Source organism: Dermacentor silvarum, chromosome 4, assembly GCF_013339745.2.
Source record: "Dermacentor silvarum isolate Dsil-2018 chromosome 4, BIME_Dsil_1.4, whole genome shotgun sequence".
NCBI lineage: Eukaryota > Metazoa > Arthropoda > Arachnida > Ixodida > Ixodidae > Dermacentor > Dermacentor silvarum.
Genome location: NC_051157.2, coordinates 204,480,637 through 204,552,725, shown reverse-complemented (window position 1 = coordinate 204,552,725; position 72,089 = coordinate 204,480,637). Strand labels below are relative to the sequence as shown.

Genomic DNA, 72,089 nt, shown 5'->3' with positions numbered 1-72,089 from the left:
CCTGCCTGCCTGCCTGCCTGCCTGCCTGCCTGCCTGCCTGCCTGCCTGCCTGCCTGCCTGCCTGCCTGCCTGCCTGCCTGCCTGCCTGCCTGTTCCAGATAACATAATTCTAGTACTTGAGCCAAGTCCAGCAATCTGGGACATCGACTACTGCGGCGAAGCCGACCCTGGGGCGATGCGGTTGGCGTAACTCTATGGGAAGCATTTTTAAAAAATCGATTACTGAGCAATGGCTCATTTTTCGCGATTTGCACTTTAGGCACTAAATCCCGACAACGTTCTCACGGTATATGTCGAGTGTAGTCTAATTCCACTGGCTGGATTTTTTTCCTGGGGCACTTTTGTAGACCCATTGAAAATGCATGGGGTGATTTTTAAAATGTAGTTTGCAGCACAGTAAAAACTCATCCGCTAATTGCACTCTAGTGGCACATACTTTAGGTCTCTCTATATATGTAGGTCCAGTTTGGTTTTAATCCGCTGGCTGAATTTTTTTCCTGGGGCGCTTTTGTTTGGCTACTATGCGGCAAAGCATCTCTACAGGGGCAAAATATTCGTTTGCCGTGGAATTGATGGGAAAGAGCTTGCGGACCATGTCAAAAATGGACACGAATGTGCAGCTGTGATGCATATTTGCGCCATGACGTATAAAGAAAGATGATGGTATTAGATTCTGCAAGAAGGAGCGGGCCAAATGGCTTTATGGAGTGCCATCGAAGCGCGAAGCCTGGTTGCGCGCCCCCCTTTTTCTCAAGTTTCGGTGCATGGTAAAGTGTTTCATTTGGTATTTAGAAAGATAAGGTGCTTAGACAGATTTAGTATTAGGCAAATTTTTGACACAAAAGGACATCGCCAAATAGAGCACTTGTTACGTGTGTTTACGTGTTACTTGTTAGGTGTTTACTTAATTTGTTACGTGTGTTACGTGTGTTTAGTGCAATGTGCCGACAATGCGAAGGTTTGAATATTATCAGTGTAAAAACAAATTGAAAGGAAAAACTCATGATCTATAGTGCGCGTGACGGAACGAAATAAAGAGGAAAAGATAGTCCCCGTGTTACAGCGAAAATCAGCAGCTTCGTCTCGTTTAATAAACCATCCCGTTTTAGTTTTAAATGCATAAGCATTTCTATGCCTACCAAATGAGAAATTTCTCCGTCCGTCATAACTCGTAACTCTGCCTTACGTGGCTCATAACCACGTAAGGCAGAGGCTACAAGCGCTCAGCGAAGTGAAGCGAACAGCGCATACATTCATTCAGATCACCCATACAATACACAGAACAGCACACGTTTCAACAAAGAACAAGTGCAAAACAAGCATCCGAACCATGAATAAACATTGCATGCTCCCTCAGCAATTGTAGTGGTGGTTTTGTAACAGCTTAGCTGGACATCCAGGTTGATAAGGACCGATAATAGTTCGTAAGGGTCGGATCGTGTTCGATAAGGTTGATAACGACCGATGAGGGTTTATAAGGGTTTATGCTGGTCGAATCAAGTTTCATAACATTGATGATGACACCGGGCAGCGTGGGGATTAGCAAGCGGCACAATGCTTGTGCATACTTAGGCAACTCCCAGAGGAGGTTCTGCGCGATTTCGTTTTTCAGTTCGGAAGTATAACTAAAATCATGCGTGCCTGTTAAGTGTACGCAAATCTCGCACGTTATACGCGAAGGTAAGGTTGTGAAGGTTTGAGAAAGTGGAGCCGCAACCGCTGAACTACACCGGGTCAATTGTTGTAGGGCCTGCTGTGAGCCACACGATTGCTTAGCTGAGCAAATTGGTAATCTCTTGAGAATACTTCTCGGAGCCCCGCTTTGTCGGGAATATTTCCTCTCGTAAGGTGACTCTTACAATGTCCTCGTAGCGCAACAAAACACTGGTCTGACGATCGTTCGGACATGACTAACCTGATTCCGGGCTTTTAAATGCAGTCGCACCAAATCGCTTGGAAATACGAAGGAAACATACAATGCGTTTGTTTCTCCACAAACTCAGTCGTACTGTGGGGAAACAAGCTTCTAGTTTATGGCAGCGGTATTTCCCGTACACAACTTTATTTTTTTTTATTACACTCCAGGCGCATTTACGCCGACGTCATCCGCGTCGCCTTCGCTGTCGCCGCGATGTTCCGTGTGAAGTCCGACTGCGATAACATCGCGGCCGGATGCCGTATGTTGCCGGTGCGAGTGGAAGCGTGCCAGATTCATCTTAGAAGCCTGGTGGCTCAATCTCGAAGGTTATGAAAAACGGCGCACAACAATGCCTCAAGCAAGCACGTCTCGCTGGGTATTGTGTGTATTACACGGACAAACAGGTGCACGCAGAACATCAACTCACCACTCTCGGGTTGCACTAAATGCTGAAGAAATTAAACATTCACTGTTAAGATCACCGCGTACTATCGTCAGTCAAAGCAAACAGCAGAGAAAGCTTCGCTTACTCTGCTTACCACACTGAGTCGGATCCACATAATTTTATTGCGATTGCAAATATATGGACACTCCAGGCACATTTCCGCCGTCGTCGTCGACGTGATGTTTCGTATAATGTCCAAGTGCGATAACATCGTGGCTGCGCGCCGTATGGTATGGGTAAAGTGAAAGCATGAGAGGGTGAGCAAAGAATGGTTGCTCAGTCTCGCGTGCGCAAGGGAGGAAGGCGGGGAAAAAGCGCTCCGTCTTCCATCGCGCACAAGGCCGCAGGGAAAGTGGGGGACGTTTTACTCCCGTGGCGGCTACGTATGGCGCGGCTGAGCGCGGCCGCGCGGCCCCGATCTAGAAAGCGATCTGCGCTGGGTACAAAGTCTAGGCGGGCCGATGGCTGGGACCCTATAACGTAAAACTATTCCAATCTGTTTTCCTTCTAATCACCTGATGTCCAATTTACGTAACCGCCAACGCAAGCATCGGGCGGTGACTCGCAGCATTGTTTGAGAAGGCTATTGAAACGCTCTCCTATTTTGTAGGAGGTCACATGTTGTTTGCTTTCAAAAGGAATAGCATTGCCTAACTTAACATATATTTCTTACCTGATTGGCTGACCAAGGGCGATGAGCACGCAGAAGTCGAGGGGGTAACGTGGGGCCGGGCTAGCGCAGTGAAAGTAGATAACCTGATGAGCAGGGTGTTGCCGGCGTCTGCGTTTGCCCTGCTTCTTCTTACTTAGCTTTCGGTGTCTGCTATAAAATTACGTCGGCGTGCAACGGAAACGTAACAATGCAGCTAAAACGAATCTTCAGTGAAGAAAATTTGACATAGCGATGTCGTTTTCGTGCTGAAAGGACTCGACAACCATATAATGTCACGCAAAATTTTAATATAGGCAAATAAATCCATTCTCCACGGCAGCTCCGACTAGCCAGTGCCAGAGCGATCGGCGGGTACCCACCTTCTATTGATGTCGGAACGGGGCAGTGTCCGGCTATTAAAAAGAAAATTAAGTTTTGATCGGCGTAATAATGCATCTTTAATGCGTACAAGCCACCTTAACGCAGTGATTTTTCACGGTTTTTGGACGTCAGGTGACAGACAGGCGAAGTGGACGCAGCCCGAAAACTTTTGACCAATTGCGGATGGCTGATGGTAAAAAGGCATAGAATCGAAAATAATATTTTTCTGTTGTTCGGTCTCACATGCATAATTAGTGTGCACACGTCATATAAGAGTGAGTAGCTCTCGCGGTTTTTTAACAGCGGAGCTGTTTAAACCGAGCGTTAGTCCGTAACCTGCGGACAGAAATTGTAGGCCGATCCTGGCGGTAGTGCAGAAAGGGTCCAAGCGCAATGACACATACCTCTGTGAACTGGCGAAGCTGAGCCTGGTTAAGTCTAGCTAAGCATGGTTGGGACTACTTAAGCTTAGTCTCTCATCGATAGACAATCGATAGTCAACCAGCAGCTAATCGATAATCGATAAATGATCAATAAATTCCGGAAAATGCTGGGAATGACTTGGTAGTGCTTAGCCTTACTTGGTTAATTTAGTTAGTAAGCGAATGTTTACAGCCGTTTATGCAGCTGATAAAACGACTAACCTTAGTTTGCACAGCTGTCTAATAAATTTCTGTCGCAATCAGTGATTCGCCTGTCGGGCGAAATTGACCTTATTGTTAATATTATTGTAGTTAATATTATTATTACTTATTACGCTCAAGCCAGGCGCAATACACATACAAGTTTCGAATACAGGCGCAGTTCTGTCTTCTTGCGACTGAGTGCCGATAATTTTTTTCGAGCAAATGGGGCTCAGCGTGTCGTTTACAAAAAGCAGCTTGGTGTCTGCCACTGCGGATACGATGGCATAGACATGTTGTAAATCCGGTTTTCTATTGGATGGCGCATATCAGCACGCAGAAAGAGAATTTCGGGTGGTGGGTCGATTCCTTGTTGGAAAAATGGATATATTCTCTCGCGCAAGCCGTTGCTTTAAAAGTGAATCCAAAGTACAAGTGCCCAAAAATGGTGGTATTAGGTAGTGTGCGCTCTTTCCCGTCTCTTGTTGTTTTCTTCCTGTTTGTTTTGGGCAGCGTCTCAATACATTAACATAAGGTCACTGTCTCGTTCGACGGAAACACCTAAACATTTTTGCAGTAGGTAGAGTCATCTGCGTTCGGCGTTCTTGGAAGTAGTCCCCTTCCGAGGTGATCAAAAAGCACAGTGCTACTTCATCTTTCTTTTCCTTTTATTAAACGTGCGACATTTAACGGTAGTGCGCGAAGGCGAGTATTACAAGCTTTTGAGCTGTAGTCGTTTTTTATTGAAAGTTGCACACGTGGCTCCACTCTCGTGCGGCCGAGACGTGGACTGTCAGAGTATGGTCATTTATCGGACAATGCCAGGGCTACTACTTTTGTTTTCTCGCCAAAAAAAAAACGTCCCAACCCCCTAGTCGGTCAAATAACAGTAATAACCTTACCACAAACAAGACAAATTGGCTTTTTGCTTTTGAAAGTGTATAGTGACAGTCTATCAACTCTTTGTCTTTGGATCTTAGCACTTGTTTTCTTTCAAGCCCATACTGCCCTAGAAAAAAGTCGGCAGAATTTTTTTTTCTGGTTACAATAAGCATTCTCAATAGGAAGTTAACATTTTCGACAGTATTCGTCTTCTACCGCAGTGCGACGTGTGTGGCGGCGTTGTGTAGAGATTCGGAGAAAAAAACGGTCAAATACGATATTGAGCAGCTGATTGCTGCACTCTCGTTAAATGCTAAACGCTTTTTGGGTGGCATGACACCATTTACACACCCTTACGTTGTCATTTTCTTGGCACATGAAAAATTTGTGCTCTTCAAATGAATGTTCTATGGTGTAAGTGCTGCATTGTTTTGCTTCTTTTATTTAATGTACTAAGCTTGAAAATGCCGCTAGTCAGACATAATAGAGCACAGAGAAGAGGCCCAACTGCACGCGGCATGGTCTTATCCTTACAATAAATTCGCTAACGAGACAGATCATGAATCCAACTACAAAATGATATCTCGCACCAAAGGAATGTGGGAAAAACCACTAGGACACACTAAGTTCGACAATCTTATTGTTAACAGGTGATTCAAGGGTGACGCAAGGCGACAACTGTTGCATATGACGGCGTGCATACGACTAGACCATCAATAGAACAACATGACTTTAGTGAACCAAGAACCAATATGCAGGCCATGCGGTAAAACGTTATTATAAAAACACATTTTCAGCATTGTTCGTACAACTCAACGCTTGAAGCCTGTGTATATTTGCGGCGGTACGTATATGTTTTATTGCTGCATGGCCCAATTTCGTTATTAGCCTGCGTAACACCGTGACTAAATTTCGCCTCATCGCACGCACATTTAAGCCTTCTTGAAAACAGAACCAGGACGATTCAGTCACTGGAACAGCCTTTCATTTATTTATCACACAGTCCCATATTCGCTCGAGGAGGATTATAGCGGGTAGCATGTATACACGCATTAAAACTTTTTTCAAGGTAACATTATAAGAAGTGATACCCAAACCAAACAAGATCTAAAACAGAGTAACAAAGCACCAGGGGCCGAATTCACAAAGCTTTTCGATCGTAAGTGCTGCACCACGATTGGCTGACACCTGCTTCTGCGAACAGTTTTAGCGTGAGAACGTTTTTGTGAATCCGGCCCCAGTATGTAGCATACAGTAGTTACCATGAGCCTAAAAGAAAAAGATTTTGAAATTAAAGGCGTGTAAAATTGTTATACATTACCAGGAATTTCGGACATCGCCGAACAGCGCCTCTACCGGCCGCCTCTGAAAACATACGCGTTTTCTACGGAAGAGCGTCGTTTTTTTCCAAATAACTAATCACAGAAGCCATGTTTTAAAATATTCCCGTGGAAATAGGCTCTTGGCGCTTAGCCCGAAATAACATGCAAAGTGGTACCATTACTTACGGCAGAAAACTCGTTCCAAATTGGGGGCGAACTTTCAATTATGGGAGTCTATTGAAAAACCAAAATTTTGGAGGCTTTTTTGGCCAGTAAAAAGCAATTTGCGATTAACCTATTGCATTGACTGACGTATTCCTAGGGATTTATCAACTTCAATGATTTATCAACTTCAATGAATCAGCTTTCAGCTAGTTGCAGCAGCAGCTCTTGAAATGGCAAAGAAGTCGTTCCAAAATCGCAGTTTTCATAACAAGGTCGCGGAATTTATTGTGGTACATATATAAACCTAGTTTTCGCCAACAGCAGCGCTTCGAAGCGGTAGCCGAGCGTGTTGAGCGACCACAGATCAAGATCACTGATAACCACGATCGTGAGCTTCGCAGGTTCGAAGCCAGCTGTGCCGCGCTTCTTCTTATCACTTTGTCGCTGCTTAGTTTGGCAGTTTTCCACCCGATGGCATATTCCGAAATGCAGGACATTTGGTTACGGTTCTCGTTTAGTTTCTTTCTACTGTACCAACGTCTTCCTAAAAAAATAGCTGGCTGGTTTCGAGAACATGCGAACGTGTTTCCAATCATCTTTTGCACTTTAGGTATATTGTATTTTGGAAAATAAACCCAGGTAACGTGTTTTGAAAGTACATTTCTTTCTTAAGGTGGATATTTATGAAGACATTACTAAGAAATATTTTGCCTTTTCAGCTATCGTCTTGGGAAAGGCGTGTTTTGTGCAACTCTTGTGCGGCTTGAAACGTGCCACAAAAATAAATAGCGCCCAGTGTGTGCAATTAAAAGACACAGAAGTAGAAAAGTTGGCTGCAGCCCCAGACGTAGTATTTTTACAAAGGAATACAGTTGAAGCTATTTGACTGAGTGTATTTGCATTATATCAAAGCAGAATTTTTGCGTATACCTGACCTTCAGTGCAAATGAAGGATATCCGAATTATTGCACAAGCGTGTTTGCTTAGTACAAACCAGTACCTCGAAACATAAACATTCTACCCTCAATATGCAGCGCACGTGTCCTATCATTTGAACCATTCCCATATACCTTCACAAAATTCCAGAAATACTAAAAGTCTTCATATCCTTTTACCCTTTTACCACAACTTACGCAGAGGAGTATTGGAAATTATGCGAAAAGACTCTGCGACGTGTTTATGTAGCCTGTCGTGTAAAAATAGAGAACGACTCCAATCACAGACCACACCTTTTTTGAATTATGCCCACAAAGTTGTGCACTGTTTTCGGCTACAATTACCGAAGTTGCCATATAGCATTCTGCTGTTCTGTTCTTGACTAACTCTAATGCTGAATCAGGTCACAGCACCATGATATGATTACTGGTGCAATTCTTTAGTAATTATGTGCGAATATTCTCCTACCCTAAATTTAACATGTTTGAATAATTGAAGAAACATGAGAAAGGACCGTGACGGTTTGCAGAAATGTTCCTTTATTATAATCGTTTATGACCATATCGGTACGGTCGTTTTGTCATGATCACGCCAGCGTGCACTGAGCATCATTTATCATTTTGTCTACTGCCTATAAATAAAATGCCAAACTTCCCTTTTCTGCCATGGTGCCACAGGACATGTCAATTTCACACTTGATTTTCGCCCTTTCAGTTTGCTAGAAAGCATAGGGAGGTACACAAGACGAACAGGCGAAATTTTGAAGTAGTCCTGAGATTTTAGTAAAATTTCATAGGCAATCTTATTATCCTTTATTTGTTTATAAATTTATTACACCTCATTGGTGATAATAATGACACTACATAGTAGTTCAGTTCTTATACTTAATACATCATGTCTGAGATGGCTGTCCTGAAAATTAACCGGGTGTAAGCATTGCATGACGTTGCTTGGAAGGCCATTCATTAAAAAATATATGCAGAATAAAGAAAATACAGGTGTTCAATGGCACAGTCACCGTCAAAAGTTTACGCGGCCGAAGATTCTGCGAATAAGTTCATTTTCAACGCAGCTACGACCACAGCCAGTAAAAGTATGCAAAACTTTTGTTTACTCTAGACTAGTATACGCTGTAAATCCGAATGCCACGATGCGTGCCTCAGGCGTAGAAATATAATATTTTTTCAGCTTGAGGCGTGCGAAAGCTTTGGACACTGACTATACGTTCTGAAGGCCAGGCTGCTTTTTAGCTTATACGTGATGACAAGCGCCGAGCTCTTGATGATGGAATATTAGAGCGTAGAATTGTAGAACTTGTGCAAGGTCAGGTGACTTCACGACGCAAACCTAGCGATAGAAGCTCAGCATGATTTTTGTTTATTAACACTGATGATAAATGAATAGTCAGAGTAAATTAACTGTTACTGCCCGTTTCTGGACAGACTCGAGTGTAATGCATACGTTCTATATCACTGAAGGTTCCATGCTAATTCCATACAGGGCATTCATATTCTAATTTTGGCCTGTCTTACGCCTACCGAATCTTTAGCAATGAGAAGAGGTAGGCAATTGCTTCTTGGGATGTAGCCGAGGCCATGGTAGATGGGATTAGTAATGCGGTATATGTGAGTAGGCTGACGGATTACATGAAGTACGCCAACGTACCTAGGTTAAGTCACGGTGGAAATTACAGAGCCCTTTATTTTATATATGTTGAAGTCATGTGAGAGTGTCTCTGCTAAAAAGTATAAGTTTAATATCACGACTGAATAGCCTTCTGTTAAGCTGTTGGTAAAAATACTCTGTACGAAGTTCAATTGTGGTTTAAACTGCAACGTTATCAGCGTTTCCAAAAGAAAGCGACAACAAGTCCATCTTTCTCGGGCGTTCATTTCACCTAGGGTACCACTGCCTGACTCGTGACCTTTATATTTTTAAATCTACCCCGATGACGTTAGTTACGTTGCGGAAAAAATAAATACCCTTTCTAAAGAATGAACCATCACAGCTTCCCGACAAAACACGGTACGTTGGCGCAAGTTGTCATGTGTGATCACGATAAGAACGACCACCCGTCGTTAAAAATGACTTGTCACTCCCCGGTTTTTCTTTTTTTTTGTCAAGGACGCGACTAACCCGTAGAAGGGTAATCCCGACTTTGGCATGATGCTTGTGACTTTTCTGGTTCCGGACGAGCGCGTTCTTTGTGTATAATTCAGGCGCCTGGCATCGAAAGGCTTACACCTTTAAACAGCGAAAGGCTTTCACAGTCACTTCGGTAGCTCCACGAAAAACGCGGAAAATCAGTCCACTTTCAGCATAAGCGCTCTGACCCAAGACACATATTTGCGAGAAAGGAGCTCCTATATTACCCATAGCGAGAAATGTATCCACAAATTACACCTCATTATACCGATGTGTTTATGAGCCGCACTCTGGTGCCTGTATTCTGTATTATGACAAAAATATAGTTTGTGCAGTGTCAGTAGCCTAAACGTAAAACAGGAAATTGAAGTCATCACAAAGACTGTCATATATCATAAATTGCAAGAAAAAAACTAAAACTGTACTTCATAATACTCGCAATGCAAACTTTGATGCATGTGATTCATTTCAATTTCCTATCTGTTCCGACCCGCCGTGGTTTCTGAGTGGCTATGGTGTTGGGTTGCTGAGCACGAGGTCGCGGGATCGAATCCCGGCCACGGCGGCCGCATTTCGATGGGGGCGAAATGTGAAAACACCCGTGTACTTAGATTTAGGTGCACGGTAAAGAACCCCAGGTGGTCCAAATTATTCCGGAGTCCCTAACTACTGCGTGCCTTATAATCAGATCGTGGTTTTGGCACGTAAAATCCGATAATTTAATTAAAATTTTAAAACCTTGCTATTGACTGGTTGCTTTGACTGGTTTGCTATTGACTGGTTGTATTGAGTTGGTTGCTAATCGTAGTGTTTAAGGGGAAATAAACATGCACTCTTAGCGCCCGCAGAAACTTCACCGGTTTCGTCACGGCGGGGAGCTTCCCGCCGTGACGCAGCAGACCCCTTCAAGCATTGACAGTGCAGCATGCTGCTGGCCGAAATATACGGGCGGTGGGGTGAAACTCGGATGTGGCAGGGGCTGCCGTTGCAACGCGAGGATAATTGGATGTGACGAACGTTCGCGCCGAAGATTAAAAAGATTGTTGATATTAAAGCGACAGGTGTGCACTATGACGTAGCCAAACACGGCGGGTTTTATTGGTGGATCATGAACGCTATCACAGAGAAGGTTTTTTTTTATTTCGAAAGCTTGCCCTTAGGCATAATACAAAGCATATCAAAAATACACGAACCAGATTTGATTCATGTAAAAAATCCAGAAGTGAACGATGATACGGTCCATGAATCCAACGTTCAAGGTCGGGTGGGCGGCCAGGCCGAAGGCCTGTTGCCCGTAGGTGGCGGAGACGGCTTAGGTGAAGTCCTGAGCACGTCCATAATAGGTGTGTCACTGTCACATTTTGAATCGTAGTGTCACAAAATGGGCACGATGTATCATAGGGACCGTGGTACTGTTGTGCCCAGAGAGCGGTCACAGACGGGGTGAGTGCGACCCCGACACGCAGCCTCCGTAACGTAACCTCCTCTCGGCGGGTTAACCCACCAGGGAGGTCTGACCCACACGGAGGTATAAGAGCTCGTGTGGTACGTCGGAGGTTTTCTTTTTCTCGGAGCAGTTGTCCGCAAGCGTCTTCAGGAAAATGCGGAAGTGGGTACGTTATGTTCTCAGGGTGGGTTGCCAAATCTGCTTCAAGTAGACCCGGCAGGGCTGCTCGAGGCACCCACTGAACGCGTATCACTAAATTCGTAGTGGCAGCAATACGGTGAATGCTATCCGAGAGAAGAGAGGACCGAGATACCCTGCGTATGTCGTGGATGGCTTGAGTCGAGTCCGTGCGAATGATGAGCTGAGAATATCGAGCAGCTTGAACAAAGGGGAGCAACGCGGCCAAGGCATCCCGTATGGCGGCAAGCTCGGCAAGATAAGCCGGCGGTGCAGGATCGGCAACATACGAGCACGTCTTGCCTGCCTCTGGTATCAATGGGCACACGAGAGCTGTGTGAATCGTGGTGCCATTAACACTGGCGTCAGTGTATGCTACGAGAGCCGAATCGTCTTGATTATCATCGGTGCGACGAAGTCGGGAAACTTGAGCGTTCGCCTGGCGAGGAACCGGGCTATGCAGACGACCAAGAGGCTTATTGTCACTTAATTGTACCCTGTTCCAAGGAGCTACATCGGGTGTCGTAGAAGCTGGGTTGTCTATTTCATGTCCCATGTACCGGGCAAGTGCAGCAGCCGAGCATAGCTTCGATGGCTTAAGGGCACGCGCACATCGACGCTGGTGCACCAGTTCGTCAAGAGTGTTGAGTTGGGACTCGGCCTGTAAGGTTGGCAGCGGAGTTAGACGTGGCAGTCCCGTTATGGCACGCATTGCTTCATGATTAACGGCCTCAAGGCGAGCCCATTCTGTTTTCGTGAAGTGTTGAAACTGGGCTCCGTAGACGAGTCGTGGTTGCAGTACGGAACGGACAAGAAGGCGGGCCATGTCAGTGCGCGCTCCGCCAGATTTCTTCGCAATCCGACGTATCCACTGTATCGTTTCTGCGGTTTGTTGCTTTGCCTTCTTGACCCATGGTCCCGCAGATCCGGAGGCATCCATTTCAAGGCCGAGTACACGGAGAGTTGAAGCCTCGTGTAGCGGCTGCTGATCCAGATTTAACAGAAGAGGCCGGAGTGCCAGTAGACGGCGCCCATACTTGTTCGCTACTGACATGTACGTTGTCTTGTCCTTGGAAATTTCAAGCCCTATCTGAGCACACCAGTTGTGTGTTACGTTCAGGGCCTCTTGAAGCGCTTGTTCTTGGCGGCAGATTTCAGGATGAACTGACCAAACGGTGATGTCATCTGCATACATTACGTATTGTGCGTTACGTATCGTCGCTAGCTTCCAAGCTAGAGGAAGGAGGGAGATGTTGAAAAGGACTGGTGCGAGCACAGATCCCTGTGGGACACCCCGATGTGCGACAAAATGACCTGCTGCGTGGCCAGCCAGGCGAATGGAGAAAGTGCGAGCATGCAGGAAGGCTTGGACGAATGAGCAGACACGGCTGGGGAAATGAAGCCAATGGAGAATTCGAACAATTGCTTCGTGACTCGCATGGTCATACGCTTTGCGGATGTCCATTGCCAAAATAGTGCGAATTCTTCGGGAGCGACCTCCGATGAGAACCATAGAATAAAGGTACTCAATGCCATCCTCGGTGCCCAGATGAGGACGGAACCCAATTTGGCCAGGATGGTACCAAGAGTATCGCTCGAGCCACCATGTAATACGTGTCGCAAGCATACGCTCCATCAGCTTGCCTAACGTTGAGGTTAGCGCTATTGGGCGCATATACGCGATATTGTCCGGGGGCTTTCCGGGTTTGGGAATAGGGACCATTTCTGCATGACGCCAAGAATCAGGAATGGCTCCTGTAGCCCAAGCTTCGTTTATGGCACCCAACAGCACATCGAGAACCTTGCCTTCCGTGGTTTTATACAGTTCATATGGTATGCCATCCGGCCCTGGTGCCTTGCCTGGCTTCGAAAGGTCTATTGCCGCTAAAAATTCCGCCATAGTGAAGTCAGCTTGTATACCCTCGATGTCGGCGAGCGTAGGGGGCGTGCCTGCGTCCGTGGGAAGGCTGTTTTGAACAACGAAAGGAGGCGGTGCTGTGTCCAAAGCAGGAAAAAAGGTGTGGGCGACCGTTTCGGCGAATACTGCTGGTGTCTGGCCAGATGCTAACAGCGCGCAGCCTGCAGGTTCTGGAGGCCGCCGGCCGCGTTCCATTACACGGAAGGTGCGCCAAATAGAGGCATTGGACGACGAAGGGCCGAGGGAAGAGCACCAGTCTATCCAGCGGCCACGTTCTAAGCGGTGTTCATGGCGCCGAGCTACTGCAGTAAGACGTTGGGCCTCCAACCGGAGGGAATTTAATGAAGGGTCACGTTCTGATGCAAGTTCTGCTTGGCGGCGCGACGCCCAGAGACGCAGAAGTTGCAAATCTGGAGTGGTTCGCGATTCATCCACCCACGAAGTACGGGTTGCTTGAACTAGTGCCGCACTAAGACAATGGGACGGGTCCTGCATGAAGCTGGATACAGTGCTTTCCGATACCGCCCTATATCTATCTCAGTCCACCACGCGGCACAGCCGGCGAAGGCGGCCTGTTCCGCCCGAAGGTAAACCAAGGTGAATCGGATGATGGTCACTTCCCCAGCAGTCGGGTTCACATGAACACGAGACGGTCGTCCTTCCTAGCCACCAAGACAGGTCCGGTGAGTGTGGCGGCGCGCGAGGGTGGTCCCGCCGACGAGTAGGCACTGACACATTGTTAAGCAGCGTGAATTGGGCGTCCTCAAATGTGTCCAGCACACACGTACCACACGCACTGGAAATGGCGTAACCCCATGTGGGTATGCGGCGCGTTAAAATTCCCTGCTACCATAATGGGGCAACCAGGATGTTTCTGTCGTAGGTGCGCCAACCAGCCGAGGCACAACCGAGTCGCACGACCACTGTAGGGGCGTGCATAGTATGAAACGATGATAACGTCTGTGCGTTGGAGACGAACCAATACGGCCACGACTTCTTGCCATAAAGTGCACCACCGTGAAAGATCAACACGGGTCTGATAAAGGGTGGATCGTACATAAACGGCAGCCTTTCCTGGAGGGACATCAGGCGTAGCACTCCTACGGTCCAGCATTGAAGGCGATGAGTATGCCACATATCCTGAAATGGGTGGCAGGGCGTTAGTTTCCTGAAGCAGTAGAGCCCAAACACGCAGTTTCCCATATCTGAGACGCTGGCGCAGCTCTCCGACCTTCCCGGCGATGCCGCGGCAGTTCCACTGTAAAATGCCTTCTGGCGCACTTGAAGACGTAGCAGCCATCACAGGTTGAGGTTCGCCACTAGAACCGAGGTGAGATGCTGGAGCTGCTGCGCAACGAAGCGCAAGAGTTCTTGGGGTGAAAGAGACTGTGACATAGATGCTGGGTTAACCACGTTAGCAGGAATGGGCATCGACGTCGATTGTGATGCCCGCGCTCCATCATGACGAAGCTGGAGCAGTGTACGGCGTTCCTTGAGACGTTGGATTTCCATTTCGAGAGTGGCGAGGCGAGCGTCGATCTGGAATTCTTCATTCTCCAAGGGAGGCGGCGTCTCTTCTATCGATTGTGACGCCCGTTCCCGTTGTGGTCGCGAAATGGACGCCCTAACGGCTGCGCTATATGTAGGTTTGGCCGCATCACTTGTCGCTGTACTTGCTGTTGTCACCTGGCTAGCGTCTTCTTCCAGCGATGCTAGAACGGCGTAACGGTTGTACACAGGGACTTGTTTCATCGATGGACCTTGAGAGGTGCTTGGTTGCTGCCGAGAGCGGCGTTGTCGAGCTTTCTTAGTAGCTTTCAACTTCGTAGGGCATGTCGGGAAGTGATGTCATGATCATTTGTTTGGCATAGACCGCAACGAAAGGATGCTGATGGGTCAGGCTCCATGTTGTCGTCCTTAGGTGGAAAGGGGCACGATTACTTCATGTGTCCCTGTTTAAAGCAGGAGTAGCAGTACACAACGGAGGGTTTGAATGGGCGCGGGCGCAATACGCAGCCGTAGTACAGGATACGTTCAGGTGGGGAATTAGGACCCTGAAGCGTGATTAGGCACGTACGACCGCTACCTAGGTAGCGAGCAGCGACGACCCTGTGCGTAGGACATGATAGTTCCTGCAGGAGCTTTTCAGGTGCTTCGTCATGGTCAACACCATTAACCACATAGCACCTTAAATCAGTACCACTGGCGAGGTACGCCTGGACTGGAAGGACACATTCTTCTGAGACTTGGATCTGTTGCAGTTCTTGAAGCTTATAAACTAGTGCCATAGCAGGCACCCATACTGAGACGGTATTGGTAGGTTTGTGTAGGGCGAAACCTTGAAATCTGGGCTTCTCGAGGCATGCATCCAGAGCCGCTCGAATGGTACGGTTGGGCAGAGTGGACATGTCGTATCTCGCACGAGGCTTGATAACCACTTTGTACCACGAGGTCGTTGCAATAGATTTTTACCAGACAGATTTGCCATGGTTAGGCAGGCAAAGTAAAATAAGAGAAAACAGAAGAAAGTTAACGGCCTATTTTTGAGGTGGTTCTTTTTTGCGGACGACAAGGTCTGGCTCGACAAGGATGCCGACGTCCACAGAGACGTCGGCATCAACGTGTCCGAAGTCACTGACCGCTTCAGTAAACTTCCCCGCCGAGTGAAGTTTGTCCTTTAGCTGGGAAGCGGCAAAAATCAATGCAAGTAAAGGTTCTGTTCCTTCAGGTCCATAAACGCGTAATTATGAAAACGTATGACTGTTCATTAGTTTGTAAAACCGCAGAAATTATCGCCGTTTATTCAAACAGGTAGCACCATGATCAAAGCTATCGTGTGAAAACGAAAATTACGAGGACATCAATAACCAATTTTTACCGACCTTTTTATTGTAAGCCGGCCCTCGCGGCGCTTCTCAACAAACACACTCGGATATTGGGTAGTTTAACTTGCCGCATCATCTGTGGCTTTCGTTTGGTCTTTTCTTTCCTTTTTAGCTACCCGCTTTTACTTCTGTTTTTAGCCGAAGCAATACCCTTCCTTAATTTTGGGTGCAGAAAATTTGTCGCCGCTCTGCAGGCAGTTAAATAACACACTTTCGTACTGATTTTTGCATTATTCCTCATTATCTACCCATATGGTGCTGTCGCGACCGCCGCATGGCCCAAGTATATATCACGAGTTACTTTCAGACATAGCGCAAAAAAGTACGCACAACACACACGAAGACACGACAGACGCGGACGAGCGCTACTACCCACCGTTTATTTCCGTCAACAAACCCTCCGATTTATGAGGTGAACCACGTACACCAGTGTCACGCCCCTTTCCCATGCGAGGTGACAAAAAGAAATCTAAAAAAGTTAACAGTACTATGTCCCTCAGGTAACAGAGTTCAAATAGTTCAGTTCGGCACTGTGCAAAAGAATTGACGCCTCGCTTATACAAATATCTGAGTTCTTTTGGATGTAGAATGCTTCTAGAGCCACTCGAGCCGTGTAGTTTGTTGATTTGCCTAAGATAGTGGTCTCATCAAATCGTGCCTCGCAACCACACGTAATGATGTGGGCAACCATATGTGCATACTTGTCCTCTTTTTCCTTAAATTTTAGCGCATGCTCCCTGAGCCGGTCGTTTATGCACCGTTCGGTTTGGCCGATGTACACCTTCCCGCACAACAAGGGGACGGAGTATACCACTCCTGTCGCACACACCACGAAGCGGCTATCGTGGCTGGTTTGGCAACCTCCTTTCCTATCACCGCAAATTCGAGGGCAGAGCCTGGATAGCTTATTAGGAGCCGTGAAGACCACAGGAATACGATGCCTGTTCGCGACCTTCTTCATGTTGTGCGAGACCTGATGCATATAAGGCATGGCTACGGGTGTAGCCATCCATCGCTGGGTCGGAGCCCTTTCCGCTCCAGGTCTCTTCTTTACCCTCTGCAGGATAGACTCGGCCACCGGAACAACAAGCAACTCAGGGAATCCCGCTGCTAAAAGGCGACCAATCTGATTGGGAAAGCTATGCTGCATTGAATGCGGGCATGACTTACGGAGCGCAGCATCCAGACATTGTAATGCGATGCCCCTTTTTACTATTTTAGCGTGGGCAGAGTCAAAAGGCAGGAGACACTTCTTAACCCGTGGGAGGTACTCTCAGCAAACATGGCCTACTCTAAATTTTAGCCTGAGATCCAGGAATTGTAAGCCCTCAGTTCCAAGCAATTCATGAGTGAAACTCAAGCCCTGCCCAGCATGAATAAAAAGCATCTAAAATACTCCCAAGGGCAGTGAAATCGTTCTCTTTCTTTAAAAGAATTAAAAAGTCATCGACGTACCGAAGCACTTTGAATACCTTCCCCCCATTAAAAGCCAAATCAAGCGCACTGTCAATATCAGCTAAAATATGTCGCATAGAATCGGAGCCACGCAAGAGCTAATACACAATCCTCTACGTTGCAGAAAAGGCTGCTCGTTAAAAACAGTAAATGTTACACTAAGATAAAATTCTAAAAGCGTTAAATTATGAACCGACAAGCAAGCGGAGTTTTGGAAATCGCATTCGCCACTCTGTTCAATGCACTTCCTAACATCAACTAAAAGCTCATCTTGAGGTACTGAAGAAAACAAGTCCTCAACGTCCACTGACAAGCCATAATCTATACTCTCGTTGTGTTTCACATATTCAGCGACTTCTTCAGATTTCCTCACGCGGAAAGGATCAACAACCGTGAGTTACATAAGGCTCTTCAGTAAAAACTGACTAACCTTCTTTTGCCAAGCCCCCCCTTCGCTCACAATGGTTCTCAAAGGGACATCTGCCTTATGTGTATTTGCAGAAAAGAAAACCTTCAGACTGTTCCCCTTACTATTTCTAATAGCACTAGCAAGATCATTCAATTCCAAGTCCTTACAAAATTTGATAAACTTAGTCTTAACCCTCACTGCACTTTTTTTAAACAGCCACAAAGTTCTTGTCCACTGCCGCTTGGGCTTTTTCATTGAACATGCCTTTCGGCATCACAACAAATCCACCTTCCTTGTCAGCTTCTAGGAGAACCAAACTGTTCTGCCAAACTGAAAGTAACTATGTTAGACCAACTAGCCCAACAGGCGGTCCTTCTGGAACATATCACGACTTCTGCGATCGTAGTTTTGTTCTTGCCGGGATCGTCTGTCTTTCTATGCGTAAAGCTACTACTATGTGTGACTCCGCAACATGTCTATTTGTCTTGTTTGACGCATTACATACAGTGACGTTTGCTTAAATACTTGAATTTATTGGATACTTATACATATATTTAAACATCTTGTTGCGAGGCTTTGTGTATACAAAAAGTGCATTTTGTTACCAGTGACACTTTTGTGCCCTTTATCAACTTGTATCTTCGCACTTGTATATTCCATTCTATTTTCGCATTTCTAATCTACATCTTGCAGAACTCCTGCTTCTTATATGTACTCACTGCTGCGACTATATTATCGGTGTAATTACAATACACGACCCGTAACAACTGCTCATGCGCAATCTATTGCAACGAAGGACAGCGCCATTGAGGTTTTTCCCTGGCCGTTGCATATGTACAGTCACGAGCAAAAGTTTGTGGACCAAAGGTATGGTATGATGGTATGATAAAGCTTTATTACGGTCCCTCGGAACGCGCGTCAGCACGTAGCGGGCCGCTCCCACGTCGGAACAGGAAGGCCGAGTCTCTCTGCTGCCACGATTTTATTTTTTTTTCCTTCGCAGCCTGGGCATTCCGGCTGAAATCAAGAGCGCAAGCCTACGTGCGCGTGATGGACCAATACAACGTATTAAGCCAATTCGGGGCCGTGGAGCTCCGCTTGAATATATTAAATTTTTTTGCTGATGCCATGGTCTCCAAACTTCTGCTCGCGACTGTACAAAAAAGTAAACAAGGTTCTTTAATGACAAAGATTTATCAAAATATTTGTGCCCAACTTGTTCTTTTCATGTCCTTTACGTTTTTCGCACCAGCTGTATGCACTGCTTTGCTGGTTTGAAATTCTATGATATTCTGATGTTCTAAAGTTTGTGTGATATTTTCTTTACTGATTAAATAGACAAAAAAGGCGGAAGCTTTGATATCAGTTATTTCTGCCACAATTTTTGGGACATACAAATATATTCTTTTATAAAAAAATACATAATTTTACTTGACAGTGGGTAGCCCTCAGTAGTTCATTTGCAGCCTCTAATATACAATGACATTGGCAATGGCAATGCAGTTATTATTGATATATTTGATCCCTCGACCAATTCTATAAGGAGGAGGCCGCGCTGCAACGTGAGCCCCCCCTCTCCGAACAAAATTTCTGGCTATGCCACTGTGCAGGGAAGCAGGTCTTCGAACACTGACCAGTTACAGATGATTTTCTGCATTAACACCCGTCGCTTACCAAGAACTTAGAAAAGGTGTTCGGCTGAAATGTACCAAATTTTCTTTACAAAGCCACCAATTTACTTTGTTCACAGGAACCTCCCTGAGAAAACTTACGTCAATCCGAGCTTTTGTTGACGTGATTTGCGGTGTCGGCCATTTTCGTTATGGCGCAGTTTCGCCAAGGTGACTGCCAATGGCACCGAAAATATAGCCATGCACCTAAGGCTTTCGCCTTCGAAAAACAGAAATTCCGCGGCAGTGAACATAACTCGACCAGGCACCTGCACGCAAATGCGCAAATGGATTCGTAAACTGAGGCCAACCGAGATTAAGGGTGTCAATCATGCTAATGCATATCCTGAAACATGCGCCCATCGCGACCATTTAGCAAGCTTACATTATTATTTTAGCATCAGCTTTCGAGAAATGAAGCGACAAAAGGGCATTTTTGCTTTTTTGATTCGATCGGACAAAAAGTTGGACGAGGAAAAGATGGACGGAAGGGGGGGCGGGGGGCGGAGGCCGCTTTTTCAAGATTCTGCACCCGCTTTCTTGAAGCGGGGCTGAGCCTCTAAACGACTATCAATAGCCGCAAAACTGCTGATTCACAGTAGACTAGCTGGCCGCTCGTCTTATACGCGCGGCGGTTATCAGATCAGTTGTTCCTGATTCGCGCTCGTCCATGCTCGACGGTGAAAGCTGTTGGCGTGGTCCTTTTTTATTTTTATTGTATTGTTAAAACGTGTATTCTGTTATCGTACAGTACACTTCGTGCGTGATCGCGCGAATTTCGAATCTTAAAGGTCCGTACGCCACGTGGTGTAAAAGCTGGGAACTAAAGGTGATGTCCGGAATTGCTGGGGTTGGGTACTGTAAGTCACGACTGTTGTCCAACGTGCAAGCCAATGCTACTTTTCATTTTCTATTGTAAGCGAAGCTTGTATACGCTGGCCTGCGTCGGCGATGTACCGCTAAAAAAACAGCTGCTCTCAGAGCCACACAAGTGGTCGGCACGCGCTCGTGCTCGGCACACACTTGTGCCACTGCTCCCGCGTTCGTCGTCGTCGTCTGCTTCCACAGCTGGCTGCGTTGCCGCTAATCATTCCAGCGTAGACTTTCACTTCTCTTCTGTCGTCGTAATGGGGAGACTGCGTTTACGCGGATCTGAGCCATTGCTTAAGGGATTATGAGCCATTCATTGTCTTACCGTAACGGACAAACTTAATTTTGAAGCAATTTAACGGAAATCCAACCGGAAAGAACGCGCTCGGGAAGGGGCTCGTCGTCACCGTGCCGTATCTAGCGTGAGAGCTTCCGAAGCCCAAGCCAAACGTCAGCGAAGAGCCGCGGACCACTAGTTGAAGGCACGCGATGTTGAGACCGAACTTCAGCGTCGTTTTGCCCTCCAGTAACCCGACAACGGTGGTGCACGCCTCGGCAACACTATCGCCAACATCCCCGGTGCGACGGCCAGGTTTCAACACAAGTTTCTCAACCGGAACTTCCGAGACAGCTTAAGTGCGTGTGACCGGCTGTGGTTTGAGCACAACGTGGTACTCGTCAGTGCAATTCATTCGGAGGAACACCGAAGATACACACGACAAGCTTCGCTTAACCCCATTTCCTCGACAGGGTTGGGGCTACTAACTTTATAATCTGAATTGCTGCATACAGGTTCTCTTTATACCCATGTTAACGGCCGCCTAAGGTGTCTCGTCATGTCTGTCATTTCACAGTCATGTCGAAGGAACGTTCTTGGAGTAGTTCCTATGGGCAACGTGTGAACCATACTATGCCAAGAGGCACACTTAGATTCACGGATTACCCGCCGGGGTGGCTCAGTCAGCTAAGGCGTTGCGCTGCTGAGCACGAGGTCGCGGGATCGAATCCCGGCCGCGGCGGCCGCATTTCGATGGAGGCGGAATGCAAAAACGCCCGTGTGCTTGCGTTGTAGTGCACGTTAAAGAACCCCAGGTGGTCAAAATTAACCCGGAGCCCTCCACTACGGCGTGCCTCATAATCAGAACTGGTTTTGGCACGTAAAACCCCAGAAAGAAGAAGAAGAAGTAGATTCACGGAGTGCAATATAACGAATTTTGGCAAACACTGCCCAATGTTATGCACAGCTCGCCGTGTTTGCAACTCGGAGCGTATTTATTTCCGTGAACATCCCTTGCTTGCACTGTTCAGCCTGGCAGGGAACAGCTGCGTGGGTGGAGGAGAAACAGAGCACATCGTCATGGCTGCCATTTGAATAATCCACTTGGCTGAGTACTTTCATTGCACGGCGTGGACCTTTTAATAGGGCTGTGAAACAACCCTCGGTCTTGGTGCCAAGATATTCCGCGGATAGAATACAGTGCTCTGAACACCTCAGCCAAATTTTGCACTCGTGTGCGGCGCGTGGGGCTAACAAGTAGAGCGCGAAGCTTCCTTTTTCTCAACTCTCTTTCTTGCAGAGGCCTTACCTTCACCCTTTTAGAGGCTGCCATGGCGGCTGCCCCTTGAAGTCAGTGGGCAGATTACCATAGAGCGCTGCTATTGGCTGTTAGCTGACATAAATCAACAAGCTTGTTTGGATCAGTGCGCTTCTTCCTACTGTTACTGCGTATATTTATTGATGCTGTGTACTTAAAAGGCTGAAGTGAGCGAAAAACGAATTTCTGTAATAATCATGTACTTCCGGATGATGCCGACTATCGTCTGCTCACGCTCGGCCACGCCCGCCCAAGTAGGAATTAAAATTTAGCCACCCTACTTATCCGTGTCGTAGACGTCGGATCTCGCCAATTTTGATTAGTTCTGAATACTCAACTAGCCTCGAACCATACGAAACTTATGGTCAGACCACACGTAGGTTTACCAGTGCGCGTTCCGTCCTGGCAGCTCATGGCGAGACGCCTACTGGCAGACATCTCTTCGTAGTGAGCTAGTGATAGCGCTTCAAAATACACAATTTGGATATGGCTACTATCCGTCGGTCAAGCTGCTGCAGGACAAGGCCCGTCCGCACACCTTTGCACGGCCAGTGTTGAGAAAATGAGCGCGAGCCCGCAGTCCAACCCTATCGCTCGCATGGCAAACGTTGCGCCATAATGGCTATACGCCCTACAGTTAGGCCACTACAGTTGCATGCATGTAGATACCGCGGCCGCCGCGGGGTGTCGCTACGAACCTGCTCGCTGTATCTCGCTGAGCTTGCTGTGGCTCACTGAGGACAACCACGTGCTCTGAGTGCTCTCTGTGGCTGACGTGGCTCGAGGCGCGTTGCGAGCCTGTCCAAGCGCCAGCATCCGACTGGAACAGGTCGTCTGCTTCCCGAGTCCCCCACCCTCGAGGTGTATCACCAATGTGGTCGAAGCTCGCTACGCTAAGAATCCTTTCGACGCGAGTCCGCAATGCTGCATCCATCGCTTACCCGATGTGTGCGCTGTCTTCGTACTCGCACGAGCGAACATAAACACAATTTCGACTCTCCGAAATTGTGTGATTGCCATAGAGATTCGTGCGAATGAAAATGTGCTACTCATGCCACTAAGTGCACAATAATTTACCGTCTGTATCTGTAGCCAATGCACCTAAGGCCTTATATTTATTGTAGTAATTATTTTACAATGGATGCACTAATACTATAGATCGATCTTATTCGTAGGCCTCTATAAGGCTATTTTAAATCAGTTTTAACTCATAATTTTGCTAAATTAAGGCACATGTCCTGGCGCTCTTTGGCCTTAGAGGCCCTTGCGCCAATAAACTGCAATCATAATCATCATCAAGTGCGAAAAAACACAGCCGCGCGTAGCCATCTAGTTTACTGTAGCACAGCAAAGTGATGAGACACGGTGAACTCAACCCTAAGTGGAGTTTGGCGCAACGTAAGCGCTAAAATCGGATGTAGTGGCACCTACGTGAACATCCAAAATCAAGTTTGAACTGCACCCTACGGTGACGTTCTGTAAGCGGAGGGTTGTGGCCACGCCCCGCTCCGCCGTAGCCTTCGCGGTGTGATGCAATGAAGGAGGAGCGAGAGCACCAGAAGGGTATAAAAGGCGATATTTAATCCCCAGTAATTCCGCTTTTGCTGAACGCATTGAAGTACGTTTGGCTGCAAAACGGAGATAGGCAAATGTGCGATAAATTCCAGGTCATCGTAGGGATACATACGCCTTATAATTCAAAAGCCTTGGTCGAAAACTCTTTGTAATGACACGCAGGTAAAGGTACTTCTCTATATTGGCGAGAGCTTGGGCTGCGCTACATTTTCAAAATTACGTGATGGAAGCGCTAGCTACATAAGAGGGTGCTCGGGCTGCCAGCATTCAGTGACAGTCATGAATTGCGTCTAGTCTTTACGCGTCACGATCCCACGCAAAGAAGTTGAGTGCAGTGCCCTTCGCATAAGCCGGTGGGTCCCATAACTATTTCAACACACGCTCCCCCTCATGATTCCCGCGCCCACATAAATGCAAGCCTTAATTGCAAAGGGGTACTTGATGCTACGGACCTTTGCGTGCAGTACGCTGTGGCGGGTAACTAGGACAAATGACGCGTCCATGCTCGGCTGCAACGCTAATGCTCCGAGGCAGCGACTCTCTCCTCATTCTTAGACTACGCGTCAGCGTGAATGTACGTAAAATGCGACGCTCAGCGGCAACCTTAATAGCTGCGCATCCAGCCTTCCCAAAGACGCAGTTTTAAACGGGAGCTGGACGGGACGCCTCCTACGGGGAGGCAAGGGCGAGCGCTGGGACCTCGAGCGACGTGTCTTGAAATATACGCGCGCAGGGTCCGTATGACGCAATACAAATAACATAGCGCAGTTAGGACGAGAGACAAGTCGAGACAGGACAAACTTCCCTTTGCCTTACCAGGGAAATCGTAGAAGCTACCGAGATGGTACGGGCAGGAGATGATTGCGCCAGTTGACCGTCAGTAGCTTTACCAAAAAAAAAAAAAAACTTGAATTCTTGACATAGACGGCACGTGACAGTTTACCTTGTTCCTCTCTGCAGATTCATTATGGGTGTATATATATGCTCAGGATCCGCAATAAAACCTTAGTTGAAAGTTAGCGCTTGTGCTGTCTCAACTTTCCCTTCGTCTTTACTGCGCGATGTTATTTGTATTACGATGAATAGCCAACGTGTCCAAACATATTTCTTTCCGTATGACTTAAAACTATTCCAATCAGTTTTTATTCCAAACTCGTGACGTCAGATTCACGTAACCGCCGACGCAAGCGTCGGGAGGTGGCCCGGATTGTTGCTTGAAGAGCCCAATGAAACGCCCCCCTCGTTTACATGAAGTCAGCTTCACTTGCTTTCGTAGCAAATAGCATTTCCTACCTTGACAGCTTGTCGTTATCTAATTGACTGACAATTGGTGAGGAACACGCAGAAGTCGAGAAGGTTTCGGTGGGGCCGAGCTAGAGCAGTGAAAGTAGATAACCGAATGAGAAGGGTGGTGCGTGCGTCTGCGATGGGCCCGCTTCCCTTGGCGAGCGGTGGCTGGTCGAAAATCGCAGCGGCGTGCAACTCACGGATAAAAATGCCGCTACAACGGATCCTCAGAGATGAAGTGTTGGAAGAGCGATGTCGTATACGTGCCGAAAGGGCTCGACAACATTATACAGCCACGTAGAAATATTGATTATGCGCAAATTATTCCACTCTCCCCGGCAGCTGAGAGTAGCCGATGCCCAGAGTGATCGGCGGGCAGCGATCTTCAATTCCTTTCAGAATGGGGCAGTCTTCGCCTGTTAAGAAAAAAAAATCAGAGAAAAAAATTATATCTTCGCCTACGCAGGGGTGAAGCCGGCAGGCAGCACACGGTGCTAAGTGCAACACATGTTTATTTGGTCACACAACTAACGATCTAACAACCCCCGGAAGAAACAAGGCGGTTGCTTATATACATGCTCGAGCCACTATCACACCAAGCATTGACGTCACAAAGCCCATCAGTCCGAGTCCGGGTCACCGCGGATAGCGAAGTGCGTCTGCGTCAGCACCACGATGCACAAACACGATAACACAACACTCCTCTCCCCTCACGAGGTTTCCGTCTCACGGCACGTACCGGTCTGGCGGTCGCCTCAACCGGGTAGAACGTCGAAGCTGCGGTGTTGATTGTCCCGAGGGGTCGCCGTTATGGGGACCACTGTCGAGCGTCGGACCGCTGTCGTGTAGAAGGCCCGGAGAAGGCTCGGTAGAAGGCCCTGCCGATTCAACTGCTGGTGACGTCAAGTTCGATGCTGGTGGGTCCTGGTCGTTGAGCCGAGTAGGCGTGCTGGTCGAGGTGGGCTCTCTAGTGTCCCTAGAGAGCGGACCCTTGTTTTCCACTCTCGGCCCGTCCAGTACTGTTCCCGCCGCCTTAAGCCAGCTCCGGTTCTCCTGAAATGTACGCAGTCGCAGGTTATCAGCGTGAACGTATCGGTCCTCGTCTCCGACGCGAACAATGTACGTGCATGCGCTGCACCGCTGAGCAATTGTACCCAACAGCCATTTGTCGTCGTCCGGGCGGAGTCCTTTTACCAAAACCTGATCGCCTTCCCTAAAGTCTCTCCATGGCCCTCGTTTCTGGTCTGCGTGGAGCTTCGCCTGCTCTCCCCTTTCGCGCATGCGTTGTTCCATTTCAGGGTGCAGCAGACTCAGCCTGGTTCTTGGCTGCCACGACAAGAAGATCTGGGCCGGGGTCTCACCAGTGGTGCTGGACGGGGTGTTGCGATAACTGAAGAGAAATTGGTCTATGCGATGTTGTATGGACTTCTTGTCTCCTTTTCTTTCTTCGTCTGGTATCTGTTTAAACAAGTCCTTCTTGACGGTCTGAACGCACCGTTCGGCGCTACCATTCGAAGCTGGGTGATAGGGAGGAGATTTGGAATGACGAATTCCATTCCTGCTCAGGAATGTTCCGAAGTGCTGCGATGTGAATTGGGGCCCGTTGTCGGTCACGATCTCCTCGGGTAGTCCGTAGGCCGCAAAAACACCTCGCAATTTCTCTACCGTCTTTTCGCTTGTTGTTGCTGTCATGACAAACACCTCAACCCACTTCGAATGAGCTTCCATTAAGACCAAAAAGAAATGCTGGTCCCTTTGCGCAAAATCTAGATGAACTCGCTGTCATCTACGCGTTGGCCAGCCCCATGACATGAGTGGTACTCTAGCTGCCGCATTCTGTGACAACTGACAAGTGATGCACTCTTTCACCGCTTGCTCTATGTCTAGCGTTAAGCGAGGCCACCAGACATGACTCCTTGACAGCATTTTCATTCGAGTCATCCCTGGATGACCTTCGTGCAGCATTTATAGAACCTTGTGTCGCAACGAAGTGGGTATAACCACGCGATTGCCCCATGTTACGCACTCTTGGTCTACCGACAGTTCGTTACGGCGAACGAAGTATGGTGAAAGATGGTCGTCCGACACATGCGCAGGCCACCCGTTCTGCGTAAAAAACAACACTTTGGACAGCAATAGATCTTTACGCGTTTCCGATCTGATTTCCCTTGCAGACAATGGAGCCTCGTCTAGCACCGAAAAGAAATAAACACCCTCTGACTCCTCTGCTTTGTCTCGGAGCGGTAGCCGTGAAAGGGCATCGGCATTTTGGATTTCGCTTGCCTTTCGGTAGACCCATCGGTAGTCATACGCTGCAAGGATTAAGGCCCACCGCTGTATCCGTGCTGCTGCCATTGTAGGGATTGGCTTGCCATGCCCGAAAATTCCAACCAGGGGTTGGTGATCTGAATAAACGGAAAATTTTCGACCAAACAAAAATTTGTGGAACTTCTTTAGACCGAAAATCACTGCAAGAGCCTCTTTCTCCAGGTGGGCGTAGCCCTGCTCTGCCTGACTTAGTGTCCTCGATGCGAACGCTATCGGTCTTTCGACCCCCGCGATTTTATGGAATAAGATCGCCCCTAGTCCATATGCCGAGGCGTCGCATACCATACCCAGTTCCTGATCCGGATTGTAGTATGTTAGTACTCTGGGATGCATAAGCCAATCCTTAGATCTCTTAAAGGTATCCGCCACCCTGTCCGTCCATTTCCACATAACATTTTCGCCCAACAACTCGTACAATGGTTTCAGCTCTGCTGACATGTTCGGAATGAATTTGGCATAAAAATTGAGCATGCCCAAATATGCTCGAAGCTCCTGTTTGTTCTTGGGTGTCAGCGCGTCTTTGATAGCGCGCACCTTATCATCGGATGGCCGAATGCCATTTGCGTCCAGCACGTGACCCAGATACGCCACCGATGTTTGGAAAAACTTGCACTTTTCTTTGCGCAGTTTAATGCCTCGTTCCTTGAACCTTGTCAGCACGCTTTCCACCTTTTTCCAACTCTCCTCAAAACTTTCCCCGGCAATCAACACATCATCCAGGTAGCAGGCGACTCTATCTAGGCCTCCTAGAACACCGTCCATGACTGCCTGAAATATCGAGGGTGCACTGGTTATCCCATACGGTAGGCGCGTAAACTTAAACAGCCCCATGTGCGTATTTATCGTGAGCAAAGACTGCGAGTCAGGGTGCAACTGCAGCTGCTGATATGCGGTTGAAAGGTCCAGCACAGTGAAATATTTGCACCCATGCAAGGCTACAAACAAATCTTCCATGACTGGCAGCGGATAATGATCGGTGCGCAAGCAGGGATTCACCGTCATTCTGTAGTCTCCGCAAATCCTGACCGTTTTGTCTCCTTTTGGAACCACCACCAGCGGCGTGGCCCAGTCGCTTTTTAGGACGGGAACAATCACCCCTGCGTTCTGCCAGGCCCTCAATTGTTGGGAAACGGGATCTCGGAGTGCGAAGGGCACCGGTCGAGGTTTACAAAAGACCGGTGTTGTGCCATCCTTCAGCAACAAGCTTACTTGACAATCCGTTATCTGTCCGAGCTCTGGTTCAAACACTTCCGAGAACCTTTCAAGCAAGCTAGCTACTCGATCGATCGCCACCCTACCCACACTCAACCAATCCAATTTAAGAGATTCCAACCAGTCTCGCCCTAGCAACGCAGTCTCACTCTTTTGCAACGTACGGACAACGATCAGAGGCAGTGTCGCTGTCTGGTTGTTGTGCTCTACCGGCATCATCAGCTTGCCCAGAACCGCTAACGGCGTTCCCCCATAGGCTTTTAGCTTTATGCTACACGGCAACAACGGTCGCCCGGCCCAGTGTCGCTGATAGAGAGTCTCGGGGATGATAGAAACAGACGCGCCCGTATCTATCTGCATCGGCACATTACGACCCCCGACCCGTAGGTTTACAGTATAGTTTCGGACACTCTCGTTACACGAAAATACATTCTGCAGCAAAAGATTGTCCTCACCACTACTGTCCTCCGCATAGTGCGCTGTGCTGCCGGACGACCGGCACACTCTTGCCAAGTGGCCCACTCGTTTGCAGGCGCGGCAGCGGTATTTCCTGAACGGGCACCTTTCGTCGGTGTGGGAGGTGGCTCCGCAGCGGTAACAAGCCCAACCGGTTGTTTATTTCGCTGCTCTGGTTTCCATGTAGTCTCCCCGCGGCTGTCCCGACCTTGAACTCAGAGTTTGTCGTTGTACGGCGTGGACACCCAGTTCTTGCCCCTCCGGCTGGAATTTCTTCGTCTCGGAACGGGCTAGTTCAATACTTCGAGCTAGTTCGCACGCCTCTGCAAACGTCAGTGTGGCCCTCTTCAGAAGCTCTGCTTGCGTTATCTCGTCTTTCAGCCCGGCCACGAAACGGTCCCGCAAAGCTTCATCCACAAATACCCCGAAATTGCAGGAGGCAGCCATACTCTTCAATTCCAACGCAAAGCCCGCCACCGGTTCTGTGTCCTGCTGAATCCGGCGGTTGAATCGGAAACGTTCCGCTATGACCATGGGTTCCGGAGCATAATGCTTCTTGAGGGCTTGAATTAGTTGCGCATATTCTTTCTCCTCGGGCTTCGTGGGAGCTAGTAGATTTTTAAGCGTGCGATAGGTTTTCTTCCCAATAGCGGTAATCAACACCGAAACTTTGAGGTTGTCGCTCACCTGGGTCGCCCGAAGGAAGTGCTCGAACCGCTCGATGTACGATTCGAAATCCTCGTCTCCGTCCTCGAGGAAGGGTTCGAACTTGCCAGCCGCTGCCATGTTGAAGTCTTCCGCTCCCAAAAGTGCCTGGCGTCGGTCGGCCGTGCGGATTCACACGGATCCCATCCTCGTCGCCACTATTATATCTTCGCCTACGCAGGGGTGAAGCCGGCAGGCATCACACGGTGCTAAGTGCAACACATGTTTATTTGGTCACACAACTAACGATCTAACAACCGCCGGAAGAAACAAGGCGGTTGCTTATATACATGCTCGAGCCACTATCACACCAAGCATTGACGTCACAAAGCCCAACAGTCCGAGTCCGGGTCACCGCGGATAGCGAAGTGCGTCTGCGTCAGCACCACGATGCACAAACACGATAACACAACACTTTCATTATGTGAAGATCGAAGACCAGCAAAGCTGTACTTGTTGATAACTATCATCATCAGCCTATATTCATGTACACTGCAAGACGAAGGGATCTCCCATCGATCTCCAATTTCCCCTGTCTTGCGCGAGCTGATTCCGACTTGCGCCTGCAATTTTCCTAACTTGATCACCCCACCTAGTTTTCTGCTGACCTCTACATTATTTCCCTTCTCTTGGTATCCGTTCTGTAACTCTAATGGTCAACCGGTTATCCATCCTACGCATTACATGGCCTGCGCAGCTCCATTTTTTCCGCTTTTAATGTCAACTAGAATATCGGCTATCCCCGTTTGTTCTCTGATCCACACCTCTCTCTTCCTGTCTCTTAACGTTACTCCTAAGATTTTTCGTTCCATTGGTCTTTTTGCGGTTCTTAACTTGTTCTCGAGCTTCTTTGTTAACCTCCAAGTTTCTGCCCCATATGATAGCACCGGTAGAATGCAATGATTGTAAACTTTTCTTTTCAACGACAGTGGTAAGCTCCCAGACAGGATTCGGCAATGCCTGCCGTATGCACTCCAACCCAATTTTATTCGTCTGTGAATTTCTTTCTCATGATCAGGGTTCCCTGTGAGTAATTGACCTAGATAAACATACTCCTTTACCAACTCTAGAGACTGACTGGCGATCCTGAATTCTTGTTCCCTTTCCAGGCTATTGAACATTATCTTTGTCTTCTGCACATTCATCGTCAACCCAATTCTTACACTTTCTCGATTAAGGTCCTCAATCATTTGCTGTAATTCGTCTCCATTGTTGCTGAATAGGACAATGTCATCTGCAAACCGAAGGTTGCTGAGATATTCGCCGTTGATCCTCACTCCTAAGCCTTCCCAGTCTAAGAGCTTGAATACTTCTTCTAAGCATGCAGTGAATAACATTGGAGAGATTGTGTCTCCTTGCCTGGCCCCTTTCTTGATAGCTAACTTTCTACTTTTCTTGTGGAGAACCAAGGTAGCTTTGTAGATAATCCTTGTAGATATTTGCTAAGATATTCACTTATGCCTCTTGTACTCCTTGATTACGCAATGCCTCTATGACTGCTGGTATCTCTACTGAATCAAATGCATTTTCATAAGCTATGAAAGCCGTATAGAGAGGTTGATTGCACTCCGCAGATATCTCGATTACCTGATTGATGACATGGAGATTATTCATTGTAGAATATCCCTTCCTGAAGCCAGCCTGTTCTCTTGGTTGGGTGAAGTCAAGTGTTGCCCTGATTCTATTAGGAAATTATCTTGGTGAATATTTTATTGCGATAGCAATTATATGGACACTTCTACCGGATTTCTGCCGTCGCCGTCGTCGTCGCCGTCGCCATCGCCATCGCCGTGAGGTTCCCTATAGATAAAATCTTCGCCGCGCGCCGTATGCCCGAGCGGAAGCGTGCGGGGACGCGCGCTATCACGGAGAGCGAACGCACTCAATCTCCCACGCGCAAGCGAGGAAGCGGAAAGCCAGCGCCGGAGGGAGCAGGGGGGGGGAGGCACTTCTCTGCCAACAACCGCGCTCGTCGCTCGTCCGAACAGTCTCTTATCTCTCCCACGTGCAAGCAAGGAAGCGGGAAGCCAGCGCCGGAGGGAAGCGCAGGGGGGGGAGGGGGGGGCACTTCTACGCTGCCAACAACCGCGCTCGTCGCTCGTCCGCACCGTCTCTTATCTCCAAACGGCTCTGACCTTTATGCGCCGTGCATTCGCCGCTCAGTTTCCGTTGAAGCGATAGACCGCACGTACCTTCGCCCGCTGCGGTATGCGCTTGCTGCCAGCCTTTTGACAGTCGTTGTCTGCAGTCATTCAGTGTGGTCTATTCATGTTTGTGCGCGCTCACACCATGCTTGTTCAATCAGTTAGTAATAGTCGGGCCACATTTTCCAACGCACGCTACACATGCAATGCTGCCCGGGTCGGCAGTGCAGCGCTACAGGTGTGTCCCGTCGCACGCGCTGCCCACGGGAAGCGCTTCTCATCAGCACCACCGTTTCACACGCGCCTCCTCGTGGTCATCGAGTCTCTCTTCATGTCGGTCTACTTACGCCACAGCACACCTGCTTACTTAATCAGCTCATGTTTACTACAATTCATATTGATACCAAAGCCGCTCACCTTACTTCGTATGACATTGCTGTGTTGCTATCGCATTCATTGCTTCGCCCTTAGGGCGAAACTGTGACATTTTTATACAAGACTGAAAGCAAGCTAATGGGTCTATAATTCTCCAATTCTTTAACGTCTCCCTTCTTATGGATTAGTATAATGTTGGCGTTCTTCCAGCTCTCTGGTACACTTGAAGTTGTGAGGCATTGCGTATAAAGCGTCGCAAGCTTTTCAATTATGATATCTCCTCCATCCTTGATTAAATCGACTGTTATTCCATCTTCTCCAGCAGCTTTTCCCCTGGTCATGTCTTTCAAGGCCCTTCTAACTTCATCGTGAGTTATGGAAGGAGCCTTTGTATCCGGTTCATTACTATTTTGAATGAAAGTAGCTTGGCTGTCTTGGGTACTGTACAGGTCAGTATAGAATTATTCCGCTGCCATTATTATGTCACCGAAATTGCTGATGATATTACCATGCTTACTTTCAGTGCATACATCTTGCCTTGTCCTATGCCAAGCTTTCTTTTTACTGATTTAATGCTGCGTCCATATTTTACGGCTTCCTCAATTTGTCCCACGTTATAATTTCGAATATCCCTTACTTTCTTCTTGTTGATCAGTTTTGACAGTTCAGCGAATTCTATCTGATCTCTTGAGTTTGACACTTTCATGTTTTGTCGTTTCTTTATTAGGTCCTTTGTTTCTTGGGAGAGCTTACCTACTGGTTGCCTTGGTGCTTTACCTCCCACTTCAATTGCTGCTTCTGAGATCAACGTAGTTACGGTTTCATTCATTACACCTATGTTGCCTTTATCTTCATTTTCTAAAGCTGCATATTTGTTTGCGAGCACCAGCCTGAATTTGTCTGCTCTTACCCTTACTGCCTCTAGGTTGGCGTGTTTCCTCTTGACTAATTTCACTCTTTCTCTCTTCAAGTTGAAAGAAATCCTAGACCTCATTAACCTATGGTCACTGCACTTTACCTTACCTAGCACTTCTACATCCTGCACTATGCCTGGATCGGCAGAGAGTATGAGATCTATTTCATTCCTTGTTTCTCCATTAGGGCTTTTCCAGGTCCACTTCCTGTTGCTGCGCTTCCTGAAGAAGGTATTCATTATTCGGAGCCTATTCCTTTCCGAGAATTCTACTAACATCTCTCCTCTTGCATTTCTAGAATCGATGCCGTAGTTGCCAATCGCTTGCTCACCAACCTGCTTTTTTCCCACTTTTGCATTGAAGTCACCCATGATTACAGTATACCGAGTTTGCACCTTTCTCATTGCTAATTCAACGTCTTCATAAAACTGTTCTATTTCTTCATCATCGTGACTAGAGGTTGGGGCGTAGGCTTGTACTACCTTCATTTTGTAACGCCTATTCAGGTTAATTACGACGACTGCTACCGTCTCATTAATGCTTTAGACTTCATCAATGTTTCCCGCTATGTTGTTAAGGACTAGAAAACCTACTCCGAATTCTCTGTTGTCTGGAAGACCTCTGTAGCAGAGGTCGTGGTCATGAGTCAGCACTGCATAAGCATCAGTTCTTCTAACCTCACTAAGGCGAATAATATCCCAGGCATTACCTAATAATTCTTCAAGTAGCCCTGCTAAGCTAGCCTCACTCGACATGGTATGAACGTTGCCAGGTTCAATTTCCATTGGCGGCCTGCCCGGACCCCGAGATTCTTAGCACCCTCTGCCGCGTAGCAGGTATGACCGCCGCCTTGGTCAGGTCAGGCAGCCATCAGGTCAGGCAGCCACTGGGGACTGAGGGCCATGGGTTAATTGTCGCAGTCATGAGGGAGGTAGTGGCCGAATACTGCACCAGGGAGGCCAATTCCTGTTCTGGTGAGGGAGTGACGTTGATGAAGCTTAGTGGGCCTTCCTAGTTTGGTTGCACCTGAACTAGTATAGCCCCACTACCCCTCGGCAATATATTTTTTCTTGCCGGTGTCAGGCACCACTCCATGCCTGAAAAATGTGGTGGACTGGAGTAGGATTCGAACTTACGACCTTCAGATTTGAGGCCGGGTATTCTACCTCTGCTCCACGCCACCACCATGCTTGTACATACTAATGAATTCTTTAATGCAAACGGTGGAGCAGTAAAATAGAACGCAACGTTAAAAGATTTTTAAATGCTTTGAAATTCCTCACATGATGTTACACAATCACAGGAAACTGATATTTTCTGCAAAGTACAGTGCACAGCAAACTGCAAAATTGAAGGAGATAATCGTTAAGTGCTGTAAAATTGCTCAAGTAAGCGAAGTATGTCGTCCGTATTGATTACGCAATAAAGCAATGAGTTCCAGTGACGTATTGGTCATGGGAAAAAGGAGTATTTGAAGGAATTAGTATGTGCAAAAATTGGAGTTAACCTGCAAGTATGTTGGTGTCTTGTAGGGCTCATTGACGAAGGATGTAAGTAGGCGGTAGGAATATATTTCCAAAGATAATTTCACAAATTATATAGAAATGTCATTCTAGTTCATTTCCTTCGAGATTTAAAAAAAACGGCACGTCATTTTCTGTTATTGGTCCACGTGGATAACCTTTACGGGAATATATGCAAATGTAACCGCAAGTCTGATTGTTTTCGAGTTCCTCGATGTCCGCTTTAGTAAAAGGGTTCCAGCAACACAAGCATATTCTAGCTGACACGTATGAGTGTGTTATTACTCTTAGCTTGTGTGAATTACTCATAATTTCTGAAGCGCAGAAATGCATATGCGATCAATATTACCAAGATCACGAATTTTGAAAGTAACACCAATGGATTTATAAAAGTTTCAGTGTGGATGAGGGAAATATCATCAATTGAATAAACGTACTCAAGAAGGTTCCGCTTGATTACCAGTACGTTTCATTATTTACCTTCACTTTTCAGTCATCGCACCACTTCGGCACAGCGTTAACAGATTCATATAAAACAAGTTGGTAATTTCTATAGGTAATTGGTTTGAACAATCGGGACTACTCTGCCAACAAACGAATACTGACACTCTCATCCTTCGGACATTCAAAAAAATGTCACAGTTTCGCCCTAAGGGCGAAGCAATGAATGCGTTAGCAACACAGCAATGTCATACGAAGTAAGGTGAGCGGCTTTGGTAGCAATATGAATTGTAGTAAACATGAGCTGATTAAGTAAGCAGGTGTGCTGTGGCGTAAGTAGACCGACATGAAGAGACTCTCGATGACCACGAGGAGGCGCGTGTGAAACGGTGGTGTTGATGAGAAGCGCTTCCCGTGGTATGCGCGTGCGAAGGGACACACCTGTAGCGCTGCACTGCCGACCCGGGCAGCATTGCATGTGTAGCGTGCGTTGGAAAATGTGGCCCGACTATTACTAACTGAATGAACAAGCGTGGTATGAGCGTGCACAAACAAACGAGCGCGCACAAACAAACATGAATAGATCACACTGAATGACCGCAGACAACGACTGTCAAAACGCTGGCAGCAAGCGCAAACGCCGCAGGGGCGAAGGTACGTGCGGTCTATTGCTTCAACGGAAATTGAGCGGCGAATGCACGGCGCATAAAGGTCAGAGCCGTGGGGAGATAAGAGACGGTGCGGACGAGCGACGAGCGCGGTTGTTGGCAGCGTAGAAGTGCCCCCCCCCCCCCCCCGCGCTCCCTCCGGCGCTGGCTTCCCGCTTCCTTGCGTGCGCGTGGGAGAGATAAGAGACTGTTCGGACGAGTGACGAGCGCGGTTGTTGGCAAAGAAGTGCCCCCCCCCCCCCCCTGCTCCCTCCGGCGCTGGCTTTCCGCTTCCTTGTTTGCGCGTGGGAGATTGAGTGCGTTCGCTCTCCGTGATAGCGCGCGTCCCCGCACGCTTCCGCTCGGGCATACTGCGCGCGGCGAAGATTTTATCTATAGGGAACCTCACGGCGACGGCGACGACGACGGCGACGGCAGAAATCCGGTAGAAGTGTCCATATAATTGCTATCGCAATAATAAATCAATACCAAAAACAAAAATCAGCGGTACCTGCCTTGCGGGACATCAGAATTCACAGATACGGTATCAGAGTATTGACATCTAATATCAACAAACTGCGTCTGTATTTCCAGATAAGAGCGGATCCATTTCACCGAAGTATCTGGAAATTCAATGTCGTTAATCTTAGTGATTACGCAGGGATAAGAATATACGTCGACTGCTTTTTTTATCAAGAGAAATGACGTCCATTTGCCCACCTTTATCGATGACAGACGCGAAGGCATGAACAGTAGAAATAAGCTGGGTTGTTGTAGATAGGTCTTAGCGACAGCCATGTTGAAACGGTGGAAGGACTTCACGCCCCTGAAGGTGTTCACTAGTGTAATTTGAAATGATATGTTCACAGAGTCTGCATCATGGGCAGGTGGAGGGAAATCGTTCTGTTGCCTAATAGTTAAGGATGGTGGTGACCACGTTCGCCAAGTCAACAGTTTATTTTATTTTGATTAGTTCATTGCACATGCTAAATGGCGTCCTGTACTAATCCAAACAGCAGGAATGGTACCTAATCCAAACTGTACTAATCCAAACACCACCCGAAGTTTCTTAACGGTTATCGCCCATTTTATTGTGAACGAGGCGTATCGGAAAATGTCGGCAAGCGTCGTGAATAGTGTTCTACGTTCTTAAATGTACGCGAGCGCAGTTATCTGCAAGGTACATCGAGACATGTATAAATAGCAAACGAACTCGATTCGCGAGATTATATTCTGTGAAAGACTACCGTGCTCATTGCGATTGTCGCTCATATCGCTATCACTGCGATTTGAGCGTTGCTCGCCTTTCTTGACACAACTTCACACGATAAGTAATTAAATAATTCTCTCACACCTCTGAAGTGCTTCTGGTTCTTCACTACAACGCTCACTACAAACGTTTTTACTGCGAGCTAGGGCTAAATTAGGAACCTTGAGAATAGGAAAAACTTAACATAAACTGAATAATATTACGCCTAACAAACCTGTGAAAGTACAGTACAGGCAATCTACTTTGCTTCCGTATCAAGAAGAGCCGTTATCAACCGTAACTGATGCTCATAACAAGGAGGCATGTGTGAAATACGGGGTCACACATGCCTAGGCTAACACCATAGTTGAACACCGGCGTCACAAAGAACTATAAAAGATTTCTCCACAAAAATCAGACTGTAATTTGTGGACCGAGTTCAAACCCTTTGTGTTATAACTGCGTCTAGACTAGAGGTATCAGTAACCCAGGCTTTCCAGCCCACTTTACGCACAACAAACAAACAAACAAACAAACAAATACATATAAAAATAAATAAATAAATAAATAAATAAATAAATAAATAAATAAATAAATAAATAAATAAATAAATAAAGCCATCACATGTAGCGACTTCAAAGAAGAAGTACCAGCCGAGTATTACACCGAAAAGAAGACTTGAGTAGAATCAGGTTGTAAATGTTACCCAACACTTGCGTTTCGTACGTAGCTATTGCATAAGTCGCACTACCAGTGTTGGTTTAACCAAATACTGACACCCTGCAGATCAATGAAGTATATGGTCGAGTGTAGTCGAAATCAATTATTTCGTACATACTTGGGAAAGGTCACTACATCATCGAGTGACATATCCGTGCTGAATGGCATGCTCATTCCCTGCTCTTCTTGCTTCACGAATTTTTGGCATTACTCCCTACACCAACCAACACCTACAAACAGATATGTTTTTTTTTTCGTGGAAATCATAGCATGACGCCTGCAAAGAGCTCGTTGCAACGCACGAAATATTTCCGGTAGAACTTGATGTAGTCTCGAGGGGGAGGCAGCGGGTCTATTTCTGAACACGCACAAAATAGTGTCCCTAACACACCCCGCATAAGCAGACACGAAGACCGACGGAGGCCGAGGCGACTGCGGCAGCAGCCATCAAGGCTCGGAAAATGTCGCTGAGTCTCGGAGGCAGTAGTCGAGAAAAAAAAGAGAGGAAGAGAAGCAAGAATTAGAATGGAGCGGTCTGCCAAGAAAAAACGAGGACGAGGAGAGGAGAGATGATCGCAGTTAGGTTCGCGGAGCAAACCTCGTGGCGTACGTGTCAGGCGAGAACAAACGAATGGAAGGAAAAGTGAGTGGAGAGGTTGGGGGTGGAGACAAAAAAAGATATGACGATCAAGGATAATAGAAGATGCAGCCGAAATCAGTCCCTGGGATATCAGGGACGAATATGCAATGCGGCAGTAATTTGCTTCTGCCCTTCTCCTGAGCTCAAAGCACATTCTTTCATGCCTGGAACGACGATGCAGTTTCTCAAAAGGACGGAGTTTCTGAATACATTCTACAGTGTAGGGGCACGTACGCAGAAAGAATGCATAGACTACAGTATGCGTCTGCCTATGGAACCTATCTATAAGCAGGAATTTGTAGCTATGCAGACGAAGAGCGCCAAACGATGCGGGTATGCATGATGGCTTATTATCTTATCATAAAAAAACTATCACCTTATAGACAGCGACAGCGTTACACTGTAAAAGCTGCTTTCAGTTCTTCTGAGGTAGTGTTACGAAATATTTTCACACACTGCCGGCCTAATCAAGGAACCCACATTTAGAATAGCAAGACTACGCAAGCGTAATAGAAGTTAAATGGGCAGAAGCGCGACGGAAATTGCGCAAGGGAGATATTTTTACTAGACAATGCCATATTAACATGTCGGGGAATAAGCGCATACCGAACAGAAGCGAAGTTTTGTTTCGCAGCCTTATTTCGCTTTACGAAAGCGTCCGGAGACCGACAGCGCCATATAGCTCATAGTATTTCTATGACTGTTCATGGCTAAGTGCAACGCTTTCCTCACGCTTTATAACGAGGAATCGGAATTTCTAAGGTTCATAAATATATTGGAAGTGTGCTTCTGTACCTAACTTTTCAACAAAGAAATAAATTTAATGTTACAGTTTAAATATAATATTGCAGTCATATTATCTAGTGAACGATTATGTGATTAAAATATTGCTTTGCGAACAACCAATGAAATCGCCGTATTATCTGTTACAACCGTAAACTGATAGCCACGCAGATAGTGTCTCAATTTGTCATCAACGGTCCACACCACGGCTAAGCATGCCAGCTCGTTGGAGTGGTACTGACGCTCAACATGTGATTGTTTTCGCTATGCATAGACTACAACGTGCTCAGCAACATCTGAAACGCGCTGGATCGCTTCCACTTGATTACAGTATACTTATATAAATTACAGGATGTGTGTTGCACCCGCGTAATTTTTTTATATCCCTTTGTTGCAAAGTCCAATGAACTACGCACGATTAGCTCGCCATCTGTCACACCCAAATAAGTATACTGCAGGCTCTTCTCTATTTTACCTCGCCGCGGTGGCTCAGTGAACGTGGCATCCAACTGCTCGGCACAAGATCTCGGGTACGTATCATGGCCACAGCGGCCGCATTGCAAACGAAATGCAAAGCGCTCGCGGATTTATATTAACGTCAAGGGGACGACTTCAATCCGGAACCCACCACTTTTCCGGGTCTCTTACAGCAAGTTTCTTCCTTTGCGAAGTTCACCTAGCTTGTTTACCCCTCATGTCTTTGCTTTAAAAAATCCGTATTTTACAAGTGACTCATCCAAAAGCATTTCTGCAATGCTTTTCATGCGGCCGAAACCGTCGGAGAAGACCGGCACGCCGCATTGTGTTTCATATCCACTGCCAAGGAACTGCCAGCACAGCAACCTGCGTCGGAGTCCCGAAGTTCCTTTGAAATGTATAATTATCTATGATTATAAAATAAAATGTACCTTAGATGCACCACACTCGAACAGACAACTTTTTCGTGTGGTTTACTTTTGCAAGTAATCTGTAATTATTGTTTTGCGTAACGCAGGCACTCTATGCTACTGCATTGCATGAGTGCCTTGCCGGAACGGTCTGTTTTCTACTCAATTCACCGTACTGTTGACACGGCAGTGCTTCCTGCTAAGTGCATACCCATGCCATTCTCCATTTGTATTTGTATAAGGGTAAGCGGAAGCGAACGAGCACGACATAAAGCAAGGAAATGATTGTACATGCGTGCCGAATTACGTGGAAGCTGGACCACATCTTTAATGGGAGTGAAAGAACGACCAACTGAGAGATCGATCGTAAAATAGTTAAAGGCAAACTCGAGGTCAACTACAATTTTATTGCGTGTATTACATGTATTGAAATACACATAAAACACAGAAATGCTTGGACGAGATAGCCCTTGTGGCGATTTCTGTGAAATGTATTGCATTTGAGAGAGAAATATAAGTTCTAGTGACTACAGCAAGCAGAATCATGATTTAGGGCCTGGAATGTTTAAGAAGAAATTTGCGAAATTTCGTAAGTCTTGAAGAAATTGATGCACGAAGTTTACAAATCCGTACCTGTGCACCAAAAACAGATATAGTAGTTCTGCAAACTGTATCTGTTCGAGCATCTTAAGAGTGCCAATTTTCTGTGTAAGTTTACAGCTTACGTTAAACTTTTTACAATGTTTGCCATGGTGTTGCGAAAAAGCCCTACATACTCACAAATTAGTGCCATATTTCAGAGTTGTGTACTATACATCAATTTGGTCCACTTCAGATGTGTGCAGCTTTTAAGATATTGATATCGTGTGTTATTGCTGCGTTCTACTGCTGTAACATACTTTTCTTTTTGTTTCGTATTTGAATAATTGATGAATTTTTGTAAACCATTAACGACATAAACAAAATATGCGCTTCATCAAGGCACTAGATTATAACTTTATCTTTTTAATGCCACAAACGTCTTAAATTCGGTGAAGTGGTTGGTGAGAAAACTTACTTCTCTGTTCCCATGTATTTGAATATAGCTTCCGAGTTAAAGCTTCCTCTTAACAAAAACGTTTTTCTTAACTCCGTAGAAAGCGATTTTAGAAGCGGAATGAATACACGTCGAACGTGAATGCCCTACCAATGTTAGTTCATATGTAATTTACTCAAACTCATGTTATACGTTGAAGATGCAGACATGAACAACATAATTTCTGCATGTTTGGTCGTTCCATAACTTGTGTTTATACTGGGTGTCTAAACTGTCATGCACCAAGATTTAACAATATGCAAATGCCACGCAGCTGGACAGACCCAAGGTGATGTGGTTTGCCGTCCGCCTAGTTACATAATTCATCATCATCATCATCATCATCATCATCAGCCTATATTTATGTCCACTGCAGGACGAAGGCCTCTCCCTGCGATCTCCAATTACCCCTGTCTTGCGCTAGCGTATTCCAACTTGCGCCTGCGAATTTCCTAACCTCATCATCCCACCTGACTTTCTGCCGTCCTCGACTGCGCTTCCCTTCTCTTGGTATCCATTCTGTAACCCTAATGGTCCACCGGTTATCCATCCTACGCATTACATGGCCTGCCCAGCTCCATTTCTTCCGCTTAATGTCAACTAGAATATCGTCTACCCCCGTTTGTTCTCTGATCCACACCGCTCTCTTCCTGTCTCTTAACGTTACTCCTAAGATTTTTCGTTCCATTGCTCTTTGTGCGGCCCTTAACTTGTTCTCGAGCTTCTTTGTTAACCTCCAAGTTTCCGCCCCGTATGTTAGCACCGGTAGAATACAATGATTGTACACTTTTCTTTTCAACGACAGTGGTAAGCTCCCAGTCAGGATTTGGCAATGCCTGCCGTATGCACTCCAACCTAGTTTTATTCTTCTGTAAATTTCTTTCTCATGATCAGGGTCCCCTGTGAGTAATTGACCTAGATAAACATATTCCTTTACAGATTCTAGAGGCTGACTGGCGATCCTGAATTCTTGTTCCCTTGCCAGGCTATTGAACATTATTTTTGTCTTCTGCATATTCATCTTCAACCCAATTCTTGCACTTTCTCGATGAAGGTCCTCAATCATTTGTTGTAATTCCTCTCCATTGTTGCTCATTAGGACAATGTCATCTGCAAACCGAAGATTGCTGAGATATTCGCCATCGATCCTCACTCCAAATCCTTCCCAGTCTAAGAGCTTGAATACTTCTTCTAAGCATGCAGTGAATAGCATTGGAGAAATTGTGTCTCCTTGCCTGACCCCTTTCTTTATAGGTATCTTTCTACTTTTCTTGTGGAGAACCAAGGTAGCTGTGGAATCATTGTAGATATTTGCCAAGATATTCACGTATGCCTCCTCCACTCCTTGATTACGCAATGCCTCTATGACTGCTGATATCTCTACTGAATCGAATGCCTTTTCATAATCTATGAAAGCCATATAGAGAGGTTGATTGTACTCCGCAGATTTCTCGATTACCTGATTGATGGCATGGATATGGTCCATCGTAGTTACATAATTACTCCGCATTAATTATTCAACTCCTGAAATATTATAACTTGATTAAAAGTGTGAATGAGAAAATTGTTGAGCAATATGAAAAAGAAATTACCCTCGGCCGCGCAACGCTTGAAGCAAAGCTGGGCGATCGTAGCCCAGCATTTTCCGAAAGTGTGCGCGAACTTTTCATCTTATAACTCATGATAATGATAACTTCTTTTCACGGGTCCCGGATTTACGGCCGTCACTGCGTGTTGCATAGCGCAGCTTGCAACACCGACACTGCGTTCCAATGACGACACCGCGTTCCAGGAGACAACTTCCGTGAATGCGTCTCTCTCTCGCTCTCATAGCGTGCAAAACCTCTTCACCTCGCAGACTCCAGTCTATCCCTTCTTTCGCTCCCACTTACCCCTCCCCGTTGGCGCTGAGCCGTGCTCCCTCAAGGGCTGCAGAAGATAGCGCCAACCTTTCCCTTTCCCTCAAGAACCACTTATCATCATCGCAGAGAACGAGCGTACGTACGAACGCGCCTGCTGTGGACGAAGACGACGACGCTCGAAGGCAATCATATGGTTTCCATAAATGACATGCATTTTGAACAAGAAGACGCCGTTTCGAACGGCTGGGCTTTCTGATGCTCTCCACCGAAAAGGATCAATCAGCCTTGGGCCCAGGTAATATTCAGGCGTCAGCCAGTAGTAATAGTTACCGGAGCGTTCGTCCCCGTCTACCTACGGGTAAGCTTGTTGCGAATTCCGTCTTTCTTCATGCTGAGCTTGCTGGACGTCCATACCGTGCCCAAGATTTCAGAGATACTCTACGTAACGCCATTGACCTTAAAGAGATCAGCTCTATCGGACAGCTTCAGATGTTGCACGTTTGGATGGTGACGTGCAAAACTAGTGTGGCAAAAACAACACGTGTGAATTATGGAGAACTGCTAATTAAAAACCGGCGCTGCATCGTGATAGACCCCGAGCCAAAAGCGGTGAACATGAAGCTCCCATGGCTTCCTAAGAATTTAGAAGATGGCTATATAAGGGAAGCGCTTCAGTTATATGGAAAAGTTACGTCAATCAAGCTTGAAAATTGGAGAGTCGCAGACATGAAAGACATGCGGACTTTGAACCGGGACGTCGTGCTGTCATTGAATGATGGTGTATCTGTCAGCGAGGTGCCACATCTTTTGACAGTATGTGGCATACAAGGTCTTGTTTCAATCCCCGGTAGGCCACCACTGTGTCTTCACTGTAATACAGTGGGACACGTATGCCGTCAATGTCGTACGCCTCGTTGTGATCGTGGTCGCCGATTTGGGCACTCAGCTGACGAATGCGCTTTGATGTATGCTGATAAGCTCCGGCATGGCACGCGTCCGCCTGATGAGGTGGTCCAAGAACATCTCATGGATACGATGGAAGCCCTCGACGCAACAGGAGGTTTGTCCACGGAAGGAGCAATCGGATCAACGACATCCCATGTGGGTCAACGCACATCAGCGTTGCCTAAGTAGGAAGTAACTGAAGTTACATCAACCGCGCTTCAAGGTCATGCACCACCGCACTGAAGCTGAGCAGACAGTGTCGGCCCACCGTCCTCAGCAAGATGTAGTGGATGCCTCAATCGTGTCGTCGCTCGCACCACAAGAAAGTTCTGATGTGCGTTCCTCTACCGTGTCATCACTTGCTCCGCAAGAAAGCGTTGATGTGAGTGCCTATGCCATGCCTGCGCTTGATCTGCAGAGCGCTGGGCCACAGCCTAACGAGCATCCTACTGCAGGTGTGCCTGGTTCTGGTGCAGTGGCAAAGCGTCGTGCGATGTGCGAGACAAGGTCAGGGGAGACGACGGAAGGCAGCAATTCTTCCTAGAAAGGACCTCGTCGTAAAGCATCTAAGAAGATAGGAGGATCACGACGATCAAGGTCCAGAAGCCCAGGTGTCACCTCACGAGAGGCTTCATCAAACTCGATGCAACATACCTAACACAATTGTGAGTAGCCATGGCACTGTCGCAGCAACTGAGCCTTGCAACTTTGAATGTTACGAGGGCTGAGATCTCGACAGAAACAGGTACAGCTGCAACAATTGCTATCTCATGGCCGCTGTGACTTTGTCGCCATTCAGGAGACAAAGTTGGAGAGCGATGAGATGACCGGCAATGCCCTGCAGCCTTTCCTCACAGATTATTTTGTTCGCGTATGACACTCTGTTGGCCTTTCCGCGGGTTGTTTTTTTTTTGTTTCTAAAGCGAAATCTTCCTTTTTCTGATCTCATTTATAACGTCGACAGCCAAGGCCGCTTCATAAGTTGCGATTTTCAGTTGCATGGTGTACTGTGGCGTTTACCGAATGTTTATGCTTTCAGTTATGAAGCTTATCGAGTGAAGGTTTTTTAAGCTATGGCTAACGTGCTAGATTGCGATCATCCTGTCGTTCTCATGGGAGACTTCAATTGTGTATGCAATCCATCTGAACGTGCTCAGTCAATTATCAGGTGGGATAGGAGTGCTTCAGAACTCCTATCCCACGTGAGAACTGACTGAAGTGCTAACATGCATCACTGATAACGCTGGCCTCATTGATACCTGGTCGTGTGCTGGGAGTTCGTACTCCAACACACATTTCCAAGCCCGTTCCCATGCTCGTCTGGATCGCATGTATGTTTCTTGAGCACTCCTAAACTGCCGGATTTCATGTGAAGTGCAGCCTATTTCATTCTCTGATCACTGCATGGTGATTGTCTGGTTTGGTGATAATGGTCCCACTAATTTCAAACCAAAGTGGAAACTATGGAAGCTTAATGTAAGCCTAATTAACGATAACGAATTCATATGTCGTGTACGTTCGTTGCTAACATCTTGCTTTTTGAAGAATTTACCCTCTTTTGCAGCCTGGGAAATGTTTGAACTAGCAATTCGAGACATAGCAGTCGAAATTAGCTCGATCAGGTTGTATGTCAAAAAGTGCGAAGAAAGAATGATGGGGAAAAGCCTTTATAACCTTCATGAGCTGGAATCAGAAACACCTGGTACATATATAAATGAAATCACTCTTGTTAAAAGCCATCTTCAAAAATACGATGCTGAACGCTACAGAGGTGCTCGCATTCGCACTCGTACAACCCGTGCCTTGCACTTGGAAGAACCAACGTGCCAGGCGTTACTTGATGAGCGTCAGCATGCAAATTCAAAGCATATCTGAGGTATGTATTCAAATGGCGTGCTTGTGACAAAAACGGAAGAGATTATCAAAGAATTTCGAAGATATTACACAGCGCTGTTCAGCTGAGCTCACACGCCAAATCCTGATGTTCTCACACATTTCGTCTCCCTAGTTAATCCTCTCTGAGAAGATGATGGTTCTGTTATTAGTGGACCTTTTATCCAACAAGAAATAAAACTTGCCATCGATCAGTGACTGCTTTCCAAAACACCAGGTCCTGATGGAATCTTCGAAGAATTTTTACAGCCTTTAAATTTATTTTAAGCCCTGTTTTACTTAATACATTTACTGCTAGTTTTGATGAAGATTGCCTACCACAATCAGTTACCAAAAGTCATATTATCTTAATCCCTAAAACATTGAGAAAGAAAAATTGTGGTTTGTAGAGTGCTATAGACCCATTACACTGACGAATGTAGACTACAAAATTTATGCAAAAGTCGTATTTAATCGACTCCAGTATGCAATGGCATTACATATTGGACCTCACCAGATTTGCGGATTCAAAGGTCGTTCCATACAAACTTGCATCTAGTCCAAACAGCTCTTGAGTACTGCTCGTCCCACTGTGATCATTTTGCATTGCTTCAGATACATTTAGCAAAAGCATTGGACCGAGTGAACCACGTGTTCCTTTTCAAATTTTTAGAACACGTCAATGTTGGCTCCGTTGTTTACAACGGTGTTCGCATGTGCTACACTAATTTTTATACCAATATAATTATTAATAGAAATCTATCCGAGCCAGTGTCTATTCTTTCCTTTGGAAAACATGGTTGTCCGTTATCACCACTTCGATTTGCTCTTTATTTAGAGCCATTGTGTATAAGCATTCTAAAATGCAGTGACGTTCATGGCTTTAACATTTTGGGTAATGAACTCAAAGTATTGGTTTACGCAGATGATCATGCCTTTTTCTGCTGAGACAAACCAAACATTGACAAGGTGCTATCATTGACTGAAAAATTTGGTATGGCTTCTAGTGCCCAGATAAATTGGTCAATAAGCTCAGGTCTTTCGTTTGGTTTATGGGGATGTACACCGACTCAATATACTGGTATAGAATGGAACAACCGTGCCACCTAAATACCTTGGTGTACCTTTTGAGGCATATAAGCTTAGTGCACATTTCTGGCGGGAACGTTTACCGGCACTTCAACGCCATGCGGATACCTTTACGCCACACCGCCTTTCTATATTTGGTAGGGCGGCGGCTTGTAACTTGTTACTGGCTACAAAAATATTTTATGTACTGCAGATACTTTATTATGCCTTGACTCAATGATCCAATGATTTCATAGAAAATTTGCTACTTTTGTGTGGTCCTCTACCTTTGAGCCTATGAGACTAGATAATATCTTAATACCCCTATATGTGCTGGCGGACTTGGCCTAGTGCATCTATATGTGCGACAGATTGATTGGCGTTTCTTCTTTTTTCGAGATACTTCACACCCAATACTAGGATCATTCATACAAGGGAACTTAGTCGATGCATTACCCAATATGGTAGTTCCATCCCAATATTCTGAAAGACCTTGTTTGTGGGGTTTTATGTATGAAGTATATTTTGCTGTGAAGTTCCTCATTGTTCGATTTTGTACTGATTATCTCTACACAGTGTCCAGAAAACAACTATACAAAGATTCGATATCAATGATTTTCCCACATCCACTATACCGTTCTGCATTCTCCAGTTTGCGAGGGAATGACGTACTTAAACGAGTCCGCAAGATGCCTTCATCCCCATGTAAAAAAAAACGTTTTTCTTTAAATTACACAGTGAAACATTACCTCTCCAAACTTTGTTGCACAAAAAATACATTTTTGTATCCACTGTGAATTGTCGCCTTTGTGATGTGCCTGAGACTATAGAGCATTCCTTCATAATTTGTAAAGACGCAATATTATTTTGGGTTGTGCTGCAAAGAACTCTCAAGAAACACTTCATTTTAAATCACCCTACCATCCGATACTTGATTGCACCGCATGGAGAAGACGTTCCTTTTGGTATGTTTTTCTTAATTGGACTACACAGCTTATGAAAGACGCGCATGTTAGACAGAAAGACTCAACCTGGTGTTTCGTCGAAATTTGACTACGCTCAAATGATTGGTCACTTGAATGACATGTATGACTTGACAGAGTTTTAACCGGACTGATACCATCTCTTGTAACGTTGCTAGTCGTTGCCACCTTTTTAGGATCAAAGTTACTTCCCACCTGTTTAAGTTCAAAGCTACTTGTAGCTTTGTGCGTGCAGGGTGTGCTTAACGAGATTTTAGGTCCTTTCTAGGCCATGAATATGAGATGTGTTGGCTGGTGTTTGCACGTTTTTCCAGATAGTATTTCTCTCGCGTATGCATGATGCAATAAATACCATGTAAGAAATAAAAAGTGGCTGTATAGCCTAGTGGTTACGACGCTCGCTTTAGGAACGGGGGCTCGTGGGCTCGAATCCCGCCTCGGCTAGAAAGTTTATTTTCTTTTCTTTCTTGGTAGTTTCTTGATACGGACCACGAATTATGGCTGGCTTTAAACAGCTTCGCTGTTAAACACTTCACCTTGCACTCGGCCGTGCAACGCTTGAAACAGCGAAGCTGGGCGATCGTAGCTCAGCATTTTCCGGAAGTGCGCGCGAATTTTTCATCTTATTACTGATGATGATGATAATTTCTTTTCGCGCGTCTCGGACTTACGGCCGTCACTGAGCGTTGCATTGCGCAGCTTGCAACACCGACACCGTGTTCTAATGCCGACACCGCGTTCCAGGAGACCCCCCTCCGTGAATGCGTCTCTCTCTCGCTCTCATAGCGCGCAAAACCTCTTCACCACGCAGATCACGAGTGTACGAACGCGCCAGCTGCGGACGAAGACGACGCTTGAACGCAATCATATAATTCGCATAAATGCACGATCTGCAAGCGTGGTTGTATAAGCCTAGTGTGCGGGTGCGAAGTATGTGGGATAGTACGCTGTGGATAATATTGCATGTGTCTTTATTATTGCAACTCACCAGGTTCGCAGGGTATTAGCTCAAAAAGAAAAAAAAATGGCTGTGTAGCCTAGTGGTTACGACGCTCCCTTTCGGGCCGGGGGTACGCGGGTTCGAATCCCGCCTCGGCAAGAAAATTTATTTCCTTTCTTGGTAGTGTCTTGCTAAGCGCCACAAATTACGGCTGGCTTTAAGCAGCTTCGCTGTTAAAAATCCCGATACAGCTTTATACGGGCTACATAAAGGTGTTTTTCCGAGTGTGAAGAAGCCCGCGAATACTCGCGAAATGCCTCGAGGGGCCAGTCGCGCCGGCAATCTTGCGTGTATTTGTGGGTTTGTTTCACGCTTGGAAAAAATACTTTTATGTAGCACCTATTGAGCAAAAAGATTTTGTTGGGTTTATATTATCGGTGCTTGTAAAAATAAAAACTATTGTTGAAAGTAGCGCTATCTCTGGGTGTCTGTTTCTTTCTTCGTCCTCGTTCAGTCGCGCTTACACATTCTGTCATGGATTCTAACCAACTAGCCCGCCAACGTGTTTTTAACCAACCTTTTCCTCCATTCTGTGTCCACGCTGTTCATGTACAAATAATTGTTCACTTTAGCCACCCATTTATTCTGGTGCATGTTCCTGAGTCTTTCTTGAAAACTAATTTCGCTGTGCGCTTCTCTGACTTCCAACGAGTCCCAACCCATGTCACCCTGCACTGCCTCATTTTGGTTTTGCCGTAGGCTCCCAAAGCCAACGGGCTTACCAATCTTTGGTTAACTTCCAACACCGACAAGATATTCGATTTTAAGCACAGAATACGCCGGCGCGAGCGCCCCTGGATCGATGGATGGATGGATGCTATGGAACACCCGTGTACTTAGATTTAGGTGCAGGCTAAAGACCCCAGGTGGTCCAAATTTCCGAAGTCCCCCACTACCGCGCGCCTCATAATCAGATAGTGGTTTTGACATGTAAAACCCCATAACATTTTTAAGCGTCCCCTTTGAAACGGGGCGGTCGGTACGCCACCAAGCTTTTGTTATTGCTGTGCCCAATACCCTACTCGTGTTAAAAAAGAAAAAAGACAGAAAAAAAGAAGAAAAAAAGTACGCGACAAATTTCCATCACAAATCTTTCTGAGCCCCTATTGGCAACTTTGTTTTTGCTCGCCTCTGTTGTTTGTCGGCTCCCTACTTTTCCTCCACCAAACTTCCAATCGCCTCTTACTAATCTCTATTGCGGACATGTTTACTTTCATCCGGTTCTCCCTAAACCCAAGGACTTCAAGTAGGCCAGAGGAGCCTATATCGACCGCTGGGTTCACGTTCACGTTCTAATAGAACATGCTCCGCCGTTTTCCTAGTTTTACCGCAGCAAGCGAGTGCTTCTCCTTCCTTGTTGTACCTCGCTTTATAAGTGCGCGTTCAAAGGCATCCTGATCTCGCATCGGAAAGTAAAGTGCTTCCCTTTTAGTTATCGTAAATTGTTTCTTTCCTGATTTTATCTTTTCTTCTTGAGTATAGTTGCTCATAGAAGGTTTCTTTTCCATTGCCGCCACCCCTGAGATTGTCTCAGCCTCTCTGACTTTGCGCTTGACATTCTTTGTTGCCATGTTACTTACTATACCGGTCGCGTACTTGCTGGTAAGCTTCCTAGTTCTTTTCCTCCATTGTGAATGAAAGCTTTAAGTGAAGCTTTATAGGGTCACAAGTGTCGGCGGTGATGGTGGTGGCGGCGGTGGTGTCAGGCTGAATAGTGGGCCGATCCTGGCGATTGTGCAGAAAGGGTCCAAGCTCAATGGCACATACCAGGGACAAAAAAGAAAGAGAGAGAGAGAAAGAAATAAAGAGAGAAAGAAAGACCGATAGATATAAAGAGAGAGAAATAAATAAACAGAAGGAAAGACCAAGAGAACGAGTGATAAAGAGAAATATACAAAATCACCACGAAGGTCAGACAAAGAAAGAAAGAGAGAGAGAAAGAAAGAAATAGAGAGAGTAAGAAAGATAGAGAGAGAGAGAAGGAGAGAGAGAAAAATAAAAAGAGAAAAAGTAAAAGAGAGAGGGAAAGGAAGAAAATAAACACGAAGGTCAGAGAGAGAGAGACAAAGGAAGGAAGAATTATAGAAAGAGAGAAAGAAAGAAAGAGAAAGGAGAGAAACAAATATAGATAGAGAGAGAAAGAGAGAGAGAGAAAGAAAGAAAATCACCACGAAGGTCAGATACACACACGACAAGCTTCGCTTACCCCCATTTTCTCGACAGGGGAAGGGCTGGTGATTTTTTTCTTGTACAAATGTCTGAACACTCTCCCAGGCAATTTTTTTCCTTCCATATTTCTCAGTCGTTGTTACGACAAGAAGGAATAAAATACACTGCTGACCATCTAATGGCTGCAGCTGCCACCTATAGAGAACGTCCGTCACTCAATCTTCTAGGATGCGTGTCTCAGACTTCTAAAATGCATGCATATTTGTGCAGGACGCGCTTACAACACATATATTTTTATGCACCGGTGCTAAAGTTCGCAATCGGGCTACAAAACTGGTGTTTAGAAGGGCCACATGCACATAGGCAAAAAAAAGAAAAATATCACCAGCCCTTCCCCTGTCGAGAAAAAGGGGGTAAGCGAAGCTTCTGTGAGTGGATCTGACCTTCGTGGTGATTTTTTGTCTTTGTTTCTCTCTTTCGTTCTTTCTTTCTCTCTCTGTTTCTTTCTCTCTTTCCCTCTCTATATTTCTCTCTGTCTTTCTTTTTCTCTCTTTCTCTTTCTTCCTCTATTTCTTCATTTCTCTCTTTCTCTCTCTCTTTCTTTTTTGTCCCTGGTATGTGTCATTGAGCTTGAACCATTTCTGCACTATCGCCAGGATCGGGCCACTTTTTAGCGCGACACCACCGACGCCGACACTTGTGAGCCTATAAAGCTTCGCTTAAAAAGACAATGTGCAATCACAAGCAATTCATCCTGCGTTCACGTTTGCTGCGAAGCCTTTACCGGTGGACACAAACATTTCCTGCGTGATTGCGTGCTGCCACCACCGATGCACAGATGGCGCCACTCTCAGGGTCTGCGTGACGCAATAAATCCTGCAGCAACTGCCACGCGAGACTATACTGCCAACGACAGCTTCGTCGTTGGCACGTTCAGATCCGTATTGAACATTGCCGCAGAGGGATGAGGTAAATCGCCGGTGGGCGCTGGTGCGCAATGTTTTGTTTTTAATCACGATCGGCGGCGTCTTCACCACCTGGTCAGTATGACGAGGAGGCGGCCTGACAAAGGCGACAGCGTAACGAAGAGGACGGACGGACAGACGCAGCAAGCGCACATTCCGAGCTCCAAACTGATGCCGCAGTGAAAACGACCGGACCCGCTTAGAGCCCAGTGGGTCTCACAGTGAGGCTTCTTTGACACATGACTCTTATCAGGCACTCTCCTCCGGTCAAAACAGCCGCTTTCCCGACATCATACTTTCTCTTTTTGTCCAGCCAAACAGCGCAGCTCTGAAGGCTCTTCACGAAATCGAGGAAGGAAAACGGAACAATGCCGACGAAGGACGTAAAAAATGCATATATATATATATGCGTCCTGGTGACATTACACATACACGTAGCTACTAGATACCCCTTCCTGTCATTGGCAACGCTATGACTTCAAGCTTACCCTTATAAAAATTACTATTGAAATGTTGTTGGCATATTGGTGAGGAATTGTTGACACAATATCCTTTCAATAATGTCTCAATAGTTATTGAACGTACACAACAATACCTCAACAATAAAGTTGTTGAGCGCTTCACAACAGTAAAGTCATTGACTAATTGTTGTTGTCATATTGTTGAATAATGTTGAGTACTATTGAGAATTTTTAGCAATTATTGACATTAAATATATATCTGAAACACGCACATGTAGACGTGTATGTGTTTTACACATATATATCGTTTTATTGTTCACTTAATCACCACTAAATATATAGAGTGTCACATAACTTGAACCAAATGCCTATCTCTCGAGTCCTAACTGGGGGAGCTTGTGGTAAGACGACGCTGCCGCAGGCATTCCGCTTCGTTTGCCCTAAATTCAGGGTCGGCGGCTCTTCGCTGACGTTTCGCCTGGGCTTCGGAAGCCGTCACGCTAGAATCAGCATGCTAGAATCGGACGACAAGGTTCGCTTACTAGAATCGGACGACAAGCTTTGCTTACGTAAGATATGCCTTTGCTTACGTAAGATGCATACGGCGACAAGCTTTGCTTTCAGATATATATTGAATGTCAATATTGCTCAACACTTCTCAATAATACTCAACATTATTCAACAATATGTCAACAACAATTAGTCAATGACTTTACTGTTGTGAAGCGCTCAACAACATTATTGTTGAGGTATTGTTGTGTACGTTCAATAACTATTGAGGCATTATTGAAAGGATATTGTGTCAACAATTCCTCAACAATATGCCAACAACATATCAATAGTCAGTACTCCATTATCTCGACAGAGGAAGGGCTGTTAACTTTGTCTCTTTGGGTCCCACTATGACAAGGGCAGTTCAAGGAAGCGTTACAGGTCCTCGTGCCCACAGGGGATATGTGCCATTGAGCTTGGACCCTTTTTGCACTGCCTCCAGGATCGGCCCACATGAAACGGGTGCCATTGATCTTGGACCCTTTCTGCACTGCCTCCAGGATCGGCCCACTTTATCTGCCCCTGTATCAATGTGCCTTTTGAACGTTGCTATTGGAAATGACAAAACTTCAGCGTAATAGAAGTTACAGCTTGAGTGATATTTTCAAGAAACATTGGGAAGAACTCACAAGCAATATTTTTTTTGTAATTTGTTTGGAGAGTAACTAGCATGTGTAGTAAAGGGTTGGTGCCAGAGACCGCCTTCTTTCAAGTTTGACTGGTTGCTCGGATGACCTCGTTTTGTTCTCGCAACTTATCATAGTGGTTTTTGATGTGTGGCAAAGCCAGTGTCAAGCAGACACCATTTAATATTTTGTTTGCTCACATGTTTTGTTTATATCAAGTACAATGCATTGCATGTACGGTACGCTATATTGCACTCTACGTCCATGCCACAGTTGTACTCGTGCCTACGGGTGACAAAATTTCATTTTCAACTTGCCGGCATGTTCTCGCTTTGAATGCCCGGATAACAGCTTTGGCTTTTGGCTCAAGGTCACTTGAAGATCGCCGACAACGGGAGCTAAGCATTTCATGCTTAAAAGAGTAGGCAACCTTAAACTTTGACTTAGGTGTTTCTTTTTGGCACTCGCATCCCGGCGTTGGTGTTCTGTGCTTTGGTAAACAGTAATAAGTGATTTCTGACCAATTATAATTATTCCAGACAGTTCAGTAACTCAACTTGAACTAAGCTTATGCTTTGATATCGTGTCTATAAAGAAACCCATACATTTTGCACTGTACTACTTTGTTTCTTTTTTTCCTCATTTATTTTTAATCTCGTCTCAGCTAATTAGTTATAATTATCCCAGACACTTCAGCAAGTCAGCTTGCAACACAACTTATGCTTTGATATCATATCTATAATGAAAGTCATGAATTATGAACTGAACCATTTTTTTTTCTATTTTTCTGATTTACTTGGATTGCATCCCCGGTCGTCTCAGCTAATTATTTCTAATTATTCCAGACACTTCAGTAACTCAACTTATAGCTAAACTTATGCTCTGATATCATATCTATAATGAAATTCGTGAATTTTGTACTGTACTATTTTTTTCGATTTATTTTCACCTCTTGATCATCTCAGGAGGTGAACCGGAAGTACTGTCCAAAGAACAAATGGCACTCGACGCTCCTGCCACTAAAAACTCCCCATACAGCTTTCTATTGCTCAATACGTGCAACATAAAATTGAATTTTTTTTCTTTTTCTTTTTTTTATTTTCTAGCGTGAAAGAAGCCCGCGAATACACGCAAAATTGCCGCACAACTAGCCGCTCGAGGGACTATGCGTGTATCCGCGGGCTACTTTCACGCTCGGAAAAACAATTTTATCTACCACGTATTGGGCAACAGAAAGCTGTATCGGGAGTTTTTCCTGTTGCTCTATAATTTTCTGATTGACACTTTTCAGCTAAATATAATATCTGAGAAGCTAATTATTTATTATTAATTGATTGATAATTATTAATTATAATGATTATCTAATTATCTAATACAAAAAATTGAGTATCTGTAAGCGACGGCAAACAACATTACCTTGGTTCAGTCCAGCTACGTGGCATTTGCCCATATTTAAGTGTCGGTGCAAGAAAGTTGGGACACCCTGTATATACTGGGTGTTCAAAATTGTAGGCTTTACGAAAATTTTTAAAAATCGCTTGTAGCAGGTAGCATAATTCTTATCACTTAGCTTGGTTATTCGAAGAAACGGACATTAGTAACACAAGAAATTGAAACTAATATTCTAATAATTAACAAAAAATTACTAATGAACTTCTTAGTTAATTATTTTACGACACATATTGCAATATATGAATTGTAGCCGGTGAGTTTGCAAGACGCATCCACCTAAAATGAATTTCCAGTATAACACCAGTTTCGAGATATTATTGCCCAAGGTGTGGGACGAAATACATGGGCGTTTTAGTTACTTTTGTGCTTCAATGTATAAAACAGCATTTTGGTAACAAAGTAAGTGTAACAACAGTGCACTTTTACGGCGAGTTTGATGGCTCATATCTCTAAACTGGTGTCATTCTGGAAATTCATTCCAAGTGGATACGCCTGAAAAGATCACCGGCTCAAATTCGTAAATCGCAATATGTGTCGTAAAGTAATAAAATAAGAAGTTAATTAGTGATTTCTTCTTAATTAGTTAAATGTATGTCTCGATTGCTCGTGCTACTAATGTCCGCCTCATCGATTAACCCAGCTCAATGATAACAATTATGCTACCTGCCAAAGGCGATTTCTAAAACTTCCGTAAGACTTAACAATGACCACCCTGTATATATATAGACACAAAATTGGAGCACAAGACACACGTCCCAACAAGCAGTGACCAATGAACGATGATTGGGCACCTTCTCGATTCCCATCGGCTTCTATTGTAAGTGGCCAGTGCCCTGTCTGTGTCAGAAAACGGCATTGCCTCCATGTTAAATATGGGCAAGATGGTGGGAAAAGTAGTATGTAAGCATAATAAATAAATATGTTTTTTAAAGAGTGCGTTTTGTTTAGTTGTTAGCCCTTAGCGCACAATAAAATGAAACAAGTTTGGGTGATCTCTGCGACGTGTCCATATTTTACATGAAAGCCTAGGTCTATTCTGTAACACGTAGAGACGGGGTGGTGGCCAGTGTGCTGGTAAACTGCTTGGCCACCACGCACAATCTACGCTGTTTTGCCGGTAGCAAATCGTAGCGCAGAAGCACAGGTACAAATGTTTAATCAACGGGACGGCATGCTGTCTACCGTTCGTCATGATGTCAAACTAACAAGCACGAACAGCGACATTTGTGTACGTTGCTGGACCGTAGTTCATTTCGCGCCGGTTGCTTCACGTATTAAAATTAATATTTCTTTTTAATACAAACGATTAAAACTGTGCGCGCACACAGGGCGCGACATTTGCGACGTTTGAATTTTGCACTATTTCCCGCGCGCTCCGTACGTGACCGGCCGGCGCACTGCGTTACCGCGATAAAGAAAATAGTTCCTCAAGGAAGCTAAGCAGAAAATTTTCACACTCTTGCAAACCACACAAATTGTTAAGAAATACCATTATATTACAAGATTTGTTAATAAATATGGCAATTCATATCTATGAAAGCGAGGATTTGTATGCGCGTTTTTGTGTGAATGCGCGCTTGCGCTGTTGACTCTTTGGCGGATTCCGGAACTTTGTGCGTGCGGCGTATGTGTGCGGGTTGCGTGATGAGTTTGCTGCGTTTTCTGTGCCCTTTGCCTCGCTGTGACATCTTTGGTATATTACAACTTATTGTTCGGTCTTTATGGGCTACACGGTGCCTCGAAGATCACCATGATCGCCTCCGACTCAGCCACATCGAAGGTGAGTGAGTGTTTCAAATTCCACTTGCTCGTTCATTGCGACGCTATCAGCAAAAGTGCGTACAGAGCCCGTGCGTGTCTTCCACGCGCCTCTGTGCTCGTTTTCATTTCTAGTACTATCCTTCCGTTGTGAAAATTGGTTGTGCAGCACTAGATTTGTGATATTGAGCATGAAGTTTTGTCCTGATTTAACTTCACAGCGCGCTTGCGGCGACGTAAAGCAGCTATGTGGAGCCAGCTAAAACAGGGCATGTTGTGTCACGGCCGGGCTCGACTGGCGCGCGCGCTCGCTTCTTGCGAACGCGCGCGCCAGTCGAGCCCGGCCGTGGTTGTGCGCGCCACGATTTTTGGTACGGTGTTCCGGCACCGATTAAAATTAGCCTTATTAATGAGCGCTCGTGCTCCGCCGTTTTGGTGGGCAGCTATGTGGAGCCAGCTAAAACAGGGCATGTTGTGCGCGCCACGATGTTTGATAAGGTGTTCCAGCACCGATTGAAATTAGCCTTATTAATGAGCGCTCGTGCTTTGCCGTTTTCGTGGAAACAATGCGACGTGAAATAATCCGAACTGTACTGTAATCAAGTATGTTTCGTTCGCGCAACGCCGTCCATTGACGTGCATCTACTACATGGCGTGTCGGGATCGGCGAAAATATGCGCGGGGCGTTTTGCCGTTCTAATGTATTCTGCTGCGCTGTTCGCTTGAGGATCGAGTGCCCAGAGTCCGCTGACACGCCGTGCGGTAGACACGCGCTGTGGCGCGATAATAATAAAGAATTGCAATGGCGTATATGTGATTCTATGTGATAGGTGAGATAAAAAAGGGCTGATGCCAGTGAATGCTGTGAAATCATCAGGTTATGTGTGGTTTGTTTTCCACCGGTACGCGCGCGGTGAACTTTTTTTTAAACCATTATCTCCCTTCGACGCCATCGAGTACTTCGCGCTAACGCCTTCGCGTAGGCGCTCTATATTCACGGAAAAGGCAGATTCTGTGGGATGCTATGTTCTGCTTTAGTGGGATGAAACATTCAAAGTAATGTCATCGTGTGAAGTTTCAGCCTTTGGCCCTTCAGTAACTGATTGATATAACTAAGTTCGAAAATCAGTGAAGGAACGAGATTCTTGGGCATATTTGCCGTGTCGTCCCACTGTGCTCCCAGTGGCATGTAAGCGTTATCGACAAATGTCAAAAATTAGCAAGGCTTTTTATGAGATAGAAGCAGACAGCTATGTCAATAAGTTATTTTTGCTTTGAATTCACACACTAAAGAGGAGAGAGAGTTAAAGGGGAGCGTATCCTTGTGATCTAAATGACGCTTTGCCATAAGCTTGGAACAATGGTTTGTTGGTGGAGCAGTTCTGTGGAATACTAAGCAAACTGCAGTAGCAGCAGTTAGACGGGGAGTAAAAAATGCAACACTGGTTTTATATGAACGAGCTACCTTTAAGATGTGGCCGCAACAGATCATGCAGTAGATGAGCAAAAATAATTTTAAAATTTAGGAGAGAAATTAAAAATAAATTATTTGCCCACCTCACACTGCCAGTGACAAGAGCAGCCATGCTTTAGTGTTTTCAATCAGTCATTTATATCCATCCATTTATGTCGGCCTAATCGTCCATGTAGATGTTTTGATTGTTGCTTTCGAGTTATCGTGGCGTCACATTTTAATACTGACATCTGTTTTCAGAATCAAAATGAGCCTGGAGACGCCACAGCCGGAATGCAAAAGGTGAATACTTTGGCCATTCATCATCTAGCATCACCATGATCAAATGCACAGTTGCCAGGAGAATGTATTGCTGGGAGGTATTGTCCTTAAGATTTAGTAAAAATGGTAGCATTAAGTGTCTCCTTTGCGATTTTGCATAGCCTTTGATTTGCGAGTCGATTCATTTACTTGATGAGGTGGATGAGGCACACCCTGTCTTTGTGTCTTATGTACACATTCAGCGGAGTAGGTCTGGGACACAGCAAGCGAATCTGATGTGTAGTGGTAATATCGCATTAATGTCGACAGTTATCTTCCTGTTTGAGCTGCTTGCTACTGCTGCTTGCCAACACAAGCAGCAGTTGCCCACGATGGCGTGAAAGAGGTTCATTGAAGAATGGCACATACTCTGAGTAACATACCCAGAGATCCAAGCATGTCCATCAGATGGTTATTAACCCACTTCCCGTCTACATAGCAGCCCTACCCATTAGGCCATTGACCACCAAGTGACACAAATTGGCTGGAAAATAGTTAGACAGACACCGGAAAGTATGTGAAGTATCCCAAAAATGCTACTTGCATTAAAGTTTTCAATGCTTTGGTTTACTTACTATTTTATTTTGTACTGGGTGAAACCTTAATTTTCTGAAGCACATGGCATCCCAACAGCATAACAAGCTATGACATTAGTTTTAGTTGTTTTTATTAGTGACATATTTTAGGTCTGGAGCAGGCAGTATTTCTGTTATTTATTCGGAGTGTGGCTGTTGTGTAAATGTGCTTACAATCCTTAAACTACCTCACTAATATTATTTACCTAAACCTGCCGTTTCACATAGGTTGGAGAGGTGCTCATTCAGATGATCCTGGCACAGCTTGCCATGGTGGACCAGGCAAGTTTGCAAGGGCCTTGATTCACCATGTGTTCACTGAGGAGAACCTCATGGGCCACTTACTTCTCGGAAACACCACCACCATTAGGCAAAAAGAGGCTCTTGGCCTTATCAGGGTCAACGCTGTTATAGGCAAGTACCGTACATCTTTTTACCCATTGCATTTTTGCCTTCACATTTTGTGCTTGGAATTACCAGCTTGCTATTAGTACAACAAATGACTTTCAAGTAGCCTGTGTCTGCAACTACGTGCTACAATAGCCTACTATTTGGAATGAATGTTCATTTGATCTCAGGTCTCTAACGCCTCCATACTAAAGTGCTAAATTTTAAAAGCAGCCTTAACTGCCAGAAGTGATTGGTGGCTCCAACTGACAAAGTTAGGTGTATTTGCGCATTAGTTGCACTACTTGACTGTCATTGCAATGAACAGTTGCAATGAAGCAACTACCAATCTGTAGTACCAATCTGTGAAGCTTGCTACCAATCTGTTGCTATAGCGGGTGTGCTTAAGTAGCCTGAAAGTGTTGTTATAGGAATTGTGGAGAAGCTATGCTCAAGTGCAGTTACTGCTCAGCTCGAGGGACAGCACTTCCACCAAATTTCAGCAATCAAAATGGCCCTCCAGATTCTGTAACGCAAAACATAGTGGTTTCACTTATTTCAACAGACCACATTGAATTAAAGTTGCTCCTGTCTTGAAGGAGGTCCATGTGGTGGCAGACAGTAGCCTTTAAGCAAAATGAGCTTAAGTTACGGGGCATAATTGCTTGGTTGTTTCGATGAAAGCAACAATAGGAACAGTTGCCAAATTCGTTCTCAACATTGCTATGTTTAGCAATGTCCATTCATTCTAGGCACTCAACCAATTAAGATCCAATTTATCACATTGTATTCTAGGATGTGGAAAAACAAATGTATTTATTTGACTTTTCCTCACGTTCCCATAAAATGATCAGTACTCAATAGGCCCTTGGCAGCTACTATATAAAGCTCCTTACAGAACATGAGGCATGTCCACAGCTCCCACTCTGAAATTGTTGGAAATGTCTCCTGCTTTCTTAATTTAAGGACGCACTTGCCTGTTTTCAGCGTTATTATAAACCAGTGCTCAAGTACTATGGGTTTAGATTTATCAAAGATTGAATGAGCTTTGTAGGTGTTCATGTTTAACCCTTTGAGGATCACATATTTTCTGGCAAACGTCCCCCAATTTAAGCGTTAAATTTTTATTCTGGATCGTTCTTCAGAGTGACCTTTCGAGAAAAAAAATGGGTAAATAATTTTTTAGGTCACAAAGTGACAAAGATTTCTTAGGGTCCGCTGTTTTACACCAGGTTTATTGTAGCATGCAGGGCAAACTAGCATAATCACATTTTTTTAAATGTAATGACACTCACAAAACATTAAACTAGGTGAATACTCCCAAACTACTGCAGTTATGGGCACCATAGAATAAAGAGAAAGATCAGTTTTGGAAGAAGCCAAGGGGCAACAGCACAATCAGGATTTTTGTAGAAGTCGCAGAAGGTTACAGAATCTGTAATGTGATGCTTGGGGACACTTCATTCTTAAAAGGTATGCTTATTTATATGTTCTTTCGCCGCCTCATATTTATGGTCGTGACCACACGATTTGTTTCCACCACTCTACATGCATGGCAGTGACCCTCAAAGGATTAGCAGAGCCAGTCCACTTGCATATTTCTCTTGTAAGACTGAGCATTTCTTCGTATTTCTTCTTCGCATTTATTTGTGTTAGTGTAACCAGGTCGGCGTGCAACTGCAGTAAATCCTCGTTATAAGCAGTATTTTGTTTTCAGTAGACAGGCATAAGAATGGTCATCACGATGCGAGAAGTGCACTCCAGTAGCATATGAGCTTGTAAAACAAATTCAGATTTACCACACTCAATTCTGGCCGCATAACCGTATTTGGAGCAACTCCTGCAAGGAAAAGTGCAATAAAGTGCTGCACATTTTGATTATGATTGTTGAGAGAACTAATTTTAGTTGCCAGTAGTCTACCTTTAAGTTTTTACACCAACAGTATGAAGTCTTTTTTCCACCATTTTGTTCCTAAGCAAGCAACGTTCACATTTTCACACCAAGGATATTCACGAAGTTGTTCTGCCACAGTGGGCTTTTCCTGTTTGCCTTCCGCATATTGTACTAAGTGGAGTCCTCCGGTGCCACTACACTTTGAAAGCTGGTCATTCTCTAGAATTGAACTCGTGAAAACTTGGAATAAACAAAACAAATGAAACAGTTTCATTATAACAGGGCGTACTGTATGTCGCACTTTTGCATGTGGAACATTGATCTTTAATGTCATGCTGTTTTTCCTTGTTTTACAGGCTTTACCTGTCACAAGTTTCCTGGGACAAACATGACCTACATTAAGAACACTCTGGCCTCACTTCTCGCAAGGGACCTGAAGTGTCCAGAAGAGCTCAAGTCTGTGGACAGTTCAAGTGTTGTGCACTTGCAGCCCTGAACATTTTTTTTATTATTATGATGTTTCTAGTCACCTGAAAAGCCCAGGTTGGATGGTTCAGACAAAAGTACTGTGTTGTGTATAATAATTAATTGCACAAGTGTTGCGCTTTGTATTTTAGTACATTTTTACCTAAATCTTTAATATATTTCTACAAAAGCTAGTGTTTCTTGACTATTTTATTTCATAGGTATCTCGGGTCATTTCATGTCAAGACTGTTCCATGACGGCACACCATTTCAAGTTTGTTTGATAAAGTAAAAGTAGGCCCAGTGAGAAATTTTACAGAAAATTAGGTTTCATACGTACACCGGAAAGTGGAATCTGTGCTATTGTCAGAGTGGTTCTGTTTAAGAAAAACTACATATTAACATATGTTTGTAGTAATGGTTTATTTTGCTATTTCAAAACAGTAAGAATTAAGTGTTAAAGTTTGCTTAAATTCAGAGTGCAACAACAGTTCTCTCGCAAGGCAGCGATGTGCTTTCTTTCATGTATGCATGAAATCTGATTTCTTGCAAATTCTTTCATTCTAACTTGTTTTGCGGCACTCAAAATTAAACAATATTTCCTCATGCCAGTTTCATTTAAGGCTTCCACAGGTAACTAATGGCCACTGTGTATCAGATAAAAATCTTAAGTAGTCAAAGTGAATAAATCGCTTGGTATGTAATGACCTGCCCAGGAACCTAGTAATCATGGCAGAAAACGCAACTGGATCGTGCAACAAGCAATGCAGCACAATAAACTGCTACCATGGAACAAGTTATTGTAATTACCATGTCGTTGCAGAGGTAGATAACGTTTAGTAAAATGGGCACACCATTTAACCAATAAATAAGAGTCTCAGTGGGCTCATGCAGATTGTGCCATGATTATTAAGTTACTGGCTACTAAGTAGAGAAATCAAGTACATTTTAAATGGTATTTACTGTAATGCTTGTATAATATTTATTTTCTATTTATTTCAATTTTGAGAAATGTTTTACTTTAGGGCCACGCAAACTTTACATCTCTCAGTATTCAATTTCGTTGTTGTATCAAGCTGCTGGCAGTTTGTAGATTGCGTTAGGAATTTTTGATCTCAAGGCACACATGGCTGTACAGTTAACAAATGTTTGGCTTCAATAAACAATTCATCTAGGAAAAAAATGCTTTTGTCCACATCAAATTTGAGCTGTTGATTTTGTGAAGGAGTATTGATTTTGTGTGTTAAGCCAATTCTAAAACTGGCTTAATGGTTCTGCTAGCAGCTCTATATTATGTTTTATAACAGGCTACATCTAAAAGTGGTTTTGATCCCTAGGTGACCCAGGTCTTCAATACAGAAGTGCCTGAATTTAAGTTTGCCCCTGTCCTCTAGTATGCAAGGACCACATCAATATGGATGGCATCAGTGGTAATGCCATGAGACTCAACGTAGCTCAGCGGTATTTAAAGAAAAGTCTAGTGCAGTTTTCAACACTATTCACCAAACAGCATATTTCAGTGGGCTCTCAAGTGATTTCTATAGTGACGTTCAACACTGCTCCAATAATATTTAAATGGTGTTGCAATATTGACTAACATTGCACGTTGGGCTTGTTGGTATAATATAACGGAGGCAAAAGGCGTAGTGCATCAGAAACAGGACACAAGAGGAAGAACACAGACAACACACATGTTTGGTGCTTAACGTGTGTGTTGTCTGCGTTCTTCCTCTTGTGTCCTGTTTCTGATATGTAGCAACTTTTGCCTCCGTCAAGCAATATTGACGTTTAACGCTCATCCAATAATACTTCAATGGGGTTTCAATATTGATGTTCAACAATACGTCAATAATATCTCAATGGGGTTTCAATATTGATATTCAATACTGCTCCAATAATATTTCAATGGGGTTTCAATATTGACATTCAACACAGTTCCAACATTATGTCAATAAGGTTTCAATATTGGCATTCAACATATTTCAACAATGTCTCAACAGGTTTTCAATATTGACATTCAACACATCTTCAACAGTTCTTCAATGGGCTTTCAATATTGGAATTCAACATGGTTTCAACAATCCATCAATGACTTCTCAAATTGAAACGACCCAATGATGTTTCAACAAAATGTCGCGGGCCAATTTTCAACACCTGTCAACAATTTTTTTTGTAAGGGTACTTCGTGAAGTATCGCCTTAAGACGACATAAACGCTGCTCTGAGGTTATGCTTTGTGTAATTGAACTCTGTATAACAAGCGAAAACATTCTGTTCGTATTTTTAAGCTCCTGCAAACACTTTGACGTAAGAAAGACGCACACAGAAACGCATGGACGTCCCTTCTTCTTGGGTTCACGTCGTTGTGCGGGCTTGAAAAAGAAACGTAAAACTTTCCTTGCCAACAACCACAATCAGATTGCCTTAGAGAAAGCAGACATGTCGCTCAGTAAAATCACACAGTCTCATGCTGTTCAGTGTATGCCTTGTTCGATTGTCACAAGGACGCACACGCACGCACGCACTCTCCCCCCCTCCCACGCACACACGTGCGCTTACATACTCTTGGAAGTACAAAAAAAGCCGCCTCCATTCCAACCAGTGAAAGTGCATGTAAAGCAAGGCTCGTGCGGACTTTAGACAAGTACCACAACCTCAACTGACATTAGACGATGTTACACAAGCACCACTACCACAAGCGACATACGTCACGCCCGCACGCACGTGTGTGGAAGTGCAGCACACATCCTTATTCCTCTAGGCCGCCCGCCAAACGCAAGTGCCTTATTGAAATAAATTAGTGTTTAAACGTAAATTACGTCAGAAATTGCGTCAAGTACGACTTACACACAAACTGCAGACATAATAGCTTCGGATTCGTAACATAAATCTGTTACGCGGAAACTGAAGCATAAGCCCTTTCCAGCTGCTCTTTTTTTTTTTGAGTGAGCGCGCCACGAAGAATCCCCGACCAACTAGAGGCTAGCAGCTTCTCTGTAAAAGGCAGCGGCACTAGGAAACACATCGGCGAAAGTGCCGCTGCCCTGCAAACATGTCACCACGTTTACAGAACGAGATATTGCATATCACGCGCTGTGGTCGTATTATTATATATATATATATATATATATATATATATATATATATTGAATCATATCGTAAAAAGCGCTGCACTGTTCCATTATCTAAACAGCATCATAACTGACCGATGGAAGCAGCCGTCGCCAAATATTTAGAAGCCATAGCAAATTTCCATCCCTTCACACCCGTGGTACAGAACCTAGGCACGCTTGGCCCACATATGAAAACGTACGACGTATTTATGACCTGCAAGAGTATTTATCCGATGTGCCCATATGAAACAATGGGACAAACGCCCAAGAATATGGTAAATATGACATATCACTTAGCATTATGCTGTCTGATGCATGCGATAACACGGCGGCGTCGGAGCCCCGCAAATGACGAAGGGAGAAGAGAGTGGGGAGTGAAACAGATCGTCAAAGCAAACGGCCACCAGTTCTTATGGTTGCTGCGTGCATTGGCGAGTGAGGTATAGCGCCTAAGTGAGCGTCAAAACTAAGACAGTAACGCTGGTCAAAGATGCAATGCGAAATGAACGCGCTGGCATTACACAGAGATACCAACATTTTGTTCTGACCTCAACAAAAGTACAATCATAGAGAGTGACCCTTCACATATACCATTGCAAGTAAATACGAACGAATTTTTGCATCGTAGGATTTGTCTACCTAACAACGTATAATTAGGCGTTCAGTGAACGCAACACGTATAGTCCAGACAATTGGTTAATATATTCGTCGTGTTCAAGGCAACGCGGTCGCTCAATAAAGGGCGTTCAGGTGCTTAGCATTAACTCGCCTGTTTATTTACGGAATCCTTCGCAGCGATCTGATGGGACCATGATATCAGGTTGTGTTCAGGGACTTTAATGAATCCTGACGAAACATTCATGGTCAAAATCAAACAGGCGCCTCTATTAAAATGCACTACGGTGCAGATAATTCGTCGCTTCCTGAAGTTAAATTGGTTTCTTCAGTGAACAGCTGTAGCGGCGGTGGTGACGGGGCGTCGATATTACCCACTGGTGTCGCTCTTTTCAGGTCAGTAATAGCTTTTCTAAACATATGTGGGTATCTCGCCCCTCCTGCCGCCACTGGTGCGGTGTTACGTTACGTGCTACCGCGCTACATTTCTCAATATTACGTGCTGCATTTGAGCTTCACAATTCTCTGTGTGTTAATTGCTGAACGTTACTTGAGCTTCTAATAGCACTTCTCGCAGCAATGTCGGACCGGTGCAAAGCCTGTGGCCAGAATCTTCCAGAGGATGGGTGTTCCATGACATGTGTTGGAAATCGCGTGCGGCGCGGGGAAGACGGCGAACAACTGGATAGTGGGGTGTGGTCTGTTTAGACTTGACTGTTTTGACGTAAGCGTATAGGCTCCGAACAAAACCAAACCAAGCCATGTTGGGACGGTATCGCGCTAAGCACCAGTAATGGCTGCAGAAGGACTTTTGCCATAACAAGTATGGAATGCATTCATGCTTACCACCTCAGCGACTGCTCTGGCTGCTCAGAGACTACGTTCAGAAGAAAAGGCGAGAGAAGCCGCAGGACATGGCGATACACGCAGTGCAGGACGGCGAAAACAGACACTGCTAACAGCGTAAGCACTTATGATATTTCCATCTGCTTAGCACTGTTAACTCATAAACAAGATGAACTTGTTAGCATTTTGCAAGTAGAGGCAGTTAAAGCTTCTATCGACCTGATGTCAAACGAAAGTTTTGGCCAACATGTAAAACAAGAAAGGAAATCCGTATCCTAACAAAGCATATCACTGGTCTCTAGAGAAACTGTGACACATGTGACACTGAATATCTTAACGCTGCCTTAAAATACCTTGAATGGCGCAACAGGAAGTTCAACTGAGAAGTGCATGATATACCAGTCGCAGAAAATGAGTTTTTGCTAAGCAACTTGAACGAAGTCTCCAAGGCGTTGAACATGCCGGTCCTGACATGCAATGACGTTGACACTGCTCATTATCTTCCAGCCAAGCGTGAAAATATACCATTAATCATTGTGCCCTTTTTACGACAGTCAACACGTGACACTTGCTTGCGCAAATCGAAAGAGCTGAAAGCTTCTAAGCCGCAAGCTTCGATTGTTGAAAGCATTACCCGATATAACCAAGCCTAATTATAGCGCACTGCCAGGGAGTGGATAGTGCACAACGAATACGGGTTCGCATAACGAGCGAATATAAATGGTTTGGTGAACAAAAGAGAAGGTTGCCGTCTAATGCATCTGAGAAGCGTAGCAGACCGTGCAAAGCTGCGGGAGAGCTCAAGCGCGTAATGTAAAGGCACTGCAAGTTGTTTACCTTTCTTTTAACACGTGGCATAGCTTTTAACACAACCAGTAGATTTAGTTGAGTCAGAAAGATCAATTAACATAAATATTTCGCAATGCTGTAATTGTATTCATACGAACTTAAGATCAGGTTGCAATGAATGTCATGAACGTGACTGTTCCTTTACTGAAACTCAAGCACGCTTTGATGTTGTGATGTTCACGGAAACGTGGTTTGTTTCGGAGGAGAGTGTTAGCCGAGTTCCGATGTACAAAACTACTATCTCAACCACACTCTGAACCAAGTTGGGGGTACTTCTGTGATGGTGTCGACGTTAATGAACTCAGAAGTGCTTTGCGATGTTTTTTAACAGCGAAGCTGTTTAAGCCAGCCGTAAAACGTGCGCGTTTCACGAAAAGCCAGCAGCACCGTAGCCATGGCAACAAGCGACGCCGCAGCTGCCTGCTACTGCGTTGCCCAGCAACCACCTCGCGGAGCGTAACGCTCTATGCTCGGGAGAGAGAAAGAGAAAATGAGAGCGCGAGAGAGAAACAAATTGTAGCAGCATCGATCAACGAGGCAACGCGCAGAGGTGCTGCCGACGCCATCCGTGCTTCTCCGGTTCCCCGCATTAGCGCCGAACGCTCGCGGTGTCCGTGACTGCAGCACGGCCGAGCTCCCACCATCTGCGCGCTACTACGCATGCGCCGTGACGTCATCCCGGCGTTTCGTCTGCTGCGAACCGCTTGTACACTGTGCATTCGCCCCACTTCCCCTACGTGTGCTCGGACTGCAAGTGCTTCCCGAGGCGTTCCCCGATGCCACGGACCACGTGGAAATGCTTATGCACTTCGTATAACTTAGCATCACTTGGCATTACTTCGTATAACTTCGTATCACTTCGTATAGCCATGACCAGCTAGGAACCGATCAGCTTCGCTGTGTCTTTAGCCTTGCGCCACTAGTGCAAGCTACCCCGATTTTTTTTATTTCTCCTAATTACGAAGTTCTTACAATTAGGAGTAGCGCGCGAAGATTTTAGGTGTGTTATCGGCCCCCTGGAAGCGAATGTTCCGGTTTTTTTTTCTGATTTCTAGACACACTTTTAGACAATGTGAGGTGCAAATAATATAAACTGATTTTAGGTGGAGATATTATTATCAATATTCTGGACGAAAATACCACAGCTTTACATTGTGAATTACATTTAAATGTACACCTTTGTAAAATCCTTCGATTTTATTAGCAAAATAAGCTAAAATTTCTAAAGAATGCAGGCGCGTGTTCCTATGTCAGACAAGTGAATTGTATACAATGCCCTCTGCCTACCCTAAATTACCTATAGACTTCTGCTGGAGGGATCTACAACAAGCGAAAACCTGAATAGACTTGCACGTTTACAAAAGAGAATAACTCGCCTAATATCTAAAGTTTCTTTCCTCGCACAAAGAGCACGCCTTTTCTAGAATTGTAATGTTATTCCGGTTTATTCAGTGTACAGTTATAAATTATGTCGACAGAACAATCTCACAGTAACCAACAATGATGACGTATTACTTAGGTTGGCCAAGCTAGTAGAAAACGTAACGCAATATAATATACGGAATCCGAAACAGTACATTTCTTACCGCCAAATCATGTAAACAAAGGCTGCAGTTCTTGTTACCGACAATACTGAACACCACGTACAATAAGAATAACATTCACTTTACTAATACTTCATTAAGCGAACTGAGAAGATATTATAAATCTGAGCGCACTGCAGATAATTCCTGTTAACCTGTGATACATATCTGTTCTATGTGCGCTGAATTTTTAAGGCATGCTATGATATCGTACTGCTTTATGGCTCTTTTACAATCTGATGTCAACTTGAAGTTGTTTTTTCTATTTGTTGAATTACCTATCTGATTCCTAGAACCTTCAAAATGAAAGGTTGTTGTTACATTACGTTGTGTCTTGTCATACAGTTTTCTCCCTCTCCGCCGACCTTGTGTGTGCTGCTCAATGTTGTGAAGCTGTCCTACACAGCTTTTTTGCCTGGTTACCCGCAGCACTGCCTTTGCTGCTGTTTACTGCAAATAAATTCAAATTGAAGCAACGCGGTTTTCCAAGCGGTAGGTATGCCATGACGCTGCCTACTAGATCCATTACAAGGTAAATTATGCCTCGTGGAATTTGTATGTTTACTAGGTTGAGGTAGTACTTACATGCTTAAACGATACTACGCCCAAACTACGCGGCGCATTATACACGTTCCCCAGTTTGCACGTCATGGAAGCATACCCGCCGTGGTTTCTCAGTGTCTATGGTGTTGGGCTGCTTAGCACGAGGTCGCGGGATCGAATCCCGGCCACGGCCGCCGCATTTCGATGGGGCGAAATGCGAAAACACCCATGTACTTAGATTTAGGTGCACGTTAAAGAACCCCAGGTGGTCCAAGTTTTCGGAGTCCCCCACTAATGAGATCGTGGTTTTGGCATGTAAAACCCCATTTTTTAATTTTTTTTTAATCATGGAAGCATATAGCGAAGCGGACAATGCTGCCCCCCCCCCCCCCCCCTTGTAAATTTCAGTCATGCTCAAATTATTTGCTCGGGCCATCTCTAACGTACCGTCTGGAATGGTTGTGGAGCATTCGCATATTCTTGCGCATGCAGACAGATTCGGTACGGTGGGCTAGGTGGCAGACAGGCACCGTTGACTCGGTGGCTGTGACACTGAAGTATCCACTAACCCACTAGTATCCACCATGTAGTTGTTTACCGAGGCAGCCATCCTGGTTCTTCGTGGCCTGACCATGGTCGCTCCATCGTGCACGCCACTTGTGTGCACAATGCGGCCTCATGCAGTTGATGGCCACCCGCAGCGATGGCTTAGTGGCTATAGTGTTGTGCTGATAAGAATGAGGTCGCGGGATCGAATCCCGGCTGCAGCAGCCGCATTTCGATGGGGGCGAAATGCAAAAACGCCCTTGTCCCGTGTATTGGGGGCATGTAAAAGATCCCCTGGTGGTCAAATTGATCTGGTGACCTCCCCCACTACGGCAGGCCTCATAACCAAATCGTGATTTTGGCACAAAAATTTTAGAATTCAATTAAATTTTAATTGATGGCCCTGCAGCGGTTACGAAGCAATTTCCCGCCGCCAACGTCAATGCTTCCACATGGCTCACAGCACCGCCTTCGTTTTCTCTGGCCCGTGATCCAGCCTGTCAAGCACCATCGGCCTCGACTGCCTCCTTCGAGCCAGCTATAAAACCACCACATCTGTGCGCCTCGCTTGGCTCGGTGTTTGTGCCGCTAAAGTATGCACTTATCCACTACTATTCGTTATGCAGGTGGGTGCATCGCGCAATTGATTTGATAAAAGAGCCAGCGGTTACCTGCCGAGCGCCCAGTGTTTATTTTCAATTGATCATGAATGAATTACTGTGGTACATTCCCTGCTGCTGCTGTCAGGCGATGTCGAGAACAACCCTAATTCGATACGGCGTCCACCCTCCCGCTCTTCTGGCAGAAATAATAAAGAAAAGCTATCTGTATAGGGCGTATCCAACTTCTCAGAGAAATACAAGATGGGAAAAATCGGCTACTTGCTACCCATAACGTCCTGTCTGACTCAGTAAACGCTTAACTAGCGTTCAAACAAACTGTCGGTAAATTGACCCCTTGAGGTCGCCGCTCGGAACTGTGCAAATCGACACCGCCCAAACGGTCGGTCCGGTTTGTAATCTTAGAACTCGCTTCGATGACGCCGAAAACCACTCGTAGCGCAATAACTTGATCTTTTATGGTAATAATGATACTAACCGTATAGAATCGTTTCCTCGCTTAGAAGAACTGGTCATTCGTCACACTTCTGACGACTTGAACTTCACTCTAGATGCAATATAAATCGATCAAGCACATCGTCTCGGGCGATACCTTTCTGGTCGCAACCGGTCCATTATTGTTCAAGAAAGGAAACTCAAAGAAAGGAAACAATTCTGTCCAACGGCTGCAAGCTTCAAGGAACTAACTTCAGCATACAGGCGAGGATTTTTCTAAGTAGGATTTTTCTAACAGTACCGAGCGCGTGGAAAATGGGCAAGGTCGTTCCAGTTATAGTTATAGGAGACTAGTTAGAGTGCAAGTGACACTATAACTAGTGTCCCTTGCAAAATCATGAAACATGTCATATACTCGCACGTAATGAATTTCTTACCTAGCAATTACCTTTTGCGTCCATCAGACGCTTTCCGCAATGTCTGCCATGTGACACTCAATTACCTACCTTTCGTCATGACCTACATTCAAACCTTGATACCAACACTAGAACGGATATCATATTTCTCGATGTTGCAAAGGCGTTTGACAATGTAGCACATCAACGCTTCTTATTAAACTTTCTCAGTAGGACCTACAATCTGACCTCTTAACATTATAAAATTAACTTTTAGTAACCGCTCACGGACCGTCAGTCTAATAATTAGCATTACTTCAGGTTTTGTTCCCGTAACATCTGGCGTTCCCCAATGGTCTGTATTATAGACCCCCTCCTGTTGTTAATATACATAACCGATCTAGCATTGCATGTTACCTCTCAGATTCGAATGTCTGCTGAGGACTGCGTTATATACCAATCTATCACTAAAATTACTGACCACATTGCGCTCGAGAAACATCCAAACAACATTAAAGACTGGTAGTATCGCTGGTTATTTGTTATAAGCCCTACTAAATTTAAACCAATGCCAGTTTCGCGTAGTAGAAATCGCTTCCACTTCTCTTACACAATTATCAACATCCTTATTGATACCGTGGACGTGTTCAATTATTTAGGCGTTACTATCACGCGTGAGTGCGCATGGCAGGCATCGCCAAATCCTGACTGGGAGCTTACCACTGTCGTTGAAACAAAAGTGTGCAATCATTGCATTCTACCGATTCTAACATACGGGGCAGAAACGTGGAGGTTAACAACGAAGCTCCAGAACAAGTTAAGGACCGCACAATAAGCGATGGAACGAAAAATATTATGCCTAACGTTAAGAGACAGGAAAG

The 72,089-nt window shown here is 45.3% G+C and overlaps 1 protein-coding gene, 1 long non-coding RNA gene and 1 pseudogene across 2 annotated transcripts; 1 reads left to right on the top strand and 2 right to left on the bottom strand.

Annotated features, from left to right (window-relative positions):
* Nucleotides 1-25,483: 25,483 nt before the first annotated feature.
* Nucleotides 25,484-26,689, bottom strand: LOC119449191 (uncharacterized protein K02A2.6-like; annotated as a pseudogene).
* A 1,175-nt stretch (nucleotides 26,690-27,864) lies between these two features.
* LOC119449189 (uncharacterized) lies at nucleotides 27,865-29,568 on the bottom strand. The gene has a single exon (XM_037712371.2). The coding sequence runs from the start codon at nucleotides 29,537-29,539 to the stop codon at nucleotides 28,913-28,915; it is 627 nt and encodes a 208-aa protein (XP_037568299.1). The 5' UTR covers nucleotides 29,540-29,568; the 3' UTR covers nucleotides 27,865-28,912.
* A 26,847-nt stretch (nucleotides 29,569-56,415) lies between these two features.
* LOC125944913 (uncharacterized) lies at nucleotides 56,416-59,821 on the top strand. The gene is made up of 3 exons (XR_007466601.1): nucleotides 56,416-56,591; nucleotides 58,284-58,325; nucleotides 59,147-59,821. It is a non-coding gene; the product is annotated as an uncharacterized LOC125944913 (long non-coding RNA).
* Nucleotides 59,822-72,089: the final 12,268 nt, after the last annotated feature.

Bases quoted from the DNA above. Each gene is read 5' to 3' on its own strand.
- LOC119449189 (XM_037712371.2), bottom strand. From the start codon at position 29,539: ATGGCAGCGGCTGGCAAGTTCGAACCCTTCCTCGAGGACGGAGACGAG.